The sequence below is a fragment of the Physcomitrium patens genome, chromosome 15, assembly GCF_059467195.1.
Source record: "Physcomitrium patens ecotype Gransden chromosome 15, ASM5946719v1, whole genome shotgun sequence".
NCBI classification, from domain to species: domain Eukaryota; kingdom Viridiplantae; phylum Streptophyta; class Bryopsida; order Funariales; family Funariaceae; genus Physcomitrium; species Physcomitrium patens.
In genome coordinates, this window is record NC_143424.1 from 3,443,984 (window position 1) to 3,516,072 (window position 72,089).

At 34.6% G+C, this 72,089-nt stretch overlaps 5 protein-coding genes across 11 annotated transcripts in view; 2 read left to right on the forward strand and 3 right to left on the reverse strand.

Annotated features, from left to right (window-relative positions):
• Nucleotides 1-16,408: 16,408 nt before the first annotated feature.
• On the reverse strand, nucleotides 16,409-35,536 carry LOC112292164 (proteasome activator subunit 4). Of its 2 annotated transcripts, none has more exons than XM_073539138.2 (37): nucleotides 34,819-35,536; nucleotides 33,098-33,531; nucleotides 32,192-32,294; nucleotides 31,653-31,762; nucleotides 31,279-31,401; nucleotides 30,925-31,041; nucleotides 30,487-30,658; nucleotides 29,822-29,941; nucleotides 29,313-29,380; nucleotides 28,966-29,067; nucleotides 28,377-28,584; nucleotides 27,447-27,689; nucleotides 26,838-26,965; nucleotides 26,429-26,534; nucleotides 25,993-26,211; nucleotides 25,696-25,845; nucleotides 25,349-25,431; nucleotides 25,035-25,237; nucleotides 24,655-24,850; nucleotides 24,332-24,411; nucleotides 23,687-23,804; nucleotides 23,258-23,416; nucleotides 22,796-22,964; nucleotides 22,517-22,560; nucleotides 22,252-22,294; nucleotides 21,800-21,942; nucleotides 21,159-21,268; nucleotides 20,510-21,040; nucleotides 19,726-20,069; nucleotides 19,242-19,487; nucleotides 18,907-19,002; nucleotides 18,412-18,590; nucleotides 17,966-18,047; nucleotides 17,632-17,762; nucleotides 17,308-17,400; nucleotides 16,997-17,150; nucleotides 16,409-16,538 (listed from the first exon to the last, which is right to left on the reverse strand). In XM_073539138.2, exons 2-37 carry the CDS (start codon nucleotides 33,367-33,369, stop codon nucleotides 16,512-16,514), a joined length of 5,472 nt encoding a protein of 1,823 aa, XP_073395239.1. In that variant the 5' UTR covers nucleotides 33,370-33,531; nucleotides 34,819-35,536; the 3' UTR covers nucleotides 16,409-16,511. The 2 variants fall into 2 exon arrangements, with proteins under 2 accessions (XP_073395239.1, XP_024396134.1); XM_024540366.3 differs by lacking the exon at nucleotides 16,409-16,538 and adding an exon at nucleotides 16,598-16,820.
• A 5,875-nt stretch (nucleotides 35,537-41,411) lies between these two features.
• Nucleotides 41,412-43,498, reverse strand: LOC112292089 (uncharacterized). Of its 3 annotated transcripts, none has more exons than XM_024540240.3 (4): nucleotides 43,208-43,498; nucleotides 42,844-43,072; nucleotides 42,133-42,220; nucleotides 41,412-41,932 (listed from the first exon to the last, which is right to left on the reverse strand). In XM_024540240.3, exons 2-4 carry the CDS (start codon nucleotides 42,955-42,957, stop codon nucleotides 41,802-41,804), a joined length of 333 nt encoding a protein of 110 aa, XP_024396008.1. In that variant the 5' UTR covers nucleotides 42,958-43,072; nucleotides 43,208-43,498; the 3' UTR covers nucleotides 41,412-41,801. The 3 variants fall into 3 exon arrangements, with proteins under 3 accessions (XP_024396008.1, XP_024396007.1, XP_090112386.1); XM_024540239.3 differs by having other exon boundaries at nucleotides 42,844-42,996; nucleotides 43,208-43,496; XM_090256260.1 differs by lacking the exon at nucleotides 43,208-43,498 and having other exon boundaries at nucleotides 42,844-43,201.
• Nucleotides 43,499-45,660: 2,162 nt separating this feature from the next.
• On the forward strand, nucleotides 45,661-46,781 carry LOC112292207 (cytochrome c oxidase copper chaperone 1). The gene is made up of 2 exons (XM_024540467.3): nucleotides 45,661-45,856; nucleotides 46,202-46,781. The coding sequence occupies exon 2, from the start codon at nucleotides 46,218-46,220 to the stop codon at nucleotides 46,443-46,445; it is 228 nt and encodes a 75-aa protein (XP_024396235.1). The 5' UTR covers nucleotides 45,661-45,856; nucleotides 46,202-46,217; the 3' UTR covers nucleotides 46,446-46,781.
• Nucleotides 46,782-53,353: 6,572 nt separating this feature from the next.
• On the reverse strand, nucleotides 53,354-56,217 carry LOC112292558 (3'(2'),5'-bisphosphate nucleotidase 1). Its single transcript, XM_024541154.3, has 8 exons — nucleotides 55,689-56,217; nucleotides 55,166-55,241; nucleotides 54,985-55,058; nucleotides 54,670-54,875; nucleotides 54,353-54,566; nucleotides 54,129-54,227; nucleotides 53,866-54,019; nucleotides 53,354-53,726 (listed from the first exon to the last, which is right to left on the reverse strand). The coding sequence occupies exons 1-8, from the start codon at nucleotides 55,902-55,904 to the stop codon at nucleotides 53,557-53,559; spliced, it is 1,209 nt and encodes a 402-aa protein (XP_024396922.1). The 5' UTR covers nucleotides 55,905-56,217; the 3' UTR covers nucleotides 53,354-53,556.
• A 12,769-nt stretch (nucleotides 56,218-68,986) lies between these two features.
• LOC112292540 (acyl-lipid (8-3)-desaturase) overlaps nucleotides 68,987-72,089 on the forward strand; it is a 6,898-nt gene continuing 3,795 nt past the window's right edge. The window contains exons 1-6 of one of the 4 annotated variants that reach the window (XM_073539145.2): nucleotides 68,987-69,111; nucleotides 69,355-69,469; nucleotides 70,289-70,504; nucleotides 70,840-70,932; nucleotides 71,147-71,300; nucleotides 71,846-72,029. In XM_073539145.2, coding sequence (XP_073395246.1) covers nucleotides 70,314-70,504; nucleotides 70,840-70,932; nucleotides 71,147-71,300; nucleotides 71,846-72,029 — 622 coding nt within the window. In that variant the 5' untranslated portion in view covers nucleotides 68,987-69,111; nucleotides 69,355-69,469; nucleotides 70,289-70,313. The remainder of the gene's footprint in view (nucleotides 69,112-69,354; nucleotides 69,470-70,288; nucleotides 70,505-70,839; nucleotides 70,933-71,146; nucleotides 71,301-71,845; nucleotides 72,030-72,089) is intronic. The other 3 variants (XM_073539146.2, XM_024541119.3, XM_024541118.3) reach the window with 3 other exon arrangements.

A 72,089-nucleotide genomic window follows, 5' to 3' on the forward strand; every position in this document is an offset into this window, starting at 1 on the left:
TACTCAATAAGAATTTAGATATTATTCATACTTCAATTGTGCTTAGTCCTTACTTAGATTGATTGATCATTATAAACAATTCATAAAAGACTTTATAGTTACTATCATCTCTTTCTATAGGCAATTAAAAAGGACTATCATTTTTACATGGAATTCAACTAAGTAATTAGTTTTTAAGAAGCTCAAGGTCAATTTGTGCATTGTTCTTTTTATCAATTCTCACTTTCAATCGCGACATAGTAGGAGCAATCTTATACAAGACTATTGACAATTACAAATATTTTATCACCTATTTCTCTTGATGTCTTTTGAAGGATGAAAAAAATTATGAAATTAGCAAAAATGAAAGTCTTATAGGTATTTTTATTATAAAATATTTTAGATCATATCTTCATAGATCAAAGTTTGTGATAGAAACCAATCATACACCTCTTTGTAAACTAATGATATCTTGCAACTTTATAGGCATCTCCAATAATAATTTCTATTCATTTAATCATATGATTGCATCATTGTTTATAAAGTGGAGTGATTGCATGCCGATAGAAATGTATTAATTTAAGTCAAATTCAAGATATCCAAGTCCAAATCCACTTTCTACAATCTTAATTCTATTCCACACCTTTATTGTATCTTCAACATCAAGGAACCTAATAAATTTTAGTACCTTGCCATAAGTACTTAAGAAGGGATTCATCTAGGTGAAGGCTACCAAAAGGTGATTCTACACCTCTTAATTCATGTAAATATATTATATCATATAATTAATATATGTGATTTTTACTTTTACTTTAAAGACTTTGAAAACCTATATATATAAAATTGTTATAATAACAAACTAATCAAATAATTTTAAACTCATATTTTATAAAACTTTGAGATATTGACCATATCATAAAAAATTGTCATGGATATACATATTTATATTAATATTTATCTATATCATTAAATAAAAATAAATAAAAATAGATTAATTTCATAATACTTTTGAGAGAAGCTTTCTAAAAGCTTCATAGATGTTGCTTTGATTTTATATGTATTTATAGGTCATTTGATAGGTTAAAAATTTGATCAACAAATTAATCATGTGTTGATAGCTTACAAAACAAGCTAACTATGTGGCTCACATATAAAAAAATTATCTTGCATATTAAAATATATGACTTATAAAGTCAATATATTTTAGAAGTCTTATAGGACATTGCCACATAGGTCTTAATTAAAAATATATATTGACAAGGACATGAATCTCGAAGAAAGTGAATCCTCAATACACTCTTTTATCACTGAAGAGAACTAGAAAGTCTCTCAAAAGGTGATATAATATTAACTAGAATGGCTATCGCCAAAAATAAGAAGATTAGAAAGTCTTGAAACAAGACTAAGACTAGAGTGGCATTGACAAGAGTGAAGAAGGCTTCACTCTTGCCTCCATATATACTATCTAACTAAGAGCTACGTGGCAATGTCCTATAGGACCTCCAACATGTGTTGACTTTGCTAGCCACATGTTTTATCTTGCAAGGCAAGTTATCTATGTATGCGCCACGTAGTTGGCTTGTTCTATAAGCTACTATATAGAGATAACTTGTTCCATAAGCTATCAATATATGGTTAGTTTTTTGGCCAAGTTTTTAACCTACAAACACATCTAAAGTCAAAACCGCGTCTATAAAGCTTCTAAAAAGCTTTTCTAGAAGACTTTATGAAATTATTCTATATTTACCTACTTCTACTTAATCATATAAATAACTATTGAGGTAAATGTATATGTCCATGATATTATCTCTCATTCTAAGGACGAGTTCCATGAGGAGCAGTCTTCATATATTAAGGAAGTCTAAGACGCGGCAAATTGTATTTGCTAGATACTTCAATCTTTGCTCTCTTCGGGGATGGTTAATAAGTCCTCTCAACCATCTATAGTATTCCATACCAGAGCAAAAAGACCACCCTATTATTTGGTCATTGTTGAGGCCTTCACAACTTCCTTCAAATAAAACATTTGAAACACCATGAGGAGTTGTTTCTACCTCTAATAAAATTACTAAACATCGGGAGTCTCTTCCGAGGTCGTGATACCAAACACGTTGTATCTCACCATCTATTTGAAGAAAGACATGTCGTTCTTGAGGATCTTTATCTCGATTCCGTTGTCTTAAAGGTTGTGATAATCGCAATATCTCGTTTGATAAGTCCGCAAACAAAAGCTCTTGAGTTGAATCTGCTGGTTGTTGGTGCTCCATCTCATCACAAATACACAGAAGTTACAATGAAAGATAGAAGGTAGAATATTATTTTTTTTTATCTTCTTTCTTTTATAGCAAAGGTTTGCTATTCTTCATCTTGGTTTTGATGGATGTCGTTGATAAAAGACTTAAACTTTCTTTAGTGCATTTGCAAGATTCTTTGATGGCTTCCATGTGCATTCACTAATATCATATCTATGCCAATGAACAAGATATTCTAACCTATTTCGGTGCCACCTTAAGTCTAAGACTTCTTCCATCTCAAACTCTTGGTTATTATCTACTTCTATAAGAAGAAGTAGCATTTGTCTTCTTCCCAAGATATTCACTATCTTATACGGCTCGAGAAGAGACACGTGAAATACAGGGTGGATCTTCATAGACTCCGGTAGATATAATCGATAGGTAACATGATTGATTTGTTCACAAATAAGAAAAGGTCCCAGCCTACAATAATTTAATTTATCTCAAGGACGAGTAGTCTTGATATTACGACAAAATAACCATACCTTGTTATCCATATTATATTGTGGTTGCTCCTTGCAATAGGCATCCACGTTGATCTTTTGTCGTTCTTGATCTTCCTTTAAGTGTATCTTCATTATTGTATATAGCTCTGACAAGCAATTTGCTAAATCTTCTGTCTCAGGATTATCAACTTTTAAAAAGTCAAAAGTATCAAGACATGGATGATAACCATAATTGGTAAAGAAAGGTGTTTGTTGAATAGAAGAATATATCAAATTATTATATGTAAACTCTACCAATGGTAAAAGAGTTGTCTAATCATCTTGATGATAGTTGATGGTATATCTCAAATATTGCTCCAAAATTTGATTTATCTGTTCCGTTTGTCCATCAATTTGAGGATGAAAAGCTGAAGAAAATTTTATATCCATCTTTAAAAACTTGAATAGGATTCTCCAAAATCTTGATACAAATTAAGTCCCTTTATCTGATATAATATCTTTTGGCAATCCATGATAGCGATAGTTATTATCAATGAAAAGTTTAGTTGTTTCTTCACATGTGATAGATTTTGTACATAGTACAAAATGTGCCATCTTGATAAAATGATCTACTATCACAAATATAGAATCATAGAAACCTGAGATTGAAAGATCCATGATAAAATCCACAAAAACAGAAGACCATGGTTGTTTTGAAATAGATAACGACTAAAGAAGTCCATAAGGTCGATGACGAGGAGTTTTTGATCTTGAGCAAATATCACAAGATTGTACAAAATCTTTGATTTCCTTCTACATTTGCAGCCACCAATAATCCTTGGATACTAATTCCAAAGTTTTATTGTATCCAAAATGTCCTACAGCTCAAAAGTCATGACGAGCTTGAAGAACACATAATCGAGCTTCACCTTCTGGAACATATAGGCATCATTCAAAATATAATAGATTATTCTTGAATTCAAACTTGGAAGTATCATGAGGCTTAGAAGAAGTATCCTTGATATCCTAAACAAGAGGATCAGATGATATTCTTGATTGAATTTGCTTCACAAATATTGAATCAACAGTTAATGTTGATTTTATAACTCAAAGATGAAAATGATCAAGCTTCAAGAGAATTGATCTTTGTTGATCAAAAGATGCATCTCCTTCTTTTGGTGTAAAATAAGAATGTCTAGAAAGAGCGTCAGATAGACCTTGTTGTTTTCTGAATCGATAAGTGATCTTGAAATTGAATCTAGATAATGACATGCTCCAATGAACTTGACGACGATTCAAGACAAGTGCTAACATGAAGTACTCAAGGTTCTTATGGTCTGTATACATAGTAACTAGACTTGAGGTGCCTTTTAGATAATGACGCCATTCTTGAAATGAATCCACGATTGCAAAGAGCTCTTTGTCATGGATCTCATAATTAATCTCGACTGGTAAAAATTTCCTTGAATGGAAAGCTATTAGGTGGAGTTTATCATTTGTTCCCATTTGTGACAACACGGCACCTATAATAAAATTTGACGTGTCTATTTTCATAAGAAATACCTTGGAAAAACCAACGTAATATAATATTAGTAAAAAAATAAATTCCTTATTTAAAGCATCAAATGATGTTTTTGCTTCTTTTTTCCACTCAAATTTGTCTTTACAACTCAAACGTGTAAGTGGAGCTGCAACTTGAGAAAAATTCTTGATGAAGATTCGATAGTAATTAGTAAAGCCCAAAAAGTATTGCACATCTCGTACTGTTCTTCAAATCTTCTAATCTATTCTAGTTTGAACCTTCTTGGGATCCATCATAAGGCCTTCGTTGAAAATGTTGTATCCTAAAAAGTCAACTTGAGTAGTGTGGAATACACACTTTTTCAACTTGGCATATAATCTTGCATCTCTAAATTTTTGTAATAAACGACAAACATGAAACTCATATTCTTCTGTGTTCTTAGAGTAGATTAGAATGTCGTTTAAATAAAAAATAATAAAATCATCTAAAAACTCACAAAAAATATCATTCATAAGATGTTGAAAAGCGATTGATGCATTCGTGAGTCCAAAAGGCATGATATTATATTCAAAATATCCATACTTAGTTTGAAAAGCAGTCTTCCATTCATCTCCTTCTTTGATATGAACTAAGTTGTATGCTCCTCATAGATCTATTTTGGTATAGATCTTTGCTTGATTGAGTTGGTCAAGAAGTCTTGAAATCAAAGGCAAACGATATCTATTTTTGATGGTGATCTTGTTGAGTCCTCTATAATCCACAGACATTTGTAGAGATTTGTCTTTCTTATTCACAAATAAGATAGGAGCTCCGGTTGGAGATTTAGAATGGCATATGAAGTTCTTTGCCAAATTCTCATCAATGTACTCTTTTAATGTAGCCAATTCATTCTATGATAAGCTATAGATTGGTCCAAATGGTGGTTGAGCTCCTTCTTGCAAATCAATTGAACAATCATAAGGTCAATATTCGAAGAGAATATGTACATTTTTCTTTTCAAAAACATCTTAGAATTCTTGATATTGCTTAAGAATACCACTCGACGTTGTTTCACTATTAGAAATGGATGTAGTATATATAGCAAAAGATGATCCTTCTTTTATAATATGCATGAAAGCTTTTGCACCTACTAGTAAAGGTTTGGATGTACTAGACTTATGTACTTCTACTTTGCTAACACGATCTTGGATTATACTATCAGAAAAGTTAAGATTATGAGAAATCCAATCTATTTGAGGGTTATATTTTTCTAGCCATGATAATCTTAAAATAATCAAATTAGAGAGAGATTTTATTACATTAAATACTACTACACTATTATGATCTTTAATTGCTACATCTAAAGGAATAGTTTCATAGGTAACATTTCTAAAAGACAACAAATGACCATCTATGACTTCTACATGTACGGATTTAACTTTCTTCACTAAAGATATTTTTTGATTTTTGGTAAAATCTTTGTCTATAAAACATGTTGAGGCTCTTGAATCTAACAAGGTAAAGACTTTGTAATTATTAGGTCCTAAATATACTTCTATTATAAAATAAGGTGAGGGATCTGAGGAGAGGATAGGACCTTTACTAGGTGTTGCATATGATTCCAGCTGCATGGTCCCTATTGTAGCTGAAAAAACTTGTTTTTAGATACATTATCTTCTTTGGTAATTGTGCTCCTCATTTTATAATTGTGTTGCTTCTTTGAATAATATTAAACAGTGTGTTTAGCTTCTCCATAATAGAAATACAACCCCTCTTGGCAATGTCAAGTCTTTTCGTGCTTTGTGAGAGATTTAAAATATATCATATCAATTTACATTGGTTCTGGCTTTAACAAATACGTTTCAAAAAACTTGAGAGCTGCCGCCATTACTTGACTTATTCTTCTTCAACCAAATCTTTGTTCTTGATGCCTTTCAAATAAATGATTATCGCATGCAATGGCTTGAGTAATAAATTATTTCAAAGATTTTACTTTCAACATTATTAATAACAAATCTTTGATGCTATCCTTTAATCCATATCAAAATTGGTTGATAAGTGTTTTGTCATTCTAGTCCATGTCACAAGCAAGATTTTGGAATTTGACAGCATATGTAGTGGCTGATTGTGATCCTTGCCAGAAGGATAAAAACTTGGTCTTTGCTACTCATTTTTGATCACTTTCTCCAAATGTGGCCGTAAATATTTTTAGGAGTGAATTCAAATCATAAAGGAGTTATGAATCTTTTTCCATTAAAGGTGCAAACTAAGAGAGAGCACTTCCCGATAATAGTGCGCCTATAAATCTGACTTAGATAAATCCATTAAGATATTGGAAAGGGTGCAACTTTAGATAGAGCTTGACTTGTTGCAAAAATCTTCGAAATTTTGATCTTGTTCCATCAAACTTCTCAGGCATACTAATCCTTATCCCTGTCATACTTGTAGAAGTAAAACTCCTTGGATTTGGTTTTGACGTTGGTCTACTTACTTCTTTCAGCTGCACAATTTCTTGCCATAGACTCTAAACTTCTTCCATAGGCGTAGACATAGTACTTCCATGATTCACATTGGAAATACGTGAAATTCCCACTCTTAGAGTGTTCACAAGCTCATGAAGATCTACCATTGTTGCAAATCTATTCTCAGTTCTATTGAGAGAAGCATCTATAATCTTTCCTTCCATAGATAACTCAAACGAATTCAAAAATTAAATTAGAGGAGGGTAATCCGCAACCTCTAAAAAAAAATCCTACAAAGAGAGATAATCCACTCTCTTTAAGAAAAAGATCAGTATTAGAAAATAAGATTTTTTTATTTAAAGATGAAGAGTCTGCAACCTTCAAAATACAACAATAGAAGTGAAGTAGTCCATTCACTTTTAAAAAAAGACAGAAACAATATGTTAGCACTCTTGTCAAACTGTCAAGGACATGAATCTTGAAGAAAGTGAATCCTTAATATACTCTTCTATCATTGAAGAGAACTAGAAAGTCTCTCAAAAGGTGATGTAATATTAACTAGAATGGCTATCACCAAAAACAAGAAGATTAGAAAGTCTTGAAACAAGACTAAGACTAGAGTGGCATTGACAAGAGTGAAGAAGGCTTCACTCTTGCCTCTATATATACTATCTAACTAAGAACTACGTGGCAATGTCCTATAGGACCTCCAACATGTATTGACTTTGCTAGCCACATGTCTTAATTTGCAAGGCAAGTTATCTATGTTTGCACCACGTAGTTGGCTTGTTCTACAAGCTACTATATAGAGATAACTTGTTTCACAAGCTATCAATACATGGTTAGCTTTTTGGCCAAGTTTTTAACCTATAAACACATCTAAAGTCAAAATCGCATCTATGAAGCTTCTAAAAAGCTTTTCTAGAAGACTTTATGAAATTATTCTATATTTACCTACTTCTACTTAATCACATAAGTAACTATTGAAGTAAATGTATATGTCCTTGACATATATGGAGGCAAGAATGAAGTCTTCTTTATTCTTATTAATGCCTTTCTAGTCTTTAGGCTTATTTCAAGACTTTTAAAGTCTTCTTATCTTTAGAAATAGCCATTCTAATTTAATGTTATATCATATTTGAATAATTAACTTATCTTTTTGAATAGCACAAGAGTGTATTGAGGATTTCTTTCTTCAAGCTTCATGTCTTTGATAGTTTGACAAGAGTTCTAACTAATTATACTTATATTATTTTGGAAGTAAATTAATTATTTCACTTCTATTGTTATATTTTGATCATTGCAGATTATCCACCTATAAATAAACTATTTAGTTTTTTAACATTGATATTATTTTTAAAGAGAGCAAATTATCTTTTTTTGTGAAAATTTTTATTTGATATTAGAAGTTGTTGATTATCCTCTTTAAATTTGATCTATAGATTTATTAAGTTATTTGAAAGAAAAAAATATCATAGATGCTATATTTAATAGAAGTAAAAATAGATTTATAACTATTATTAATTTTCAAGAACTTATTGAAATTCTTAAGGTGGAAATTTCATGCATCACTAGCACCAACTATAGAAATACTAATCCTATGGCTATAAAAAAAATTTAGAATCTATGTCAAGAAATTGAAGGAAGAAAATAAATCAAGTTCACAACTAAATCTAAGAAGTTTTCCATCTACAAATATAATAAGTATAAAGATTAGTATGCCTAAGAAGTTTGATAGAACAAGATTAAAATTTTGAAGATTTTTGCTACAAGTCAAATTCTATCTAAGGTTGCATCCCTTCTAATATCTTAATGGATTTATTCAAGTTAAATTCATAAGTAAACTTCTATTTGGAAGTGCTTTCTCTTGATTTTTACCTTTAATGGATAAGAATTCATGATTCTTTTATGATTTGAATTCATTCTTAGAAGTTTTTATGGCCACATTTAGAGAAAATAATTAAAAAAGAATAGTAGAGACCAAGTTCTTATCTTTATGACAAAGATCACAATCAGCCACCATATATGCTACTAAATTCCAAAACCTTACATGCAACGTGGATTCCAAAATATTGATAAAGAAATAGAAATAGATAAGCCTAATATATCCAAATCTTTATTGATATCTACAAAAGCTTTCATATATGGAGCAAAATAAGGGCCATCTTTTGCTATATATACCACATCCATTTTTTATGGTAGAAAGATATTAAGTAATATTTCTAGCCAATTTTAAGATTTCTAGCACGTTTTTGAAAAAAAAAAATACAAATATTTTTTTAGAGCATCAATCTTATGATTATTCAATTGATCTATAAGAAGGAGCTCAATGATTATTTAAACCAATCTATAGCTTATTGTAAAATAAGTTGGCTATACTAAAGGAATACATTGACAATAACTTGGCTAAGAACTGCATATGCTACTCGAAATCTCCAACATGAGCTCCAATCTTATTTGTGAAGAAAAAAGATGGATCTATGTAAATGTGCATTGACTATTGAAGACTTAACAAGTTCACCATCAAGAATAGATATTTCCTACCTTTAATTTCAAGACTTCTAAACCAATTCAATCAAGCAAAGATCTATACAAAAATAGATCTACAAGAAGAATACAACTTGGTCTGCATTAAATAAAGAGATGAATAAAAGATTATTTTTTAAACTAAGTATGGATATTTTGAATATAATGTCATGCCTTTTGGATCCACAAATATACTAAGTGCTTTTCAATATCTCATAGATGATGTCTTTCATGAGTTTCTTGATAATTTTATTATTTGTTATTAAAAAAATATTCTAATCTACTCTAAGAAATATAGAAGAATATAAAATTCATATTCATCATATATTACAAAAACTTAGAAATGTAAAATTATATTCTAAGATGAAAAAGTATATATTCCATACTACTCAATTTGATTTTTCAAGATACATCATTTCCAAAAAAAGATTAATGATGGATCCTAAGAAGGTCTAGACTATCATAAATTAGAAGGTCTCAAAAATAGTTAGAGATATATAATATTTTTTAAAATTTTCCAATTATTATCAAATCTTTATCAAAAACTTTTCTTAAGTTGCGGCTCTTCTTACATATTTGATATGTAAAGACAAACTTGAATGGAGCAAAGAACTAAAAATATCTTTTGAAGCCTTAAAGACAACATTTATTTTTGTACCAATTTTATATTGCGTCAATTTTTTTAAAGCATTCTTTACAGAAATAGATGAATTAGACTTTGCTATGAATGTTATTTTATTACAAGACGCTATGAAATAGATGATAAGCTTCATCTTAGACCTTTTCATTCTAAAAAATTTTTACTAGTTGACATTAACTATGAAATCCACAATAAACATCTTCTTGTAATTATAGATTCATTTCAAGAATGGCATCATTATTTAAAAGGTATTTCTAGTCTAATTATTATATATACGAATCTTTAGAACCTCAAGTACTTCATGTTAGCACATATTTTGAATCATCATTAAGCTTATTGGAATATGTCTTTATCAAGATTTGATTTCAAGCTTACCTATAAATCTAAAAAAATAACAAAGTTTATCAAATGTCTTTTTTAAGTATTCTAATTTTGTACCAAAAGAAAGAGATGCAGCTTTTAATTAATAAAAAATGATTCTCTTGAAGCTGAAGTATTTTCATCTTCAAACAATAAAATCAACATTGATTATTGATTCAACCTTTGTTAAGCAAATTCAATCAAATATGTCCTCTAATCCTCTTATCCATGATCTCAAGAATAATTCTTTTAAATTTCATGATATTTCTAGGTTTGAATTTAAAAACAATCTATTTTATTTTAAAAGGCGATTTTATATTCCATAAGGTAGGACACAATTATGTGTTTTTCAAGTTTATCATGAATTTTGAGCAGTTAGGCATTTTAGATATAATAAGACTTTGAAGCTAGTATCTAGAGATTTTTGGTGGTATCAAATATGAAAGGTAGTCAAAAACTTTATACAATCATACAATATTTGTTTAAAATTCAAAATTCCTATCTTCAACTTTTCATCCTCAAATTAATGGGCAAACGAAACAAGTGAATCAAGTTTTGGAACACTATTTGAGATGTACCATCAATTATCATTAAGATGATTGGACAACACTTTTACCATTAGTAAAGTTTGCGTATAATAATTTAATACATTCTTCTACTTAATAAACACCTTTCTCTACTTAGTATGATTATCATTCATGATTTCATACTTTTTCCTTTTTAAAAGTTGATAATCTTGTGGCAAAAGTTTAAACAAACCGTTTGTCAGAACTATATGCAACAATGAAGGCACACTTAAAAGAAGCTCAAGAATGACAAAAGATGAATGCAAATGCTTATTACAAAGAACAACTATAATTCAACGTGGGTGACAAGGTATCGCTACTTTGTTGCAATATCAAGACTACTTATCCTTGTGACAAGTTGGACTATTGTAGGTTTGGACCTTTTCTTATTAATAAATAAGAAAATCCTATTACTTATCGATTAAATCTATCAAATTCTATGAAAATCCATCCTATATTCCATGCATCTTTTCTTGAGCAATATGACATAATGAATATCACAAAAAAAGACAAATGCCACCTCCTCATATAGAAGTGGATTATAATCAAGAGCTTGAGGTGGAAAAAAGTCTTAGATTTAAGGTGGCGCCAAAATAGGTTAAAATATCTTATTTATTAGAGTAGATGTAATATTAGTGAATATATATGAGAATAAATAAAGAATCTTATAAATGCAACAAAAAAGGTTTAGATTTTTTATGAAAGATATTCATCAAAATCAAAATGAAGAATAACAAATCTTTGCTATAAAAGAAACAAGATCCATAAAAGATAGCATTCTACCTTCTACTCTTGTTTGATACTTTTGTGCATTTGTGATACTAAGAAAATAGAAAAAAAAAAAAAAAAAAAAAAAAAAAAACCAACAGATTCAACTCAAGAGCTATAACTTCTCAACTTATTGATGTTATATTACGTGTGTTTTTGCTGAAAAATGCACCAAATATGTAATTTCAGAAGGTAAATAAAAATACAAGAATAATCCTATAAAATTTAATAGAATCTTAAATAACCTTAAATAAATCTTAATAATCTTGATTGAACTTTATTCAATCCAAAAAAAACTTAAAAGAAGTTATAAAAGACACACAAAGAAGTTCCAAACTACTCCTAAAGAAAAATAATAAGAACTCTTTAAAAAATATAAAAATAAACCTTTAAAGAAATAATAATAATCTTAAAGAAATATTAAAAATAGAAAATATGAAAAAATGAGAAATAATTCTAAATAAATACTAAAATTATTTTTTCTAATATAATCTTAATTAAAATTCTAATTGAACCTTAAACAAATCCTAAGTCAAATCCTAATTGAAACCTTAATTGAACCTTAATCAAATCCTGTGTTAAATCATAATAAAATCCTAAATCCTAAACAAACCCTAGATAAATCCTAATCAATATCTAGTCAAGTTTTAAACCAAATTCCAAGCAAATCTTAATCCTAACCAAACTCTAAACTAAATCCTAAGTCCTAACCAAACCATAGGCAAATCCTAAACTAAATCCTATAGTAAATTGGAACTCCAACAACTAATGATCAAATCATTGATATCAATTCAAAACTATTACACTTTTTAATATCTTAATAAAGAAAAAGCACAAGAAAGATGAAATCAATTGCACTTACAAATTGAAAGAAATATAGGATAATTCAATTTGGTGTTAGGCAGCCTCCTACTCCAATCTGAATGTTGAACTTCCCATATCAATATTTCCTTCTTGAATTATTGAATTGCTTCCAATTTTTAAATAAAATTTTAAAAATTGAATCTAGTATCCACATAAAAAAAATCATTTCAATCCAATTGACAAATTGCTAAAGATCTTAGAAATATTTTTTAATCTTCAAACTTCAATTTTTGAGACTTCAACCTACAAAAATCTTTATATACTTTGATCTAACTGTTGATTGACTTCAAAATTTGAACACATATTAAAAACTAATACACTAATGCACTATCCAAAATTCATCCATATACACACCACAAAACTCAAGAAATCTTCAAATTTGTAAACATATTTTTATTTTTCAAAATCTAAATCAACCAAAAATACTCGTAACTTTGAAAATCTTTCAAAAATTCAATATTGACTCAATTGATATAAAACCAATGCTCAAAAGTATCTTCTCAAGTTTGCTCTCAAATATCACTTTTGATCTATTAAAGAACTCTAGAATCACCATAAGAGTATAATTTTATATTTCAAAGTTTAATTTTGATCCAAGTTGACAATCAATCCTCTCTTGATATCAATTCTAAGCTTCTTCAAGTAAATTTTGCTAAAATCTACTCTTAAATCCCTCTTACACATGCCTATATCATTTTTTATCTAATTTATTTTGATTTGCTTCATTTATGCAAAATAAATAGAAGTCCCTTCTACAAATAGGTAGCATTAAGGCTAAATCTTTTACTACCTTTCTATTATTTATTCTTATTTTGTTACTACATATTTTTGCTAGGTTCTTCTATAATAACATCCATATTTTATTTTTCACTATATAGTTGTATTATCATATAACATTGGAAAAAATATTACAATTAACACAACCTTCGAGATGACATAATCGAGATAAAGATCCTCTAGAATGACGTGTCCTTCCTCGAATAGATGGTGAGATATAATGTGTTCGATATCTCAACCTTAGAAGAGACTTCCAATGTTTGGTGATTATATTAGAAGTTGAAATGACTCCTAATAATGTTCCAAATGATTTATTTGAAGGGAGTTACAAAGGCCTCAACAATAATTAAATAATAAGATGATCTTCCTATCCTAGTATAAAATACTATCAATGACTAAGAGGACCTATCAACTATTTTCGAAGAGAACAAAGATCAGAGTATGTAGCAAACACAATTTATCACATCTTAGATTTCCTCAACATATGATGACTACTCCTCATGGAATTCTTTTCTAAAAAGAAATATAATGTCAAGAATATATATATTTATACTAATATTTATCTATATGATTAAATAGAAGGAATTAAAAATAAATTTATTTCATAATACTTTTGAGAGAAGCTTCTTAGAAGCTTCATAGATGTTGCTTTGACTTTATATGTTTTTATAGTTGATTGGTAGGTTAAAAACTTGATCAACAAGTTATCCATGTATTGATAGTTTACAAAACAAGCTAACTATGTAGTGGACACATAAAAAACTTGCCTTGCAAGTTAAGATACGTGTCTTATAAAGTCAATATATTTTAGAAGTCCTATAGGACACAGCTACATAGCTCTTAATTAAAAACATATATATGGAGGCAAGAGTGAAGCCTTCTTCATTCTTATGAATACCTTCTAGTCATTAGTCTTGTTTCGAGTCTTTTTAAGTCTTTTTATCTTTAGCAATAGCCATTTTAATTTAATATTATATCATCTTTGAGTGATTTTCTTATCTTTTTGAGTGACACAAGAATATATTGAGGATTTCTTTTTCAAGCTTTATGTCCTTGACTAAAACTTTATTATTGTAACAATCTACTGGGATAATCAAAGAAAGGAGACATTGAGGCAAGCATTCTTGACTCCATTCTTAAACAAAGCAAATTCCTCAACATACAACATAAATATACATGATAGAAACAAGATTATATGATGAAGTCATGGAGGCTTGCCAAATTTGCATAATCACCATTTGGCTAAATAAAGCTCTAGCCAAAAAAGTGAGGTACCATCTTTTTGAATATCTCATGAAAGATGGTTTTTTTTTCTTATAAAAAAAATATTCTAGAAGGCATTCACATCTTACAAATTCCTTAAGTCTCCAATCTTCTACAAAGTTTCAAACTATTTTATGCAGTATATACTTTGAAGCACTTTGTAGTACATTGAATTCTTAAGCAATTATAAGAAATATACTACTACATTGATATGGTGAGTGATGTCACGACTTTCATCATGAAATGTCCAACTTGCCAAGTAAAATAAACATATGATAAGAGCATCAAATTAAAAATATTGACTTCTATGTCCATTTAAAAATCCTTTGTGTGTATTGAAATGGACCTCATGAAGCCATTACCAACAACAATAGAAAGCCAAAAATATGTTGTAACCACATGCTATTTCACAAAGTGGGTAGAAGTTTAGGCTTTGAAATCCAAATATTATAAGACAGTAGCATATTTCTTCTTTGACTCTATTATGATGTGGCATAGTAGTCCCATCAAAATATCAACCAATAATAGGAACAAATTTTGGAACCCATTAATAGAAGTCCTTGTTATTCATCTACATATCAAGCATACTACTACATTGCCTTATCATTTTCAATGTAGCAAATTTGATTGGGAGATTCAATTAAATATTATATTCCTTCATTGAGAAAAATAATAATTACTATATGTATTAGTATATAACATTGCTTACAATTGTCTATGCCTATTGTATAAGTGTACATTTAAGCACAATTTTTTCACCTTTCAAGATGTTGTATAATCAAAAGTAACACTTGTCAATTGTACCATTAAATCTACCCATAATGATAGTTGAACCTATTAATTTGCATGCTTTGTTAAATAGATTGCTCTAATACCAAGATTATTTAGGCACTCATGCTCATGCTAATATCAACAAAGTTCAAAAATGTGAAAAGAAGGTCAAATTTTGGACTAAATTCATGGGACCCTATCAAATGACAATAGCAGATGAAAAAAAGCATTGGTTCCATCTTCAACCAATTGATTCTAAAACTATACCAGTATTATTTCTAATCCTAGGCTTTAATTTAATTCATTGTAACTTGTACTTTGACCTCACCAACATCAACTTAATTGGCCATAATGTTCAATATACACAAAATCAACTCAAGGTTTAAACATTGAGATGGCTTGGCTTTTCTAAACGCGGAAGGAGGGATTCCTCTACAAATATAGAGTTAAGAAACAAGCTAGGTACAAATCCTATGCTACCTAATGAAAACATGAACAAACCATAATTATAAGAATAAATGGAAACATTATATGGATTTGTTCTAATATAAAATTGTCTACTCATACAAGTCTTAGTAAGTATTGGAATATACTTTATTAGTACTAAGCTATGTATTCATTGTATATTGTGCATGTTTTTATCTAAAATACCTCCATGTTCCATTGATGAATCACTCTTCTTCCTAGACTTTGTCCATCTTTTATTGGATCCTAACTTTATGTATAATATTGAAACAATCTCAATTGATCATACCTTATTGGCTAAGATCAAAATTAAAAAGAGCTTATTCTTCTTTCAACAAGACTTATTACTTTATTTTTCCAAGCTTGCATTCACTAAACTACTAAAAATATTAGATGCCATTATTTGCCAATTCTTATGTATTTTCAAGATTGTTTAATATTCCAATTTTTAAAAATTTGGAAGTGATAAAAACTTATCTTTCATTTATATCACGTCACCCACATTATTAAAAATAAAACAATTTTATCACTTTTAGAAGTATATGTATATATTTTCAATAACCACTTAAAAAAACAAAAATCCAAAGTATCCATTTAGATCAAGTAAACATTGTATCCAAACCCTTCTAATTAGTTTATCATAGATAATAATCAAGATTGTGTCCTACATTAAGACAAGAATTAAGAGAGAAACAGTAAGAAACAAATTTCTCACTAAGAAGGGTTTTGCACGTTAAACAATACCAATTATCTTAATAGGAGAAAGAATAAACTTTAGTTTACTCTTTATTTTATTGTAATATCTACTGAAATCTTACATGTCTGGTGGAAGTTTTATGTCCTATATTATTCAATGTAGGACAAATAGAACAATGTCCTGCATTATATCCATTCACATAAGAGGCTTCAATACGAAATATGGAAAGTAAAACAACCTGGTAAAAATTGGGCTCGCATCCAAAACTCGTTAATAGATGAAAATATGCCATTTTAAACCCAAATTTAGGGGAAATGATTTATCTGCTGCGAGCGATTAAAAGACTTTGATCTAAAAAGATAAATTTGAAAAATAAATGTGTATATAAGTTCTAAAAATAGATTAGAATATTCAATCATGCTAAACGAAGTAAGAAGCTGATGACGTCAGATCGGATAAAACCTGTAAATGCGAAAAGAAATCAGACCACTTTCAAACTTTGACCGTCTACCAGTTTTTGGTTTACGATAAAGAAAAACCCAACAACCTTGCCAGACGAACATGCCATAAAGCGCAATGAAAGGATGCAAGTTTCAAACCCTCGTAACGTGGAGTTTGTATGGATTGGAAAGAATTACCTCTAACTGTTCCTCATTGAACTGTAGCTTTTGGAATTCCCACGTATCCAAATGGGTGCGTCTAAAGTCGGCTATGGTTTTGGTTACCGTGGCGCTAATCGGCCATTTCTCGTGATTGAACTGGGCCAACACTGTCACCATACTTGGAAGCCATCTGAAATACAAACAAATTCACAAGACGAATTTCAGGGATATGTGATCGATTTTTTCAAAAATAGCAATTATTCTGGTGTAAAAAAGAGCCACATATACTTCAAACAGCGTTTCGAATGTACAAAAAGCTTTCAAAAATATATGAAAAGAAAACTTACTGAGGCATGTCATACGGTACAGAAAGTACACAAGCTGCAACACCCAAGACAACTCCATGTCGAGAAGCTATGGTACCGGGTTCCGCCCTCCTCCTTCTCATCACACATTTATGTCATGTTCAGTTTCCAATTCAAGTGCCTCTTAGATTATAAATTGTTACTATAAGTTCAGTTCGTGTACTTCCCGAAAGGATTCATAGAATCCTAGCTAATTCTAATCTTCTAGTAAAAGTAAGAAGGTGCAAATTCATTAAACCTAGGCTCGTCGAATGAATACCTCCCCAGTGTAGGAGAGCATACATAGAAAAGTTTCACGGAAAATACCTCTTGAGGCCTTTGCTAGCCTCTTGAAGTGAGACAGCAGCATCGTAAGCTTCTGCCCTAAAGTTCTCCCCGAGCTGACTACCAGCACCTTTCATTAACCCTGCTAAGGTTGTTGCAGCTAGCTCTCTTACCTGCAAACAGTGAAAGCATTTACTGCATTAGGAAGAGCTATTTAAAACAGAATAAGACAAAGAAATAAATAATTCATTTCTCTAGAAATAGACGTATTGTGTACTCAGATTACGGAGCTATGTAATAAAATTCTTGAAATATTTTCCATTCCGTAAATAAAATCCAACTAGAAGTAAGGGTCACTCGTGAAACATCCAAATACCTCTATCTGTGAGTCTGATAGTAGTCCCCGAACTTGGTTCCACAAGGCTGACACATGCGATGATTTCATGATGAAGGTATGCCTGCACAGCTCAATAAAGTCAGGACTTTCACCTGTAGCAACACACGTGACAGAAGGCAATATATAGGCGATTACCGGTACTGTGAAACAGTAGTAAAGACATACTATGCAAATGAGAGCAAGTCGAAAGCTTTTACTTAATTTGGATCGTTACATTGTCATCAATTGGAACCATTTTGCAGCAATAGCTTAAAAAAACTCTTTAAATGTATTTCACTAATTTACGTCTACGTGAAGTTAATTGCTTTCATATTAATCAACTTCATGGCAGTTTATGTTGATATTAAGTATAGAAGATTAGAAACTTAATATAGAAGAAAATGTAAACGCAGAAAAAAACCCAAATTCTCAGACGGATATATTACCGGAAAACAATTGGTGGTAAGAAAGTCAAGGCAGCAACACGTGTATGCCAGTTCGTGTGCGCAGCCGCTGACATGATGGCTGATACTACTCCTTCCAAGTGCTTGGAAGGGAAGAGTTGCCACATCAACAACTGCATGGATAACTTCGCTAAAGCTTTGACATCCTTATCCCAAGTGTCCTGCTTAACATACAATACTCACGGTCATATCTTTGATGAAATTCAAAGTAGGCACAAGGAAGCACAAGAAAGACCACGCATGATGTCATAGGAATATACTACTGTAGGTTTCTCATGCAGATTCGTTCGAAATGATCAACCCACTATATCGACTAACACACACAATGACATATCGAAAAAGAACTCAGAAGTAAACTTTGTGAAGTCATAAAATCCCACCTGAAACAAAATGACAGCATTATGAACTGTGAACTCAATCGAATAAATCAAAATTACAAATTTCGGTTGGAAGAACATATAGCGACCAAATCAATACCTGCATGTAGAGGATGGAGCAGAGGAGGTCAAGAAGCACCGGCATGAATACTGCAACGTTCCCAGATCGTACGCTTGCTACTACAAAGTGAAACGCCTGCAATATCAATTGAGCAAGATGTAAGATGATGAGTTCTAAAATTCAAAGTCCAAGACAAAACCTGCTATGAAGTCTTTTAAGATTGTTCTAACATAACTCTACAAAGCTAAGCTCGAAGCCACATAAAAATGGATCACAGTTGAATCATCATCACAGTTGATCCAATTAGGAACACAATCACTCATGACTGTCTGAATCAACAAACTTCAGGTACAAGAATTTCAGAGTCAAGATACCGTTTCTATGCGTTTGAGCGCTTCCTTAGACGTCTCACTAGACGTACTATCAATGGATGACTTTTCGAGAATGAGCCCTTTGGTTTGGATGGTTGCAGCTGCAGACTTAGCGCCCTCCACCAGCAATTTAGTCCAGTCCTTAACCTTACTATGTTCAAGACTCATAACGCGTATTTGTCCCTCACTGCTTGAACGTTGCAAATTTGAGCCCAGCTTGCAAATCAGGCCACCTACAGCTTCTCGCACCTGCAGATTACATAGACACATGGTTTAGTTCGTCGAAGTGATTGAAAAAGAAATATAACTGTCTCGAACATCACAAAAGAGTGCAGGCACAAGAACTGATGATGACTTAAAATGACTTCTTTAGATAAATAAACAAATTAATAACCAGGAAGAAGAAGACGAAGAAGAAGAAGAAGAAACTTCTGCAATCACAAACAGCAGTGATCGCGATTTAACGTTGTACATAAATGTGAATTACCTGGGCCGCGGGATGATTCATATATGATTCAAATATTTCCGTAAGAAGTGTGGCTTGAAACTCAAGTTCCTGGTCTGGACCAAGCTCGAGAAGTGCAGCCTGTAGAAGCATAAGACGCTTAGTCACTACACTAGTAGCTGCTCCTTCTGGCAAGGGGTCAGCAAGACATTCAAGAATGCATGACCGGAGAACAGGGACTTGTCGGCCCGACCGACCCTTCCCTCCAATTGCGTAGCGTACACATGCTGCCCATTCCACTGCTGATTCCACCGTGGAGTGTAACAGAACCTTCCTCAGTAGAGGCCGTAACCAATCGTGCCAAGCTTCAGTAACACAAGCCATATCTGAAAAACAACAGATAAACAAGTTCAAGTCTTTTTCAAAAGAACGAAAAATCACATTAAGAAGGGTTATTCCAATTTGAAAGATATGTCAAAAAAAAAGTACGTTAGTAGATTGTGTGCAAGAAAGTTATTCATATTAAGGCAGTGACCATATCCGTCCAGCCGCGTTTTTAGCTTCTATGACCAATAGTTCGTATTAAGATAAATGCTTTTTATTCTACCTTGAACTGAAATTACAAAAATCGAAGCTCTTGACTTTTGATTTTCCATATGTTTGATCGTCAGGTTTTGAAGTTTTTGTAATAATATTTTTTATGAAGTTTCCGCTTCGTATACGAAACCACTTAAACTGGTTTCATATGCCCAAATTTTTAATGCAGGAAGATGAAGCTTCACGAAACTCCATTGATAGAAAAGAATTCAAATAAAACAAAATTTACCTGAGCGTATCAATCCAGCTACAATCTCTGCAGTTATACATTGCTTGCCTCGTTCTTCAACAGCTTGAGCAGCTTCTTCTAAAGGGGCCCTCAGTTGCAGAAGAACGACATTTCCAGATTCTCGAACTAGAGACTTGAACAGCTTTGCATAATACCAACGAAACTGCTCCCCAGAAGAATTGGAATCCCAAGTGCGAGTGTATGGCCATTGACGCTTGACAGAAGGCATCAATGCTGTAAGTCCCATGTCATTCATGCTGGAAGATTGGTAAGCAGAATGCCCCTCTGCATAATTATGGTCAAGAGCTAGATGTTTAACAACGTTAGCACCAAAGTCCGGGGAAAGAAAAGCGGACGTAATGATGCTTTCCATTGAATTTTCATCAATTGTGCTCTGTGATTTTGCAACCCCTTTTATCATTCCGTTCCTTAAAGTCTTCCGAGTAGCAGGTGGAAGTAGAAACATAAGGGCCATCACAGATAAAGGTCGCAGAGCTGGCAAATCGCTAATCAAGTTATTTATAAATCCACCTGCAGCAGGCAACATGCAGATTAAGAATGCTCATTATTCAAAATGAAATACTTCTTCAAATTCTATTTCGTCTTCAAAATAGCTGAAAATAAACGCTCAAATTAAATGGTGAAGTACCAGCTATGCTTTTTCTGGTCTTGGACGTAGTAGATCCATCCAACGGAGAGTTTGACGATGATGGTGGCAGCACGAGGAATAAAAGCATGCCATGAGCCATAAGATTGTATCTGTATGAACTGAACATGTCAGTGGAGGATTACCACTAGATCATGCATGAAAAGTAGGATGTCCAGCCTACTTGATCAATCATATCACAATTAAAATGGAAACTCACCATGGCGATTTAACGAGAAATTTTCGTTAGGGGGTTTGAAAATATATGATGGTAATAATAGTAATCAAAATGATAGTAGAAATACTTCTAAAATTAAAAATTAGGGCGTGTAAACCTTCTAGAGGCAAATTCACATGCGAAGGTGTTTATGAGCAGGATGAGGAACCTCGATGTGGAAATATAGAAACTACAATGTAGGGATATTCAACTCGATAAGTAGATTTTATTGTGTTTCGTAGATAATTTTGTGAAGTTTAACTTATAATTAAAAATCACCTTAGATTCGAGATATATCTCATTAAATAATAGTGGGTGCTTAAGTAAAGGCCAAAAATAGTATCAATTTGTGAGAATTAATTGGAGATTTTAAACCATGCACTATGAGCATCAGTAGAAACATTTGAAAAGAAACAGCCTTACTGACCGCCAATGTGTTGAACCAACAGCATCGCCAGTATCGAGAACCTTCTCCTTCAATTGCGTTATCATGGAGAGGTATGAATCCTCCTCATCACTTTTTGCTCGTACAGGAACTCCTCGAAAAAAGAGGTTGAACACAAAAAATACCTGCGCATCCTCCTCGATGCAAGAAAATTAGAGAATCTTCTTAAGTCAACCCCAATCAAATGTGCAATATCCATTATGTGAATAACTCAAATTGAGGTTCCTTCACATGAATATGTCATGGTTTTATAAATTCTAGTGACTACACACATACGGGTTGCATAGTAATAGACACCGACACTTAGGCGACATACCAACCTGATATCAACCTAGCATGAACTATCATCTTGAGATACATTAGAAACAAATTAATACTAACATGTGAAACGAAATAAAGAATTCCAGGAAAGATATATATAAAGATTTACATACCTCACTGATAGCATTGTGCGTCTTCACAGTCTCCAGATGCTCACTGAAATTAAATGCACAATCACTAGCCGTTAGTCACGCACTCATGCGGCAAAAAGTGCCACAGCCAAGACGATCTTCTGACTTTTTGACATGATTGTCCCAGAAAGGAATGAACGCCACTAGAATGTTGCCAGAAAACCTACATAATTAAAGATGTATAATGGGGTAATAAAAAATAACCCAAAACTGTGTGATAAGCAAGGGTTTAGAAAGTTAAATTTACCTATTCAGAATAGCTACCAGAAAAGATGTCATTGCATCCCAGTCCTACAAGTCAACCATTCGAAATTCAGGAAATACAAAAGACCTCAAGATCATAGTTCCTATATTCAATAACCTTAAAAAAGACACCCTTCATTACAAGGCATTTATAGCATGACATTGTGGCCTAGGTAACCCGAAAACTAAGACAAAAACAGATCGATGTATACAAAAGGAAACTGCTGACAAGAATTCAATGATAAAATTAAGCCGCTAAAAACAATAATCATGAATATCAAACCTGCATAAGGTAACGCATGACTGGTGATCGTACGAGAACGTTGCATGCACCCAAGGCTGCATCCTCTGTTGGAGCTTCCTCTTGTATAGCGTCAGTTAACTTCGGAATACAGTCTTTCACGAGCATAGGAAATCGCTTAAGGAGCATCTCGAGTCTACTTCCAGCAAAACTGAACAAGTATTCCAAAACGATTACCAGCAGCTCTAATTTGCATTTCACAGGTAAAACTCTCTTTATTCATCAGCATTTACAAAGTGAAGTTCATCTTTCTACAAACTGCTGTGCATAAGAAAAAAGTGAAAATTTAAGAGCAGCGACTATTAATTCCGAGAAAGAAATTCGGCAACCCTGGAACACTTCATATTTCACTAAAAATGTATGATCCAGTTGAATCGAAAACCTAATCGTCATAGAAAACAACTTTAAAAGTCAATTGGTGCAAAATAAATGCAGAAAACTTACGAGCGCACAGCAGCGTAGTTGAGCAAAGACAACTCTAGAAGATCCTGGCATAGAACCGCTACATGGTCTGGAGCAGTGGACAAGTGACCCCGCCAGCCTACTTGACTAGATCGCCATATGAAGTGGAGCATAGTCCTTTCTACAAGTACCCAAATTGGCCTGCCCCACTCACTCCCAAAAACAAGTAAGGATGATGCACAGAACAAATCTAAGAAAATCTGGCTATCTTCAAAATTCTCAAATTTTTCCTCAGAACACATAATTAAAAAAACTTGCGCGCTTAAATGTTACAAGTGTTCCAGATGCTCATGAAGGCGTTGGAATACGTGAATACACATCAAGTCATATAAGAAAATAAATGCACCAAACGATCACGAGTGAATGCCGGATCAAATCCTCTAAGGTGATCAAAGAAGCAATGATCCACACCTTCTTCGCCGTTGACTATGGCCACCATTGATGAAGTTAACTTGCGTTTCTGTAACACATTTCGCATCTGCATCCAACACCCCCCGATTCGCAGCCCATGATTTGTATTCAGAACTACCTGCACATACAGACCAAGTATTTCAGACAATTAATAAGGAAAATTGACCAGTTTTAGCAGTTTATCCAATTCAAGTGACATAGGACTTGCTTGTGAATATTACAACAAATAACAGTGTAAATGCCACTAAGATGCTGGAAAATAAGGAGGATCGTTTTAAAAGTACTCTCGCGTGGCTTTAAAACCACTTGCTTCAGTGTTTATGACAATGAGGTGGTTCAGTAATCCGTCGTACCAGCCTTTATGAAAGAAAGATAAAGTTATTATGCTTTCCTAAGCAAAGATTCATTAAATTGGAATAGTAATCCAGTAGCGTAGCACTAATATAAAAAATTCAAGAGTTGCGCTACGTAAACAAATATGCTGGAAATTTCCACTACATAAATATAACGCCATTGTTAATAGCTAGGGTATTCTTGCATATTCAGACTCTCATAGACCTTACATTTGTGGACTAAATGGTGCAAATGATAAATGACAGCATCATGCACAATAACGAACGTAACAAAAATATGAGTGAGCCTCACCATAATTTACAATGGATCCGATGACACCCACCAGCAACTTTAACAACGTAGTATCGTCTGCGCGCTTCTTGAGCATGTACCTAATGTAGACAACAAAACAAGGTCAAAAGTTGAAAGTTCAAGTTTGTTCTCTGCCTAAAAATTTGAAGTACATCAAATATTGTCATTCCACAATTGAATTAGTAGATCCACAATACTACTGCATACCATTGTAACAAACTGTAACTCTAGAAGTGATGGAAGTTAAATACTAGTAAGAAGCTCAGAAAGTCCACTCCACGATTCTCCAAAATTTCATACTGTTAAGAGAGTGTGAACTGTACTCGCAAGCTTGATGGATAGTCTCCGCAGCTTCCTCACGCAGTGCTGAAGTTCCTATCGGGACTCCAGCAACACCAGCTAAACTTGCTATGGGAAACTCTCCAGCCGGATACGAAAAATCGGGGAGGCAGGTCCTTAGCCCATACAGAGTAGACTCCACACGTAAGAGCAAAACTCGTAAATGTTCTTTTTGATGCCCTGCAGTGACGAACAAGGGACCGAGCAGTTCAGCATAAAATTCATAACAAGAGAGCCAAACTAATTTAGAATGATGTGACTGATACTGTACAAATGCCTCCTCCAGGTATCACTTGCTATGAAGCCAACCTATAATTTGAATAGGATCGTTGACAAAAAACATACTAAAGGGAAGTCGACCTACCAGAAATATCAATCTGGGGACCGTCCTGACAAATGTTTCGAAGGTCCTGCAGTGATCCTCGCAGATGAAGATTTACCAACTCCTCGGCAAGCTTTATCTCTTCTTCGCTCGGATAATGCCACTTGCAAGTTGTTCCTTTAGATGGGGTGCAGTCACCTTTAGTAGCATACCAAACGTCAATCCCACTGTCATCTATTACTGCTCTGTTGATCCCACAAGATAATGTTAGTATTAGACTTCAAGGCAACCGCAACTCTGGTTTAAAAAGCTTTCAAAGGATGGCAGTAATTTTTCTACGAGAAAATGAGACTCACCCAACCGGGTAATTATCTGTTACATAGTACCAAACCAAGCTTCCCAATAAACAAGTGAGGACTGAGCTGCCAGCTGTATTGACCTGCAGAGTTAACAGGATACACCGTTCAAAATAAACTCTTGAAAAGAAATCCCGCGAAAATAAGCAAACAGTGAAAAATCCATACCTAAACAGGTATTCCTCATGTACTATCTGCAGGTCTAATTCCAAATCACAGCCTCGAACATTAATATTTCGTTTTAATTGCAGATGCAAAGCAGGAGAATGACACGAAGAGCAGAGCTCTACTCAGATCCACGAAGAGAATTACTAGCCAAGTTGGTTTAGACAAGTGATTAAACCAACCTTCTGACTAGGAGCATTAAAGGCGGCTGTGATAACTTTCTTGATGAGATCTGCGTGAGGAAGAAGAGCAGCACCGCCCCAGCCGATTCCATCAGCTACCGCCTTAAGCTGGTAAACCACCGTGCTCTCCAAAGCTTGGGACAACCCCACCTAGAAGTAAACAAGGATCACATGAATGTGAGAAACAGACTTGGTAATAAATGCAAAGATGTAGAGATAAGTACTTTGGCCTAAGAAAGCACAAAAGATTTGCGAAATCACAACATTTCTGTTCACGAAAATTAAAAACGCCCACACCTTAAAGTCAGCACCCTCGGTCCGCACACCATCACCGCTAAATCCAGTGGAAGGAGACTCGGCAAGGGAAGACACGATGGAGCGCATTATGGGAACAAGAAGAACTTCAACACTTATTCTAGGATTCGCATAGACAGCAGCTCCACAAAGAGATCCTATCTCATCTGCTGCGCCAGGCAATACAGTACTATGCACAAATTTCACCACCATCTTCAAAGCCTGAAAGAAAAAAAATTACATGTGAATGGAATTTGCAAATACTGCAAAGAATCAAATAAATGATGCGACCAACACAAGTATAAGATAAGCTTTACTTGTAAAATTCATCAAAAACGTTTCTTTCATCTGTTTTCTAACCTACTCCCGAATGTTAAAAACAAATCACTACATGTGCTAACTCTCATCGCTGTTCTTTAGAACCGCAGCGATGTAGTACCTGATTGAAAAGAGGAAGTGTTGTTCTACAAAAGATTATTCCAACGAGAGAATTGTATTGTGATCCACAATCATTCAAAAATGCATCGTCCGCCTCCGTATCGCCTCTGCGGACCACACATGCACCCCCAACAACCAAGGTAATAAAAATCAATAAATCTGTCAACTGTTATCTCAATTACAACTTGACAAACATAGATGAGTCACACACCAAAATTATTCCGTTCCAGCAACGTCAAAATGGGCATAATTGTAGTACATGTATTATTCAATGAGATTCACTGCCGTACGTGAAAAGTAAATACTATTGCAAAGACCCATGAAGTAGGCCACACGAGGTGGAAAAATTGACCCTCACATACTACTTTTTTAGGGCAACTATATGAGAGATTAAGAAATTGCAAACTTACGTGGTGGTTGAAGGCTCTAAGTTGACGAGAAGGACAAAGAGACGAGATAAAAAGTCATCTAACCACTTAGACCAATCAATAGGTAATGCTCCACTGCCTCCATCCTCTTTAGCTCCTATTACACCAACCTGCGTTGCATTAATTTGTGTTAATTTTGATTACCACTTTACAAGCAGTAATCAGTCTCCGTAACATGAACTACAACCAAAGCTAATTGGGGCGGAACTATTTCCTCACTACATCTAAACTTGCATGAAGAAATTACTAGAACAAAACGAAAATATATGTACTATAATTGTCCTCGTTACATTGAGTAGAACAACTGCATATGCACTGCACGAGTACACCAATCCTCTTTGTTCAATTAGGATGCTCAAAATAGAAAATAGCAGTCCCGATATATTGTAACACCATTGCAACTTTAACTTTCAGCTGTTGAACCGCCTAAAGCAATTGGCAGAAACCAACATATTGCGAGAAAGAAGAGTGAAATTTCGGAAGGAGCAAGTCTTGTGGGTTTTTATCTTCCAACTAATTTTCAGAAAAGACCAGTTAATCTTTATCTCTGCAATCAGGTTCATCTCAGCAAACAGCATCTCAACAACTTACGCTGGAAAGTACAGAGCAATACAGCTGCAAAGTGGCCAGCGTTTTTGGAGGATCGTTTGCATCCAAGCCAAGTAGCGTACTGAACAAAGCATCAACTATTGTCTTTTTGCACTTTAACAGAGACTCCCGTGTTTCAGAACTCATGTCTGCATTTTGACTATGCCTGGTTGATGCAAGAAGAATAGGACGGGCAGCAAGTGCTAGGGTTCCAAGGGCAGTCTCCAGCTGATGTGTAGCTGTTATCTGAAACAATTTAAGAAATGTTACTTCAATCATGAGAAAAACCAACATATGTGAGTTAAAAACTAGACTGCTACAAGCTATGAATCAAAAAACTAAGGTCAGTATGACTTAAGCTGACGCGATCGACTTCCAAGTGATAAGGTTAACAGTCAACAATTTGTACATTTATCATCACCGCAGTTAGTTATGTTCCAGCTGGCCGCGAAGGCTTGTCAAGGAGACACACTTCATTTTTCGACAGCTCAGTAAGCGTATACTACTCCGATAGTGTCTTACAGCAAAGAGTCAGAATCTAAACATGATTTCGACTAAGCACACAACAAAACCGAAGATTTCACAAAAACAGGCTGCTATGTTAAAAATTTAATGTAACATCTTGTGAATTCTTAAATGACCAATATGAGGATCTACCAACTAAAACTTGCATCATTCCAACATCTAACCCCACGCTGGAAAATGGCAGAACATGAATACTCTAAACACTTGAATTTGAGTGTAAATCACCTCAGCTAGCCAGGGAATAAATTCGATTACCAAACCACATACTCCGTGTCTGCTTTGCTTTCATAAGCGTATGAAAACATGCTTCCATGATAACAACAAGGCGATGGCATCTAAATTCAAGACAAAAACATAAATTTAAGACATCTGAAAAGGGGGATGACAGGAGATCCTGAACAAACTTACAGAATCCAACGCAGTATCAAATGTGGAAACAATGTAAGGCAACATCAACGTCGGTTCTACAAATGCAAGTAAGCATGCAGAGCTGCCAACAGTACTAGCCAAGCTACTGTTCTTGCTGTACTGTCCGCGCTCAATCAGCCGCATCAATGTTCGCACAAAAGCGGCTCTTTCCGCAGGTCCTAGGGCGACATGGGCCTTCTCCGAACTTCTGCAACTCAAAAGACTTAATTCGATTAAATGACCGCTCACAACCCTCACATACTTGGATACAATGTACACGTGCGTTCAAGCTTCTGGCAATGAATGAGCACTGTCATACTGCCAACTAAAAAAGAATAGCGACATTCACATGAGAAAGATACACAAAGTCGGTGGGATCCTTGGAAGTTTGAAACATCTACCTACACGACCAGAAATTTCCATACTTCAGGTAGTGTATGTTGAGAACCTACACAAAGAGGAAAAACAACCCTCCGCAGGAGATCTTCTGAAGAATAGACATTCTAATTGAATTGATTAGAAAAAACGTTTTACTGTGACTTCAATTTTGAAGTAATGTATATTGGCAGGTCACTGACAAAGATCGTACCGCTGCTCTTTGGCCAGACGATCGAGAAAGTAAGCAAACAAATAACGTAAAAGACGCTCCAACGATCCTGTCCATGATCCCCCATTGGAAGGATGATAAAACCTGAAATTCCATTGAGCGTATTTCACCAATTAAAATCTAAGTTGGTCTGCAATAAACTATCGAATACTATTAGACATCATAACAACAAACGGTTCTGACGCGGAAAGCATATTGGAAACTAAAGAAGCAACTTAACCTGCAATTACGTATTGTGAGGCATATCATGGTCACTTTCAGGGATAGACAATTTTTTCCCCCAGTTAAGCATAAAAGCATCACAAATTGCCACATTCAAAAACGCTTACTGCTCCAGAAGGTCAATAAGGGTTTCGAGGTATCCTTGTGTTGCGCTTCCATTTTTAATCAAATATACCTGCCCATCAGACCCACCACTCATGTCTTACTACATGTCCAATTTATACCAGCTCAATGATCAAATAATTTCCAGGCAAACATACATAGCATACGGACAATCTCAGTGTTGATTGATGCATTTTAGAACCATGCATCAATCTTGCAAAAAATAAATAAATAACAAAACAAAACAAAAAAAAGAGGTATTGAAGTGCAAAACATCCACTTCTTCAAAATGAAAAAAAAAGAAAGTATTGGCCCGATTGAAAGCCAAGTGAGCTCCAACAAACGTGTATTCATCCTCACAGCTCAAACTGGTTACCACTTGGATTGAAAGCACAGGTGACCACGTATCACAGAACAGGACATACAGTACCTACAAAGCTGTCCACTATTTCACACGGCTTAGCAAACAACTGATCTTAATGGTATTAATGTGAGATAAACAGGTCAGCCTTACAATGGATTTCGCCATTTCCTTGGAGGGTGATGATGACCAGCGACTGTAAAAGGCGAGTGAACACTCCCGCGACTCTTGCCTATTAACTGGACACCATGCGCCTGCTTTCCCCACTGGAACCTACACACAAGACACATGCACAGCTGATTAACCCACAGAACGTGTTGGATTCTAAGATCAGCATAAATTGAATATAATCACTAAATCACACTTGATTTTCAAAAAATGCGTACATTGATTGAAATTGAATATGAAACAAGAATACGTCAACATGAACTCCATGCCTAGTACTCACGTAGTATCAGAACACCATCAAGCATGAAGTTTACATTCTCCGCGTTGTACCTCTGATACCGAGGTCGCAATTTAAACCAATAGACCCTTTCCACTACTCCTAGGAACAAAGATCATATCTTTCTCGGTCAATGTATATGATTTCAGTAAGAAATACGTATTTTACTGTGATAGTGAGATCACCTATGATACAGAAAAATTGACGTACGCCACTACAGTGCATTAAGCTGCCTCATAACGTTCTGTGGCCTAAAAGTTGAACTGAAAGAAATCTATCATACACGCTGAGATGAAATCATAGCCTCACAAATATTGACACTCAAGATCAGAAAGCAACCGTGTATAACTCGACCATTTTAGCTACTACCTACCTCAAAGGAGCGCACAAAGTTTGAAAACAAAGGTTGCAGGAAAGGCTTCCAATCAAAAGAGCTCCCTCTAGAATGTTTGATACAGCGTGCAATGAGAGAAGCCCATTGCAGGTTCCAATACCGGCAATTCGGCAAATCTGCCCAAAGACCTAGGCACTCGTTAATCCAATCACTGCAAGAAACACACCCACACAAACAAATGTCAAATTCAGCAAATCACAAAACTTATTCATTCTTGACACATACAGTACAATTTTGGGCCCCAAGAATGAAAGCGAATTGTATATCAGTCAACAACTGCACACTAATTCTTTCAACTTGCTCCGTGCATATCGTAAGCATATCTTTGGCTTACTTCATCACTTTCTCCACCGTGCAGTGCTTGATTTATCAAATTTATCCAATTTACTAAAAGATGGATACATGATTGTCACCCACCTTGGCGATTTATCAAGATACTTTTCTACTTCCTCCATTATTGTTGAAGGCATAAAGAGTGTGATGAAACCCATTGCTTCCATGGATGAATTGTGCGCAAGGTCGTTAAGTGCGGGTCTGGACGACAATAACCACTCTCCTTAATGTTATTTCGATATTTTGAAAAGATAAAAATAAAATAAATAAAAATAAATAAAAATAAAAGATATAATCAGATGCAACACTAGAATGCGAAACACATACATGATCTGTGCAAGAAAATTCATTCGTAAACTGACTGTTCGCTAGAAGTTATGCTAAGCCTAGCAAAGTACAAAAAAGTAAAAGAGGAATTCAGGAACAATGAACGCGTACCGAAACTCGAGCCAAATTTCACTAGCTGATTTGGATGGAAAGTACCGGCGACAGCAACGAACAAGATTGGTAATAGAGTCCAAATGATGCATCTTAATCCCAAGTCCTTCATAGGAATACCTCCTGGTAAATTGCATCCAGGCATTAATAACCAAACTATCTTTCACGGACGAAGAAACAAAATTTGACGACGATCGTAACCGATTACAAAAACAAATAATGCATTAAAATTTAGACCAGAAGATATTCGAGTATGAAATGAATATTTCCTCAAGCAACGATTTCTTAGAGATAGCATATAGTTTGATCAGATTTAAGCCTACTCTGTACTTGCAATGTAAACAATGACAAAGAATTCTGCCATAAGAGAGAACCTCTTAAAGTGGACCGCCAACAGCAACGAATAGAAAGGAAACCACTTAATCTCCAAATCAAGCTTTCGATGTTTTTGTAATATACGACTAATACAGCCAGCCCATCGGTCCTGTTCCAAAATCAGGGAGTTGGTATCAGCAAGATATACTGCGATTGAAATATCATACTTGCATCCACTCAACTTTTCAAAATATAGATATCTAAAGGATCTACGTCAGCCAACTTCTCTGGACTAACGGTGCAAAGCTACCGACAGATATCCACTAGATCAGCTGAAGGCCACTGTAAAATATATTAGCACAAGAAGAAGACCAATGGATTCATGTCGCAAACTCCTGTCTGTAGCATAAGAAACGTCTAAATAGGAATCTGAGGACAAAACCACAACACCAAATGCGTAAACTATCAAATATTCTAAAATTTAATGCCTCCTATGAGGAGTAATAACAAGAAAGAAAAATACGAAAACCGTTAGCCATATGCATTACTTATGACTTTTTCAGTCCTCTAAAAACTATGTGCATGGTCTTTCACTGACCTGAATAAAAAGATTATCTGTTGTATCTAGTAACAATTTAAGACCAAGATTAATCACAGACTCCAAATCTTTGTTGTCCAATGCGGTCTTCGCTTTCACAAATCTGCAGCAAATATTTCAACAAATGTAAGAGTTTAGAAATTATAAAGGATTATTGGTATCATAAAGACGAAATAAATCCTACTTCTATTATAAAAATTGGACTACTTAAACATTCATGGACCGATCAGCACAACGAATGTGCGTGTGTGTCAAGTCGTCTACTTAATTCTAAGACCCAAGCACAGCTGATCCGGTTATTCCGTGAATATAAGGCACGAGAGGAGGCAGACAGCACCCAGAAAGATCACACAAAGGAGGTTCTCATACTCCTGAAACGATCAAATCTCAAAGAGTGTCTTCAAAAGACCACAATGTCTTTCACGCATGTGTAGTGAGCGCCTGATGTCTCTCGGCTAAGGCTGTACAATTAAGGGCTCTACTCTCTACACTTTTCCATGGTCTGACCCCGCACAACTGATTTCTACATACCATTAAAACATATACGTAGCGCACAAAGTGAGAGCCGGGTAATCAATGTAAACGAACAAGCTTATAGCTGTCAAATAAGCTGGCCATTCCAAAGTCATTTGGTACTTCGCTACGCATTCCATTTGCATTCCATCTCAGTTATGAGAATGCACTCAAATCTTAGCACTTTCCAGATCCTTTCATCAATGCATTTTTCGTTAACTTCGTTCAAAGCTTGTTGCAGACTAACAAGTTGACATTTTTCTCTTTCTTCATCAAAGACTTGTGACTGAAGTGTTCGTCCCGAATACTTGGCGAACAGACACATCCAAAGAAGTGGATACTCACAGCAACAATATCACTGAATAAGACAAGGAAAGAAAAAGAAGAACATACGTGTTTATAACAGGTATCCACTTTGTGGTGGCAAGGCGAGCAGCTGGAGTGTCCAGACACGACATTTCTTCCTCCATAATAACCACCAATTTGTGAAACCTCTGTGGCTCTTCCTTGACTTCCTCTACCATCGACTGAGGAAGCCACTTGTTATAAACATGCATCTGTTCATTCTTTCGTTGCGGATCAATTGAACTTTCCATTAAGAAGACTTCTGTTTCCATATCCGTAGACAGTTCTGATGGATACGAGTGGACGTTGGTAAACCCCATCCGAATGTGGAGAGAAAATCAATTTAGGTGTTGCCTGTTGTGATTTCAAAATAGCATGAGGTAATGAAATACCGCCTACTTTATTGGCATACTTGAGCCACCTCCCTCAGCAAAACGCTGCCTCCAGCGAGACCTTGGCCAAAAATACGACGGCAATATACTCTGCTTAAGCCCCCAAAGAAATCATTACCAACGATCAGAAGACAAATATTACCAGATAATCTCTTAGAACAACTTTAGGATCTCATCATATAGCAGAGAAATTACCACACCGATTACAAATCCTAAATCTATATTGAAAGCCTAAGCTGTATTGAAACAGACAACTACGCTCAATGAACTCTCAGCGGAGTAAATTATCAATACCACTTTTAAGAGGGATAAGAAAAGATATAAAAATAAATAGAAATAAACAAAATAAGCAAATCTTTGAGGTCACCAAAAGAGTTTGAAAGCAAGGCTAAATCTGACAGTTTCAAGACAGGGAAACCTCAGAAATCCAGACAACGGCAGCCCACTAATCACTTAATCGTGCATCCAACGATTAACAAAGAGCGAAAGATCTCTTAAACTTTGGCTCTAATATAACCAAGTAGGCATGATACCGAAATTGAATTTCACTAGTGCATTAGAAAACTGGACAGAGGCATGAGGAAAATCAGAATGCTACAATAATCTCGTAGGTCAAGGCAACTTTAAACCTAGCATCTCCGATCAGAACTGATTGAGCTTGAATTTCAATATAAAGGTTACTATAGGATCAGTATTAGATCAAAACATGGTAAGCCAACAGAAGAACAACACATTATAAACTTCTATCTTGCTCCAAAAACTAAAAAACTAAAAATAAAAATTAAAATTAAAAAAATTAAAAAGGCTTTGCACAAAGCTCCGTGCGACAATTGTAACAATTGCCCAAATTCTCCTTCCAGGCAGAATAAAGATTCAAACCCCCGAGTCCTACACAGACTGCGGCATGTCAATCGAATTGTGCGCCGCGAATGAGCAGCTTAAATCAACCACCCGTGACACATCACAAAGCACCTTAATAATCCACCCGACAATTTTCCAAACACCGTCTAAGCTCCCCTAAAAGATGCGGCCAAATATAGATTCTGCTCTTAGAAGCAAAATAAAATAAAATAAAATAACTATCTCAAGGATTCGCTCCAATCCGAGGCCCAATCTCCCAACCTAACCAATGGCGGTGCTAGAGGAAAGCACAATTCATGCATTTCGGGAAACTAAATCAACTGCAGCACAATCTAGCTAGTTCAAACCGACACCCAATTTAGCACCTACAACTAACTGCCACATCCTAATCCCTCGCACGGATCATTCATCGGCAATCAGCCAGCACATGTCAACCTCAGCTCCCGCCTACAATTTCTTACACAATTCACTGCACGACAAACAACCTCCACCGCTCTAGAGAGTCAAGGCATTTACCTCCACAGGAAACTCAACCATCCAGAACACCAACAAAGCGTCCACCTCGCTGCCCTGCAAGCTAATTGCACGCCTATCTCGAAACTAGAAATCTCCCCGACTCCTTCCCTGATCTCCCGCACTTCACATGCATCGAACCTCCAAGAGCCACCGCCACGTCGCCAATCCAGCCACCGGGAAAGAAAGAAGCTACTAAAACGAGAGCCAAACTATGTCCTCGACATTCAAGCTCTGCTAGCAAACGCAGATACGCACCGTTTAAGAAGATAAGAGATGGCTAGGAGAGGGCACGGGGAGGGGTGACTAAGGGAGGGAGGCAAGCACGCAGAGGAGGAGAGAGCGGCGGTAGAGCTTTGCGGTGGTAAGTAAGGATCGGGTAAGTGGCGACGGCGGACTGCTCAAGTGTCGGAGGAAGCGACGCACGCAGTGATGAGCGAGGCTGCAGCAACAGGGGAAGAGAAGGACGGAAAGGGGAAGAAGGAAAGGAAAAGGGCAGGGGAAGAGAAGAGGAGAGAGAGAGTAGAGGAGAAGGAGCAGGACGAGGACGAGCAACAGGCAAAGCAGGGCAAGCAGGCAGGCACCAGGCAGCAGCAGCAGCAGCAGAGTAGCAGCAGAGGAGGAGCTGCTGGCGATGGGGGAGAAAAAGGCAACAACGAAGGAAGGAAGGAAGGTTGCATTGGAGTCACATCTACTAGCATTCTGTCTGTCCGTCTGTCTGTCTCTGATTTCCCCTCGTCCTCCTCCTCTCTCCTGTATTTATGTACTGCTGTTCTACTCCGTATCCAAGTTGGTATTCCTACGGGGTTGGTATTCGTGTCTCCGATAGAGTTGTATGTACGACAAAGTCATTTTGGGGTTATTCATTCATTGTAAAGGGAGCCCAGAAACGAGGGTCTCGCTCTCTGTGGGTGTGTGTGTATGAGTGAGTGTGTGTGTATGAGTGAGTGTGTATGAGTGAGTGTGTATGAATGTGTGTGTATGAGTTAGTGTGTTTGTGTTTGTTGGGCTTGTGAGAGTGTCTGCCTCGGCCTTGGCTTTTTCTCTTTGCTGCCGTTTTCCTCTTCGCCCTCCCTAACTCCCTCCCTTCCCATCACTTTACTCCTGGGGTTCGTTGACTTTGATAGGGTCTTCGAGTGGACAAGGACCATTTCTGTGGTGATGTTGTATTTTATATCATTTTTTATTAACACACTTTTATTATTTATATCGAGGAACATAATAATCTGCCCAATATATTAATATACATCTATTTCGTTCTTGGAATTACCATTATACTCTCAGATGTATCTAGATTTGAGCTTACATCAATGGAATTATGATTTATGTGCCAAGTTTCAATAGACTCAAATTCCTTGTTTGTTTGTTTGTATGTGTGTATATGTATGTATATATGTACATATAGTATTTATAAGTTTTCAAAAAATAACCAACAAAATTATAACCATGGATATATATATATTACTCATGTTCTATTTTGCCTAATATTTTAATCAGCTTATTTTTGGTGTTTATGTCTTCAGACGAATTACCATCTATATCTAAATAAGATTTGGTTTGCTATTGTTTAGTATAATTAATAATAAAAATAGCTTCTACAATGTCACTTTAAATTGTTAGAATGTCGTATTAATAACGTGGTTGAATGCTAACAAATAAGCAATGTTTGATAAATTTGATAATTTCATTGACAGACGTTATGTGCAGTAGTTGGTGTTTCTGCAACACATTGAACTTTCTTTCATTTTGTACATTTTATCATGTGAAAACTTAATTCACATAATTAAATTCTACACCCTATTCACCAGATCTTATATTTACTTTCAAACTTTTGATATGATTATATTTTTTTACTAATATTCTGGAATTGCAATGGGCGGGTTGAGATCTTGCAGAATTGGATGAAATTACAAACCCATTAAATTTTTTATTACACAAAATTAATCATACAAAATTTCAAATTAAAGAAATAAGAGAAGAATTTTCAAATGAAACAATTTAAATACAAGATATGATTAAATATTTTACAGTCCATTATTCATAAATCTATAGTTCACTATTGATTCAGTATCTAAATATGAGAATGTGTGTACATACAAAACAAAACAAACGAGCAAATATTTATTAAAATAATTAATTTTTAAAAGTTATATTTGAAAAATACTCTAGATAAATGTACTTCAATTTTATTCTAATTATTTTTAAAATTAACAACCCTTGGTATTGGTTTTTCATAATGCTGTAAATGTCAAAAAAAATTGTTTAATGCACTTAATTATTATTTTTAAGTTATTGTATAATAAGTTTAGTGTTTCGATATAATTCAAAGTCAGTATTACAACTAGCTGTCCTTTACAGACACTGTACATCAGAATAATATAGAATCTTGATTTTGTAAGAATCTGGTGCTTGCATTTTATTAAAGTGTGCAATACGGCCATGTTATAAAAATACAAAACCTTGCTTTCTAACATAAAAGTTTTGAAAGAATATACAAAAATGAACTTGAATGTGTTTTTAGAACTGGTTACATTTGCACATGTACCATACAAATTTAATGCATTGCAAAAGTTTTCATAGAAACATAAAAGAGTGATAAATAAACACGGCAACTTCCATGATTAAGGATACTTGAGTATGATATAACGATGTGAAATCATGCCTAAATTTATTATTTTAAGAAAACTAATTCTAACCATAAATTTTATTAGACAATGGGATAAATACCTCAAAAATTATTATCCTATTTTGAAGGTTTCTAACATTCCATATAATTGACATCCCTCCCTGTACCTTACAGTCTCATAGTTATTTTGTATTTGTTTACTAAATGGAAAATCCCGTACAGTACTTGATAAGTATTCATAGAGCTTTAAGTATTAATATTCTTCAACAATTTTAAGAACTTTTTAATGAGTATATGGTGTGTGCTAAACATTTGAAAAATTATATATGTTTATTAAAGTTTATCATAACCTCTGTTTCTCAAAGTGTTTAAAATCTTAATTTGGATCCATCATTAAATGTGTTTAAAAAGTATGCTTGCTATTTTTTTTAATTTTATGAGATAATTTTTAAAATTTCATGTAATGGGAAACAAAAATACTTCAAAACAATTAATGATGAAGACTTTTTATCAGCATACATCTACAATTTGAAGGTCAATCATTATTTATATTATATTATGTTTTTTAATTTAAATATATGGTATTTAAGGATACCACCAGTGAACCTACTCTAATTTTTCATCTCTGTAGTTAGTTCAATTAAATTTACTTGAAGCTAAAAAGATCATGCATAACAATTTTACAAGCAAGCATTGGCAAAGAAAACAAGTAACAAAAAGCAGCTAAAATGTTCCAAATTCATAATCATTGATGGCTTATTTATTAAATAAATAAACCATTATCTCGTTTAAATTCAATCTTAAGGTCTGCCGTACATTCAATGGTTTAGTTATGTTCAGAACAAGCTTTTCATGCATAGCTGGAGTTAATATATTTTTAATTGGAATGGACATTTGGATGCTTTTTTATTGTTTTTTTAATATAATATTTAGTAATGAAACGTAATAAAGATAAACATATAGTAATAATAAGGACATTCTGATACTCTTGTGAAATATCTTTCTTCCAAAAAATTAAATTCTTGTAAAACATGTTCTATCTCACAATTCAAGTGAAGCACTAAAAGTGCAAGGAAGATAAGATAAGGATGTAATAAATAAAAAAATAACAGTATTAATTTCATTCTGAAAAAAAGATGTTGATATTGCTAAATATCTTACAACTCATCATTCTTTTTTTTTAAACAAAAACCATATATATATATATATATATATATATTAAAAACTCGAATACCAATCACACTTCATAGTCCCAACATGACCATGTATTCATATTCTTTGAAAAAGCCTTAAACAATCAAGATGATGAAGAAGAAAGTAGTAGAGATAGGAGAAGATTTTGGTGGCCTTGGTACACATTAAGTGTTTATGGTTTAAGAAAGAAGTGAGTGTGGGCTTGTGCCACCTGTGCCCTAATTCTGCATGCTGGTGGTAGAAATCATGGTCTCCATGTTTTCTATTCTTGGGTCTCGATTCCTAATCATATTGGCCCACTGCAGAGCAAACACACAAACAATGCAAGTAAACAATTACTTGTTGTTAAATATATATATATATATATATATATACATACATTCATTAGATCCAAAACACTTTGGAGCTCTACACTAGCATTCTTTCAATTGCACATGTATGTATGAAATTTAAATTCCTACTCTTATTCAAGGAGAAAATGTTTAAACACAAGATGCTTTTAATTAATTATTATACATAATGTGAGTGAGTGTAATAGTAATAATAGCATAGGAACCCATGTGAGAATTGACTACTAGATCCAAGGTTTTGAGAAAGTATGGCCAAATGTATGAATAATGTTTGGAAGTCAAAAAACACCATATTTGTTTTTTTTTGTTTTTTCCCCAAAAATTGGCCTATTTTGGTGTATGCAAATGAGCAACTGATATGGGTATCGACCAACCAAACATAACATGTATATTCATCAGGTTATTATTCTCATACGTCTTTTTACTTCTTTAAATATTGTGTGTGATCAGTTTCACATTCCTCTCATGTTGAAGAAGGGCTTGGCATGGTTGACAAAACTCAAGTAGCATGTGATATGGTTAGAAAGCACATGCATTTGTGCATACTCTAGAATGTTTTTTCTTGAGACAATATTGCAATCTCATGATTGGAAAAACTCACATCTGTACACATCTTGAAAATACTTTAAAATTGATGTTGAGATTGTTGCTCTAATTATTATCCACTATTAAACAAGATATCACCATCTCCAAACTTGACACGTCATTATTAGTATCATCATCTAAGAAATATAAATATTTAAAAATGGAAGAAGAGGAAGAAAATTGTTAATATTAACAAGACAACCTACAGAAAAATAAATTAAAAGAAGAAGGAAAAATAAATAAATAAATCATGGTGCAAAGAAACGGTTAAAGATCCCCAAACAGTGTTCGACAAACAAGCCCCCTAGACCGAGGAGCGAAGCCCAAAGCCGTGAGGATGAAAAGCAGATGAATGCGGTACAGATTCATAAAAGGGATGAAGAAGAGGCCAAGTGGGGTGGGGGATTTTGACTCTGCGACACTTCCCTCGTCAATAATGGAAGCACCTCTGCCGAAGAAATATCAAACACAAGGAAGAGTGCCATGTCATCCACCCACAAATGAATGTCATTCAATGATATTTGGTGAATGAGGAGCTGTGGGATGGATGATGTTTCGAAGGCATCGTCCTCGGCTGCCGCTGTTGAGCTCCTCCTCGCTTCCTTCGTTTTGTCTCATTCGAAGCTTCGAATGCAACCAACTGGATTGCAGGGGTTGGCTGGTGAGAGTCTGCCGAGGGGGTTGCACTTCCATTGCGGACAGTGGCCGCAGTGGGGATGGATACAACAACCGAAAAGTCATTGGAAAGGTATTTGGGAGAACTTTGTAGGTTTCGAAATCTCGCTGTGCTGCGGTGGTGGTGGCGGTGGAGCGCTGCTTCCGAACCCCCCCCCCCACCCCCCGTCTCCTCGTCATTTTTCAGCATGTATTGTTCGGAAGTGGGTTTCTACGAACGTTTCGAATCTTGGTGGTAGAGGGGGGGGGGGGGGGGGGGGTTACTGTGTCCACGTTTGAAGTTGTTTTGACCGAAGAGAATATCTTCAATGTTTTCGGTTGATCGTGTTTGCTCCAATGTTTGCTCGAATTGAAACCGCCGGGATGCTATCTTGATAGAGCCCAAGACCAGGATGAATTTTGAGAAATTTAATATTGAGGATAAGTCGGATATTTTAAAATTCGATTTTAATATGTTAATGTTGGGATTGGTAAGACAAGGTGAAGGATTTAAACAATGTCAAACTCTCTCGTCCACGAATATAGGAGCCTCTGGCTATTCGTATTCAAAGTCCTTGGATCATTTTTAGCGCGGAACAAGTCGCAAGGACTTCACCACCCTCTGTGCAATGCAGCATCTTGCAGTATCGATTCTGACGATTAGCATCAAAAGGATAACCAAGTTTTACATTAGATACTGTATGTACACCAAGGACAACAATCAAGATAGAATAATTAGGTCTCTGGAACCTTGAATATATCGAAACCAATAATGAGTGAGGTTTTCCACAGATTTATGACTCTTGAGACCATTCAAAAGGCAGAATACAACTCCTCCATCGTTCCAAAATCACGAGATTGGCTCCCTTTGTTTTGTTTATAAGGTTAGCGATAATTGTAAAAAAATAATGTGACCGAAGCGTCACCCAAGTCTGCTTTCACTCTCAAGGATGTATAAGTTGTTCACAATTGTTGGCTCCCTGTGTAATGAGGCCCTTCATATTCAACCACACAGTATCAATCGTGCTACAGCACAAATCGTACATTAACTCGTTCAGCTTCGCCATTTTACACCTTTATTAAGTTGCTAAACTCGATGGTGAGGATTTGCCAAGGGAAAAACCATAGTTGCTTCAATGCCACCGAAATGACATGTAGGGACATGAAGTAAAAAATGTATGCAAATATTTTCAGAAGAAGTTGGTGTTAAGAAGAAATGAAAATTTTACAATACATTGATCTTGCTCTAGAATCTATTAATGTATCTTACGTTGTGTATGCACAAAAACAATGTCCAGAGAGCACCAACCCCTAGTACAATGCCAAATTTGCCAATTATAGGAAAGAGCTGGATTAATTCCCCTTAAAAATTTAAAAAATAAAACCTTATCCTAACCAATATCCCAGACAACAAAGGAGATGGAGCAGGTGGGCTACTATTTAATAAGATAAAATAACATAACACAACATGAAAAAGTCTCTCAACCGGTATTTCACAAAATTCTCCCGGACACTGCGCATAAAACATTCCTCCAGCCTAAATGAATGTCGCAGGACGTGATATTCACATATAAAGATCAATTCTCCTTCCATCGGTGATTACAATCAATGTTGCAGCATTTGTAGAAAGTTGTCATAGGCTCATCCGCAGACCTGATTTGAATCTGCATGAAGTAGGCCTGCCCATAGCTGCAATTTGGGCATGTAACTGCATCAACCCAATTGTAGCAAACATTCGTAAGTTACTTAAAAGTCTCAGGCGACTTGCATTTGCTCGTTTGAAGATTCTAGTTTACAAGTACTTTACAGCTTAAGGGGTTCGGGATACTCAGGTGATCCTCATTTAAAGGTAATGCTCATTGCGGCAAAAAATATATTTGTACCACAAAGGTAAGACCTCAAACTCACCTGTGGTGCGGTCAACGTTTTTCCAGGCATCCTCTCCACCGAGGACATCATCAACCTCTTTCTTCTTCAATTTCAACTTCTTGCTAATCTGCAAATTCCATAATCTTGAATCATCAGAATCATCCGACGAATCTCATTTTCGTAACGCTTTTAATACGTTGTACAAGAACCGCAAGTGCATTATTGTGAAACACAGCAGATTCAGCTGGCTTCAGAATGATGGAGCAAGGAGCAACTGTGTAGTCAGGTCCAATAGTTCAGCACCTGTCTTTGTCTCGCTTACTGATCATGTACTAAAGTCCTCATATCAATGAGCAAAACTTTGCAAATGTTGGAAACGAAGTTCGCAGAACAGTGCACATTGCAACCAAAAGTATTACTCATACAATAATATTATGCCAGGCATCTTCATCAATTATCAAAGCTGCACGCAAGAGGGAGGAAGGCTTCAGTTCAGATTCCAAGCAAAGTATTGAAGCTATTTGGAATCAATGCCGGATTAGATGAGGCAGTCCATCAAGTTCGCCGGCCTAGAATGGCAACGAAGAGCAGACCACTACAACAAGAAATTCACAGAGAGACAACGCCCGTAAGCCGAAGAGCTTATACCGACAGAGCTTTGGAAAGAAATGTCTCGTACACGAGCAGGTTTTGGAGTCAATGGAGGCAGAAGCAAGTTCGGATCAGATGAATTGACAGTCGTGTAGTTACCTTGCGGTCGACGACGTAAACGTATGGACAAGTTGGGCAGAAGTAGCGAAGCGGACGACCCATGCTGGGATTCTCCACCAACAGCAGGTTCGCACAGGTGGGGCAGAAATCCATCTTCACCTCAACCACAACAACACGTTCCAAGCTCCTTACCTTCAAGAAACAGCACACCCACAAGTTCTAACCACAATTTTCACACCGATTCTTCTCGTGTACCTCCACCTCCTATCTGCAAGCTCGCCATGTTGCATACATCGATTGGTTCCTTTCGAATACGGAACTCCGTTGCTCCGGCATCCATAGTCAACAAACAAACAAACATATCTGCTACAAAGCCAACCCTAATTGACAGCCCAATACTTACAATTCAGGTCGCTCCGATTGTACCCAGAATGCAAAGTTTAACAGCTTCGGTGCGCCATCCAACGAGACGGAAAACCGAATCCCCCTGCAACAAATCATTGCTTATTCACAGATTCTCCGATACCCATCAATACATGAAACCCTAATTCTCATCGTTGACCTAAAAGAAACACCAGCCAGAATATTTTGGTTAAGATGGCAAAAGCATAAAACAAAACAAAGAACCGAATAATAAATTACTAAGGTTCAAGTGATTTGTCCATAGAAAAAATAATGTATAAAATAGTAAAAAAATTAACAACTAGGGTTGTCAAAATACAATTAGAAAGTTATATGTTTTTAATAGAGATGAAATGATTTAGAGAAAATATCATATATATACCCCTGAAATACGTTAAAATATCAAGAATATCCACGTATTCTTAATAGTAACAAATATACCCCTCATTTTTGTAATAATTGCAAATCTATCCTTAAGCTTGATAAAGTGTAACCTTTATTCTATCTTAGGTAAATCTGAGTCCAAACCAAGTGCCACACAGATTTTGGCATGGCACTATTTAGCAATGCAATAAGGCCTCCCACAAACTGGATGTCGTCGTTGCAACCACAATCATGGCAACACTTCCAACAGTGCTATACAATACAAGCTCACTTACGCTATGCTAACCTTTTATCAGCAATGACAACATCGTGAGTTCAAGTCACACACCTTGTTAGAATGAGAGTGTTAATAGCATAAAAAGTGCCCAACTTTGGAATCATCATATTGGAAACACAATCATATAGGAATCAATATTTTCCTCATGAGACAACATTTAATTTCAATCTCCATAAGGAAGCCTTTCCTTCCACCAAGGTTGAACGAGTACATTAGTATTTCCTTGGCTGAATATCAAACAATCTCATTAAATTTATACTAACTAAGAAGTGACCATTGATCTTTTGGTGATTGGCTTTTACAACTTGTTTGCTTGGCAAGCAAATTGTCATTAATTACAAAAGAAGCTTGCATGATTCCTTGGCTCATGGAAGCACTAAGACTCTAATTTCCTTATTATTAACATTTAAGTAATCAATTGTGCCTTGATGTAGCACTGCCATTCGGTTTGTAGGGGGCCTAACTTATGCAAGAAAGTGTTACACCAAAATCTGCACGGCATATAGTTTGGGCCCTGTATTCATCCAAAATGGGAATAAGGTTATATCTTATTGTGTTCAAGGGTAGATTTATAAGCATGATTTTATTATTATTATTTTTTTAAAAAATATAATAGATTCAATATTTCAATTTTTAATTCTTGGAACTTTGTAAAAATATATGTTTAGGATGTCAACAATAGATTAAAAATCACTAAAAAAGAATGTAACAACAAAAGATAATATGGTCCTTAAGAATCCTAAATATTTAGAGAAGCATGACCCTTCTATGATTTGTGGAATGGTACAATCATAGAAGGCATTAAAATGATTATGTGTAAACAATTGTAAATACAAAACTTATCTCACTTAATTTCAAGTGACATATAGACCTAAAAAGGCATTTAAAGTTTTCTAAAACAACTTGGATAGTCTTCTAAAATTGAAAGAATTTTGATTTAAATTTCAAATAGTATTATGAGGAAAAGAAATTAGAGCAAGAACAAAAAAGTGATGAAATAAAAACATACCAAATCCAATAGAATACAAATTATCAATATTGGATATAAGTTATCAACAATTCAATTGATACAAATATAGTTCCAAACTTACAATCAATTTTAGAATAATACTATTTATAATCTAAATATTTAGAGAGAATAAAAAAAATGCCTTCAAATCAATAAACTACTTCTGCAGAATACTATGATACTTATAAAAAATATGGTGATAAATTACAAAATATTATTTTTTAAAAATATAATTTATTTTTAAAAAATTACAACACTTATGATTTGGCAATTTCATGTGCTCTTATAAAACGAACTTGTGATTCTGTTTCAAAAGAATCACAGTTTTTGCCCTCAATTGGTTAAAAACCAGTTAAATTTACTTCACCATTCCATAGGACATAAATCTTAAATGCCAGCCTAACTGGTCCCGAGCAAAAATCTAAACTGTTTAATAAATAATAGTTATAAAATATTTATTTACCTGGCATTGGCTTTATTTAAATTTCACCATACGTTTGAAAGAATACAGCAGAGAATACAGAACTTATAACCATGTAAACCCACCTCGAGAGCATACTTTAAACTTTTTAATTCGATTTACCTTCTTAATTTCCCAATCTCACAACCAAAAATAAAACAGTAGACAGCTTTGAAAGTAAAAGGAAGCGAGTGCGCGAAGCGGAAATATTGTGTGTATACAGCTTTTTCCTAGACCCAAAATCGAGATGCCGCAGTGTGAACGGCACCGCCAGCAAGGGGTTTAGGGTTTCACGAGGTGTTTCTGGCTTGCTTGCTTCTGTTCCAGGAGCCATGGGAGCTCAACTTGCGACGAATGTTGCTCCTCGTCGTGATCGCGCTCTTCTTCTTCTTCATGAATCGCCGCTGTAGCTTCAGCAGCTTCGTGTTTGCAGTCTTCGGCATCTTCCGCTCTGGTTGTTGATTAGGAGAACAATCGGGAACTGATCCATTGCGCGTTTTGTTTCTCTCTCTCGTTCGAGGTGTGCTCGACTTGTTTGGATTTCATTTAAAATCCAGCAGTTGGTGATGCTGCGGTTGTTTGATGGTGTCGAGGGAGGGGATTAGGGAGTGAATTCAATCAGGGTTGAGGAGCTTTTCAGTGATGTGGTGAAGCACCACACGAGCTTAATTTGGACTGCACGTGTAATAGTTCTGGGTTTATTGTTGTGAAGCTGTGTGGTTATGTCTGTTTCGTTACTGTTGTTGCTGCTTGGGAGAGTTATCTCCGAACCAGTCTCAACCAGAAGATGTTTGTACTAGGGGTGTTTAGTAGGAGTCAGTGGTTGTGGTCGTTGTGAGTAAGCATAATCGTGTTTTATTTGCAGGATTTTTTGAATTAAGATGGGTAATACTGCAAGTCAAGATGTGAAGTCGAGCCCGGTAGCTGCGGCGACGGAAGCTGTAGCAGCAGTTGTCGCTGCGGAGGCGCCAAAGAAAAAGATATGCTGTGCGTGTCCAGAGACAAAGAAGTTGCGAGACGAGTGCATCGTGGAGCATGGGGAGGCCGCGTGTGGAAAGTGGATTGATGCTCACAAGCAGTGCCTGCGGCGAGAGGGTTTCAATGTGTAGCGGTATTTCATCCGAAAGTTTCGAAAAAAATATTTTTGATTGAGCATCTATCAATATTTAGAGATGAAAGAATAACATGAACTGTTCTATGTCTCCTAATTACAATGCATCTGAGATTGCACGAGAGAAATAGACGGTTCTATTTTTTCAATAAGGATAGGAATACAATCTGGTTATGGGACATTGTAGGATTGAAGCAGAAAAGCGAACGTTTCATCTTTGTGTGTGGAGAAATTCATTTTTGACACTAGCGTGTGCAACACCACAATTGTGGGTTTTATCCCCTCATCAATTCAATGCCTTGTTTGTGGTAATAAAGTGATCTGCCTCCGCATATGACCGTGGTTCATGTTCTGGCTTTGCACTGTATTTTATTTGCCTCTTAATCTCGTGTAGTTTATGTTCTATAAGTCACTCATACCCACGTTTGATTGCATGTTTCCTTGATCCCATCTGAGAATCGGAACTTGGCTGAGGGTTTTGGCGCTCCTTAACAGTTGGAATGACTGTAGGATCAAGACATAAGAATATTAAGTGCAGTATTATAAACGGCTTGTCACAGACAGGATTTTCCTGTTTGGGTCGTCATCGGTTTAACTTTTCTGTTCTCTTTGTCTCGCACGGGGATGCTAGTTCTCAAGGGCTGGCTGAAATCTGTTTTGCGACTTGAGTGACGAAACCTGCTGAGGGTGCTCGGCAAAGCTTGTTTGTCTTGCAATCTCGTATTATTTTCGTTGGCCTTCAGACTTGCGGAGGGAGTTGGAGTCATGCTTTGTGTCTGTCTGTTTCTAAGACGGCGATAATTTTCTTTGGTAACCAGCAGTGGCAACGTGGCTGTTTAGAGGGGCGTCGATTGTAGCGTTGGTGCTGCTGTTTTAAACTGCAGAGGTGACGCGCGATGTCTTCATAGCAGATTCATTGATGTTATCTGGTTAGTTTTACAGCACGCACATCGATGCTGGGCAGCCGGTTCAAGGAATGCGGAGTTGGGGAGCCAGTGCATTGGTTCGGGTCGGAATCTTTGCACCTGCAGAGGGAATTGCTTTTGTGTCTCAGAAAGGGAATGTGAAGTCTAGTTTGGGAGTTATGCTGCTCGCTTCCAAAGCCATGGGACTTTTGTGCTCTATAGAGCAGTTGGGCTGAAGTGCGTCTCACACAAACAGCCAGTCAGTCGGTAGAGAGAGGCGGTGTCAATACTCAACAATCATGATCGTGTGACATAATGTTGTAGACTCGCTCTTGTTTGATTGAGTCCATTATTACAGAAGACATGGAATTGTATGGGGTTGCTGAGAGTTCATGGTTGACTGCTGATCAATGCAAGGCTTGCATCTTTTCCTGCAACTTTGTGATTGGCTTCACATTGAAAAAGTGTGAGTTGAAGGTCAAAACATGATACGCATGTGAGCGATCCGATGAATTCCTGCGCACATTCCCCAATCTAGTGTTTAATTTGGAAAACTGGTTCAACAAAGGGCCAGGTCATATTGCACACTAGATTTATTCCGATTGTTATCAATTAACTCCGTTTTAAGTTGTTTTTGATTATTATTTTTTACTTTAAATATTAATGTGGATAAACATAAATTAAATATAATATTTTGATAAATAATTTTGAATAAAATATGTTGTAGTTTGTAATTTATTTGTATAGATACATTTAGATATTTGTATTAAGTGATGTAATTCAAAGTTATACTTGATATGCAATGCTTCACATATAGTTCCACAAGGGAACATTTCGTTGGAGATTTTATGATTGTTTTAGTTAACATCTAAATGTTAGAATAACAGGCATTAGTTGTTTCTTCTTTTTGTGGTATTTGCAATTGCTTAAACTTTCTTGCAAATAATTGGTTGTTTAAAAGTGCTCACAATATAACAAACATTTTAGGTTTCATTAAAGTCATTTGTATACTTAAGATTGTTAAATCTCATTGTATTTTCTTTGAGTATGGAATTTTTAGAATTAGGATTTGAAGACCTAAAAAATAGAGAAAATGAGTACTTTAATGCAAAATGATATAAGTACTTATTTTTCATCTTAGAAGAATGATGTATTCAATTCAAAAACATTTTAGGGCCAAACAATTATATTTTATAGTTGTTCCTAAAAGAATTATTTTGAATCATTATAAAGGCAAAGATGATAGTATCAAGATACTTAGAAGATTGATATAAGATTGCTTTAATACATGGAACTTATAAAAAAACATTTCAAGAATCAATCTTGGAATTAAAATGATTTTTTAAATATAGTAGATGAAATTACTAAAAAAAAATAGGAATGATTCAAATTAATTGAACTTGTAAGGTGCAATTAATTTAATCTATGCAAATTGAAAGAGATAAACAAGATGAAAATCAATTGTATCAATGGTTAGGTGAAGATGCAAAGAAAATAACCTATGATTCAAATAATTTCAAATTAATTGATTAGATACAAGGCAAGATTGCATCCATCAATTTGAGTATAAAACATGTGAAATCATTTATATTCATGATTATAAAAACTCCTTCCAAAAAAACTTCATTTACAAGAACTTCTTGATGCTTGATAAAAGTAAAGAATTTGTTATTAGAAGAACAACTTCGAAAGAATGCAATGACTACAAGAGCTTCACCTTTTTTTTTTCTTTTTTTTTTTTTTTTTCAAATTTTACTTCAATTTTTTTATTTTAGAACACAAAATCAATAAACAAAGTTTATAAACACAAACATCATGCAGAATCATGTACATACTATCCCAGTGTGGATATTACTAAATTTTATTATCAAAAAAAAAAAATTACAATTATTCAGTCTGATTTTGATGTCATTAATCTATTTCTATTGTACAAGCAAGAAAAATTAATTTACTATCATAAATATTCAATAATATAAGATTTAAACCATAAAAAATATTATGTAATAAAATAACAAACAACAAACAAATGACATCTAGGACATAAAGTGTAAACATCAGTGATAAGAAACGACTCCATCAACAATTGACAACATAAACAAATTGCATCTTACATCAAATGCCACATAATTATTCCTAGATTAAAATGGGAACTCACCTACATACATTCCACAATAGCAAATCACCCACACATAGCATTTTTACCATGTTGAGCAAAAATTAAAAAATGGGACAATTATAAACTAACCTTGCCCTTAAGTTTGATGAGTCTAAAATCCGAAGTATAATCTGGATGTCGGTGAAGTCCAAATAGCAATGCAAGACTGAAATTGCAGAAACTTGCATACCCAAGTTCTTACTATATATAACACACATAATCAAGCTTCTTCTTTCTTGTTGAATAGAATTGAAAAACAATGACAGTGATTAAGGGAAAGAATATGAGGAAGGTTACCCAACTATTCCAATGCAAAAATGGTGCTTCGAAATGTTCGAAGCTGGGTACATTGTAAGACAGGGTTAATCATATTTAAAAGCATGCAAGAAAAGCCACCTAAAACTTGAGTTCTCTGATGAAAGTTATCCAGGCTTGGAACTTGAAAAATAACTACTTGAGCTGGAGTGGCTTCCAACAGACAAAATTCACAAAAAACGAAAATATTACCATCACAGAAGCTTCATGAAGTGAACAGGTGGATAGAAGAGGCTCCTCGATGAATCAACGCCAATAAGAACTAGAATATGGGGGTTGATCATCATCCTGAATCTGCAATGCTCCTATGCAAAAGCCTGTCCAGGCTGGTGGCTGCGGCACTCCTCGGTGGAAATGAAACACTAGCTTGTGCTTGCCGTGTCGAAGAGCAGCACTTTGTAGCTTTGAGCATGGAAGACATTGAGGATACAAGCGCTGTGGAACCACAGTTTGTTTCCCAATTAGTCGAGTGAAGAAGTTCCCAGCCATGGCCTCCTTCGCAAGCATGTTGGCAGGCATATGGTCTGCAATGGCAGCCCCCTGTCGCCTGCCACAGTGATGGCATCCATAGCTCTTGAACAAATCCTTAATCAAGCCCGATTCTACGTCATTGGCATACTTGATGCCTCGAGAGGGGATTGAAGAACGTGCATGAGCACCGGGGCGAATGACATTGCTAGGCATTACATTTCTAACATAGCCACCGAGGACTTTGTACGCTAGAACCCCGAAGACTGCATAGAAGAGAGCTTTTTCTTGTGAAATGAGCTCAAGTTTCTCAAACCTGCCATCATTCTCGCAGATTTTCCGAACTGTGAAGGACACTTGAGCTGATGTTGCGGAGGCAGCTGCCACAGCCAATCCACCTACGATAGGCGCAACTACCGGGGTGGCACAAGAGACTCTCAACAGTTTTCCAGCTCCTTGAGCTATGGCGAGGCTACAGAGAAATGACACTGAGGCAGCACAGGGAGGCAGAATTGTGGCAAGTAGTGGACGTCTCCAATCCTTGTTACTTCCGGGTGTTGGGAACTTGTTGATGGTAAATGTTATCGATGGAGGAAGAGGGACTGAGCCATTGAACAGATGAACAAAGCCACGGCGTCCGTCTTTCACGGTTTGCGACCAATGATTCAAAGCGCCATCACCCATGGTAGGGAGCTACTACAGAATGTCTAATTCGGCACTCAAAAGCATGTCGGTGAACACTCTCTGGACCTGAATAAAACCCCGAACCCTAATCCTTTCTACATTTTGCTAGAGGCAAGCGTAACCTAAAGTGGGTCTACGATGCTTGATAAACGTGAAGCAAAGAACCACTAATCACCAATATGTCAAGCGTGCCGAAGTTATCGTACAGAACTCAAAACTTCTGAGTGCTTCCCAAAGAGACGGAGGAGAAAGAGCAGATATCAACCTCTGGCAGACCAAATTCTCCAATTGCGGAGACTCAGATGTTTTTCAGAGCTAGGGATTGATTCTCAAGGAACCCTGATCAGAGCAAAAAGAGAATTCCAAGCGGATTCGTAATGTATGAGGCAAGATCACTAATCTACATTGACACGTTACCCCAATCGTCCAGGAGGAAGAATTCACCAAAGGGCATGGCAAGGCAATTACGTCACTGACATACGCAAGCAAATCCTGCACTAGAGGATGAGAAACTCAGGAGCAAATGAGGAACGAGACGAAAACGAGAGGCGATGGTAGTCGAGAATACGAGCAGAGCAGGAGTGTTAGAAAACAATCTCACAGAATGCGAGATGAAGATCACTTGATGCCCGAGAAGCCAGATTTCCATCATTTGTTGTGCTCTTGAGATCAGATGACCGTTTCCGAAGGCGGTGATCATTCATCCCCTTCTAGTGACATTCTTACACTAGGCATTCATCCCCACAATTGATCTTCACCGGAACTGCTCTACTGTAATTCTCAAGAAAATTGCTCATTCTCACAGTAGACTTGGAAGCGTCCATAAGCCTTGATACAAGAGAATTAAGTGCTGCTGGTGTTGGTCCAAGAAACAAACCCAATGCCTCAAGCTCGAAGAACTCATTGTTAGATCACTACCTTCACCACAGTACAAAGGGATATAAAGCACCGAACGCTCAAGTCTGCAACAGACTAGAGAAAATTTCTGGCTGAATCACAAAAAGTGCCTCAGAGCGCCACTGCATGCGCAAGGATGTCGTCGTTGCTTGGTGAAACGACTGGGTTGCAGTCGCAAATTGCCTTTCCGAACTCTGACCTTTCCAAACTCAAAGACAACTACAATGCCAGGCCTTGACTTCACCTAAAATCCAACTCGTCAGCTCTTCATCGTACCCACTTGACAAAGCATAAGACATTGTTTGAAATTATTTGCAGCAAGACAAAAAAATAATAATTCTGCGAAGCAACGAAGCACATGGTGTCTGGTCCAAGTGAGAAATATTCAACAAATCATTCTCATGTTCTCGCTAAGGGAATCAGTCCAGAGCATTGAATACTACGCGCTTTCGACTCGCCCCTCGAGCGTCCTCTGGAAACTTTTGGGAGATTCTGGTGTCCGGAAGCTCGAGGATTCGGTGCGCCATTGCATCCGGCAAGTTGTCTCGCAATTTGTTTTGGTTTCGACGCTCAAGTTTCCTTGATTTCATGTTCTATGAATCTAACCTCTGATCTGAATCGACGTGGTCGTTGACAGTGCCCACTACCGACGGTGTGAAGAGTGTAATGTCAAGCTCAACTCGAGATCTCCATAGAGTGGTCCCCGCTGCGACAATGACGCAATGTTTAACTAACGATCGTTTTCAGAACGAAATTGTTGGGAGACTTCTAAATTTCCCTTTTTCGTGCGACGTGATCACTATGCTCCCCCCTAAACTTCGAATCGCCCACGTCCTCACCTCTAAGTCTCCCTTGCCCGTGGCCTTTGTGCTGGTTGTTGACATAGATGGACAACTATATAAGTTCCTCAAGTAGATCTTCTTAATCCCACGGATAGTTTCTACGACGTAGCAACAAATCCAGTCACACACAAGCAACGATGCAGGCCCAGGGAATGCAAGAAGAATCTCAGGAGTGCAAGGGCGGAATGATTTTATACGATAGGAGTAATGTTAGTGGTAAGAACCTTACATGTGGCAGTGGTGTTTATAAAATCACAGTAATCAGTGACCTTTGCAACTGTGCTACGTGCGGTTTCCAGTGTCCAGATCGGGACATCTGCCGCCCGCAGAATTGCTAACCCCATAGCTACACCTCCTGCAATTCTTTTCCCAACCACCTAAGAGAAAACAGTGTTATAACAATTCGTGTCGAGATCCTGTTTTCTTGCCCTAAACCGGGAGAAGAGTTTAAGACCTACTAAGCGCTGCTATTTCGCCTATCAGCAAAGAAAGTTGGCAAGTTGTTGAATACGATAAAATTAAGCATTTCTAGATACTTCTGTAAAACCAAAACAGCAATCGTGCTTTGATCTACATATATTTCCATAACAGTTTTCAAAAATCTCAATCGTAATCGTTCAGACGTTGAACACCAAGGCAGTTTGAAGAACTCAATTGGGAATCACAGTTAAATTGCAAGGATAGAATTACAACTGTTGCAAGGCTCAATACACCCAGGGATCCACTGGCGGCTTCGATCCTGTATTCAAAACTACTGACATATTTTTTGAGTTCCTACAGCAGAATCTAGACATGATAATCCCAAATTGACAAACAATAGCTGTGACCCAAACCAAGTACTGCTCAGTGTTTGGCAGGTATTTTCAGATCCTTCACGCATTTCTGTACAGCTGACAGCACCACAGGCTTCAGCTCCTTATTGGTGGCAATAATACCGGTATCCAAATCAAGCCATCTACCTCTGGAGAAGTCCAATGGCTCACCTGCTGCATCAAACACTTCTCCTCCAGCTTCTGCGATTTCGGTAAAACCTCGCATAAGCCATGATCTCATGCCATGACGTGAATGCCATCAACACGTCGACACAGACAATCAAAGAACACTAAACGTGAGATCTCTAGATAAAATCATAGCAGCAGATGATGATCATACCTGTTATGACGATTGCTCCGGCGGCGTGGTCCCAAATTTTCTCACGGTATCCGAAGTGTGGGAATCGGAGATATATGACAGCATCTCCCCTAGCCATGGCGCCGTACTTAGCTTGGCTGTCGATCCGCACTGGAGGTGCTTTGACTCCCAGTGTCTGAATTCACACACGAAGAACGAATTACTCAGAGACGAAAACAGGACTTGATACGCATGAATAACTCTACAAAAGATAAAGATATTCCAGAACGAAGTGGAGTGCATACCCCTGCAATGTTGGCTGTAAGGTCCTGCATGGTGTGCGCAGATTCGTAAGACTCGCAAAATGTTGCAATGGCTGTGTCCTCAACATCACTCACATGCACCTGCGTCACAGAAAATGTCACCATGGGAAAACACCCAGTGCTGAGCAGCAATTTTTTCTTTTTTTCTTTTTTTTCTTTTTTTTCTCAGTTACGTGACGATGCAGAGAAGATTGACTAGTACGCACCCGTTTTGGCTCACCGCTTCCATCCAATGGTTCCACAGTCGTGCCGGCACCCAGGCTTGCGACGAACAAGCAACCAACAGGTTCGCTTGAATTCGCAGGTATACCATTCGCGATGGACCCCATCGGCAGATTAGGGCAACCTAAAACGCCAGCCACAACCTTTCCATTGTCCAGTAGGCCAAGAGCTATGGCATATTGATCTCCTCTCACAAACCTAAAACATGGAACCATAAATCATTAATATCGACACACACTTCAGCTAAAATAATGAAGAGAAGCTACAAAGGAGTCTCTGAAAGGTCAAGATGTTTTCTCACCCTCTAGTACCATCGATGGGGTCCAAAACCCAGTGGCGTCCATTGCTACCTCCTTCGGAATTACCCCAGTCAATGGCTTCCAATACGTCTTCTTTACTCAGAGGAGCCACGTCTAGGGCTGCGTCCGACGCTATGGCATCGTTTACTAACTGAGTGATGCGCTCCAGCATTGGCGCCCCTGCCTCAGTCCGCAGGTCCTCTGAGCCCTATCACCAGTTCAACATGGCAAAATTATGCCATGTTGTCGAATCATACCATGAGAGTACAGATGCAATAACTTTACAGAAACAAATGAACAAAGCAAAATTTGAGTACCTCTTCAGCAACCATTGAAAATGTGCCAGGCGGAAACTCCCGTGCTAATGACCAGTTGACTAGCGCTTGTGAACCTGAAAGCAAACCATCCAAACCAGCATCAGGATCAATCGTCACACACATTTTGGAGTGGACTGCTGTGTTCTAAAAATGTTCAACCATGTCGGGTTAGTGAGGGCACCATAATCGGCAACTGTGACTGGTGACTTGTCAGATTTGGTTTGCGTCTCCTGAGTCAACAAGCCTCTCTGCACTGTCTGCGGCCAACCCGCGCAAAACCAAAATCTCAGTTCACGAGGGTTCAATGTTCAATCCCAGAAATCATCCCCAAGGAAAAGAACCTCCAATCGAGCCTACTGAAGTCGAGGAGCGCAAGCAAGTCATCGAAAGTCTCCACTTGCTCAATTACAACAACAACATACAAGAAACCGGTCCCAATCAATGTCCCATCGGCTACACCGTAGAGATAGATCCTACAAATTGACCCACAAACCGATTGCAATACGCGAATCCTCAACCACACCCAATTTACTCTCGATCAAAGAGTGCACCCATTTCCCAAACCACGAGAAAAAAAAATTAGGTCTGAACCCGAAAACATGAACTCCTCCTCAAACACAACCCGATTGCATTAGAATTGGTCACGTTGTCGACAAACCCAACAGGACCCAATATGAACAACAAGGCGAGAATGACATACATACCTGACAAAGGCGGGACGCAAGGCGAACGGCATTGGTGGCCAACACCACATCCCGATGATAACTAGCCATGCAAAACAGGGGCTTCCTCCAGCTAACACTCCCACGTCCACTCCGGCTGCGAGCTTTGGAATTCACGGGGCTCCAATCGTGGCAATGAAGATGGCGAGGGAAACATTGCCAAAGATGATGGCTCCGGTGCACCACCTCTTTCAACATTCTCCTCCTTCTCCTCCTCCTCCTCTTCCTTCTTCTACTTCCCCGTTAACCCTCAAGTCCACCTGGAATGCTAGGAACTTGACGAAGTCACCTCCCCTCGAAATAGCCAATGCATCCTCGATAGCCAATAATTCAGCAAGATCACCTCAATCCTATTACAAAACCCATTCTTGAATTGCCAGGAACTCGGATTCCGCTGCACGCCGCTTGACAATCTTCCTTGACACCATTCACTCACCACCCTACATTTTTGTATTTTTTTCATCTTTTTCATCTTCCTTGCCTTGCCTTGCCTTGCCTCACGTTCGTGTGGCAGAACGGCAATGGTTTCATCGCTTAATCTGGAGACCAGTTTTACAATCGCACCATGTCACATTCGTTAAAAGTATTAATTCTGCAAGGGGGATGAACAAGGCTGTTCTCATTGGCAGAGTTCATCTACATGCACCCAAAGTGGGGTAACAATCTTTCCTTTTTGTTTTTGTTTTTGTTTTTTCTGCTAATTTCTGTGCATTCCTCTGAACTCTTTCGCCTTCTTTTAGATTCCATTTGGTAACTCCTCATCTTGTTGAGTTTGTGTCTGTACACATTTGGGAAGTATCTCAATGTCGTTACTTCAGTTGTGGAAATTGAAAGGATTTGAAGGGTGTTGTTATGGGTTGGTTTTGATGGGTTTTATGAGTTAGAGAATAAGCTTTGTGAAGAATGTTAAGGTGGTCCTGCAATAAACTGTTGTTGGTAAGAAGTGGAGAATAGAAGGACCCTTCAAGTGTCACACTCTCCGGTTCATGAAAATGTGTATTAATCTTCCAGATTAGTGTTGTGAATTTGATTAAATGGTGTTCTGAGTTGAAGGGGCAATGGTGTGATTGAGTGCAAGTGAAAATCTACTTTGAATAATATGATTGTTCAAAATGTTAGTCTAATCTACAAGAAAAGTTTAGATAGTGCACAATTTGAAATTGATTGATTGATAATAAGGATCATAGAGGTGCAATAAATTTGTTTTAAGTGGTTGTTTTGAACATTTAATAACTTGAGTTGAATATGACTTCTGCAATTTAGAAAGAATGTTGCAATTATTGTAAGAAAAAATAAGATATGTACAATTTATCTTCTTATTTTAAAAAAATTTAAAGATGTCCTTTGAATTTTTTAATTAGATCCAATATTGCTTATAACAATGTTGTTAGTTCTATACATATAGAAGTTGGATTGATAAATATTAGATTTGACTAAAAATAATATATAGAATTGAATATATACAAATAGTATTATATGAATTTTTCAAGTCATTGAATAAATAAATATTGAATATTTACAACCTAAATCTTTTATAATTTTAAACTTATTAAAAGTATTTTATTATATCAAGGTTGGTATTTTGATTTAATACCTATGATATATTGATATTCTATAAAATTCCAAATCATGTCAATACTTAATCAACTATTGAGAAATAAATATAAAATTAAAATACTGATATTTTTATATTATCCACTTATAACAAATTAGAAGACCAATTTGTGATAATATTTGCTAAGAATAGTAAAAATTGTGATTGGATATTTTTATTTAAATATCTTAGATTAAAGCTTATATGAAAGAAATAACAAATATATATATATATATATATATATATATAAATAAAAAAACAAAATCTTAATGAAAAATCCAAAGATATAGTTTTGAACTTAGAAAATAAGATTTATTTAGATATCTCTTAGAAAAATCATACAAAAAGATAATATTATAAGTTATATATAGAAAGAGAGATTTATTAAAGCCACATCTTAATTTGTGAAAAGCCACACTTCTAAACCATGTGATGATTAATTTAGTCTTATATCACTTTATTCCATGTAGTATGCTTATGAATATGCCTCAATATAGATGAGGTGGATCATCATCCTCTATGATTGCAAAAACAACTTGTCTTTTGTGTCTAAAAATCTCATTTACTTAAGACATTGCATAAGAGTACAAAGTGTAGTCTTATGGAAACTACTTGAGAGTACATAGGATTTCAATCTTCTTGAGCTTCATGTATTGTCTTTCTTTAATGCATGTAATTTTTGAACAAATAGAAGTGACCAAGAATTATTTCAACTAAAGCTACTTAAATTATGGAGAGCCTTTCTCATAAAGAAGCATGCTAAACTAAGGTTGAAGAGTTTTTCATCTAAAGGTATTCATATTTTTACATGCTTGGTATAGTGTATGTTTTCATCTTTTTACTAATTTTTATTATTATTATTATGTAGATTCCAATTACAATAATCTAGATAAGTGTTGTAAGTAACATGGTCTATGGTCGTATTGTTGTAGGAAAAAATAAGCACAAAAACAAGTCTACGATGAAAGTGCCAAAAACCTCACTACAAAGATAGAAAGCACCAATGCAATCATACAATGAAACAAAGGGCCAAATCTTAATAGCAAAGATCTTTGTTTTTTTAATCAAAATAATACATTGTTATTATTTGAAGATTTGATAGAAAAATCTATTATTAGAAATAGCTATTATATCAATTACAAAAAAATATACTTCATTTTGTACCAATATTTGTGCAATTAATACTTTTTGTAGAAAAGAGTATTGTATTAGATAAGCATGATTTCAAAGAAACAAAGAAGTGACCAAGGACAATAATTTCTTGGTGCAATTATTATTACTGATTTAGCATAGTGTACCATACTACTATCAAATTCCAATTGAATAGAGAAATAGCTTCCAAAAAGAATATTAATGGCATTAACTTAACCATTGTTGTATTGTAGCACAACCATTAGGTAAAAAAAAGAAATGAAAGGCTTTATTATAGAAGAGCTTAAATAAAAGTATTTTAGCAAATTATTTTAGAAATATAGATAATAGATAAGTAGGTAGTAAAAATTAATAAGAGCCAATGTTGCCTTCTTGTAAAAGACACTTCTACTTGCTTTATAGGGACATAAATGAAACAAATTAAAGTTGATGAAATAAAAAATCGATATGAACATCTTTGGGAGGGAGTTAAAAATAGGTTTTAGCAAATATTATCTCAAAATACCAAGAATTGATACTTGGAAAGGACTAATTGTGAATTAAATCTAAAATTAGATCATAAGGCACAAAATTATATACTTATAGCAATTCTAAGGTTTTTTTGTTGATTGAAGATTTCAATTGAAACAAAAATTTTAGAAAGATTGTTTGAGCATTGATTTCAAGTGATTTGAATACATCTTGAATTTTTGAAGGCTTTTAAAAGTAAAAAATATACTTGGTGGTTTTAGATTTTTAAAAAAATATATGTATAGATATATATATATATATATATATATATATAAAATTAAGGATTGTGAGAATATTATAGCAAATTTATAAGTAAAATTTTGTAAATTTATTAATGTAACTGTCTTGAATTTCTTTGATAAATTTGATATTGATTAAACAATTAAATTGAAGAATATGAGACTTTTATTGGATTCAGATCTTAAATATTTAAAATTTAGAATTAATAAGGGTTTTTATGATTTTAAAAATCTACCAATTAAATAAAAAGAAAAATTTAATGAGAGAATTTAAGATTTAATAATCTATACATTAGATAATTTCTAAAGCAATTGATAGGATCAACAAGAACTTATTATTGCAGAAAGACTAGTATCTAGGTAGGAAAAAGATGGCAGCCAATGTTTGAGAGGTCAAGGAGTTTTTTTTTATCTTAATTGATGAGTTTGATTTTCTTTAAAATTTAGATATTTGTTATTTTCTTGTGGATTGAAATTTAGATTAGATTTTAATTTGGATCAATGGTTTGACAAATAATTATTGAGATTTTAAAACAAGTATAAGAATTGGTTAGAATTTACATAGGATTTTATATATTTATTTAAGATTTATTTAGGATTTGTTTAAGATTTGGATTTTGTTTATGATTGGTTAGGATTTAGTTAAGATTTTATTATTATATAAATAAAATAGATTTAAGATTTTATTAGGATTTGATTAGAATTTATTTTATAAATTTATTTAGAATTCATTTCAAGATTTTATTGATATTTCTTTAGTATTTTTTTTAAAATTTATTTATTATATATATATATATATATATATATATTTCTTTAAGATTAATTTATCACTTATTTATGTTTCTTTTGTAATTTTTTTAAGACTTTTTTTAGATTTGAACAAAGCTTGATTAACATTATTAAGATTTATTTGGAGTTGTTTAGGATTCTATTAGAATTGTTAAGACATTCTTATTGCAAATTCCATTTTATCTTCTACAGCCACGTACCTAGTGTATTTTTAAGCAAACTTTACATAATATAACACCATATATTGCAATTATTACATAAACATAGTAAATTGAACAAAAATAGTTATGATGTTTCATAATAAAATTTTAATCTACATTGAACCAAGTGTCTTACACTGTGCATTGAAAATCGGCAAAATTATTGAATGATTATTGACATCAATTTTTAATGGCAAAAAAACTTCTAGCAATCCTCAACTAAGTCTAAAGAATTATTTGATATAATGTATTATTACACAACCATGTAATATGCAACAATTATCTTCAATATATACAATCTATTTAATTATTAAAATCTATAATTATAGATCTACATCAATAATAAATATATTTTTTGCTAATACAAGCATCAAGCAAAATTTAAACCACCAGTCACCACTAGCACAAACATGCCTTATTGGTGAACTCCATTGCAACCAATCCTTAGCCTTGTCTTAAAGTGATGTTTTTTTATTGTCTTCAACTACTCATCTTATATCCTTCTAATGCTTAACTTCAAATTATGGATCCAATCATTTGATATGCTCTTAATTAAAGGGTAATTCATTCCATGCTTGAACTTATAATCTACATAAAGATAATTTATCAAATCTCTCAATAATTATAAGAAGTATTTGCATATAAAATTATTGAACTTATAAGTAATTATAAAGGCTTTTAAATCTTAACAATGTTAATTTAGCATTAAATGTTTAGTGACTTTGTTTACAAGATCAATTGATAGAATTTATTTTAATTGAAAAAAGATATTCATAGAATATTTATAATATGAATATTACTAATATACAATTGACTGCCTAAAAAGCAATATCTTCTTGCAAGATTTATCTCCTAAAATTGATAAGATATCGTGAAAAATAAAATTCATCCCTCAAACATCTAATCTACCGTTTTAAGGTCTAATATTGGTAGAAGAGAGTCTCAAGCAGTCTTGATGGAGTTGCTATTGCACTCTCGAGCAATGACAAGTAAAAGTAATGCTTAAGGACAAAGGTAGGCTACCTTTTACAATCATGGAAGATGATGATCTATTTTGTCCACATGAAGTCATAGTCATGAGCACACTAGATGGGATGGAATGACATTGGACTAAATTAATCATTACATGGTTTGAATGTTGTGGCTTTAAAAAAATTGGAATATGACTTTAACAAGTCTCTTTCTCTTATATATATATATATATATAATTTAATATTATTATTAATAAAACTTATTAATAAATATAGGTTTTTCAATTGTACTACATTTGTAATATCTTGGTTATTTTGCATTCCAATATGGTTGTAAAATAATTTTAAAAATAATTATTTAAATATTAATAAGAACTATTGTCTTTTCAAATTACAGAAGAGTAATTAAAAGATATATATATATATATATATTAAATATAAAAAATAATTTAAATTTAAATATTACTACTCTAAAACCTGTAAATATTGAATATTTACAACCAGTTTAGAATTAAGTTACTTTAAAATTAAGTAATGTAATTATTATAAAACTTTTAATATATTAATTATTTATATATTGTAAAAAAATAAATAATGCAAAAAAATTAAGATAATATATATTTTTTATGATGAGATTGATTTTCTATTATTTACTCAATATATATATATATATATATTTATTTATTTAGATGGATATGTCATTTATTTAGATTGTAATGATAGGAATGTATTTACTACTAATATAGTGGCTTTAGCAACTACTAAAATAATTTTTGGTTAAATCTAATTTTCTTATCTTGAAAAAAAATTGATTTGAAATATTGTTTAAACATTTGAAAAGAAATGATAATAAATTAATATAATAAGATTAATAGGAATCTGTTTTATATCTTTAAATAGACAAGTAAAGATTTGGACAAGAAAAATGTGTTGAATAAGATGACCTTGATTGAGAATAGATTTGCAACATAGTCTTTGAATAATTTTTACAATATAAATTTTTAATATGTTATGATGTTGCATATTTAATTTTTATTAATTTTAATTAAAAAAATTATAATTTTATTATTTTTTATTGGTTAAATTAATAAAAGCTAGTTATTTATCACACAAAATAATTTTATTTGTAGTTTTTATTTTTTAATTTATTTTTTAATTATTAAAAAATTAAATATTTTAAAATTTAATTTATGTTGAAGATCAATACTTTAATTTAAAAAATTATTGGTACATATGTATATATGTGTATGTAAACATAAATATAAGAAATTGCTTGATAGACACCTTCACCTTATTGTGTAGACATCCTTTACATACACACCTTGCAAAAGATAACAAATTTTTATTTTTTATTTGATATTAATGAGTGATAAAAATAATGAAGCATATTTTTATTTGCGTTAATTTTTCAAAAATTTAACAAAATTTTGAATGGACAAAAAAATTGAAGATTGAGATAATATGGAACCATATAATATACATTGACAAGTATAAATATAATTTTGGTATTAGAATAATAAGCATGATATGAATCATATATTTTATTTATAAACTATTTAACTTATTGAAGAATTCTTTTTCAAACTCAATCTTAAATTTTCTAAAGAAAAACAAAAAACTAAGAAGAATATATTTTTATTTAATTTTCTTTTAATTTTGATAATAGTGAATAGCTTTTAATTGCTTAAAAACCTTAGACCTAATCAAGTTTACAAGGTCTATACATCTTTTATTTAAATGGGATACTTTAGAAGAAATGAAGTGAGAAATGAAGTAATGGAAGATGATATGGTTGTTTCAAATATCATGCTACAAAATCAAACCTTCAAGTAGTTACAAAATTGGAAGAATTGTGGTGGATAAAAGTTAAAGTAATGGTGGATTTATACACCTTAGGGTACACACATGCATGTATTTTAAAATTCAACATGTATTATAATTTTGTATACAAAATCATACAAACAAAATATTAAGTAGGAACAAGCATAGTGTAATTGCTATAATGTCTCTTTTCAATTGTCATCACATAATTTAGTCATCTTAATTTATTGTGTAATTACTTTTTTTTTATCTACTAATATTGATAAAATTTTCAAAAGCTACTAATTCTCTCTTATCCTTCCATATTAGTATTATTATCATTAATATTATTCTTCATTATAAAATAATATATTGTACAAAAATCAACTTATTATATTAAAATCAACATAAAAATATGGCCAATAGTATGGATTTCTATTAATTTTTTCATATTTTATGTACAAGTTATGCCAAATAAATAATTTATATAAAACCAAATTCATTTTTATGAAAAAATATAAAATTACAGATATTTAATCCTAAATAAAACAAATGTCTATAGTATTGAAAAAAAATAACTTTGAAGTTACAATATATAGTATTAGTAAGGTTGCACACATAGAAAGTATGGAATAAGATGACTCTCACTTCCATTACTTGTTACTTATAGGTGGTGGTTGTTGCCTTAATGGCCAAATTCCATCTGTTGATGAATACATCTATTCAACATTCTACGAAGACTATCGATTGATATCTTATCTATTACAAAAATATGGTTTTATGATATTTTATATATCCTTAATATTCTTTATGTATTCATCTATCTTTTCTCTTAGCCTTTTATATAGCATGAGGCAATCTTTTTACTATTAACAACTTATCTAAGATAATATCTTATATAAAGTAATTTATTCTATTTTATTTTTAATTAATTATTTTAATACTCCTATTTTATTGTTGATCAAAGGCTTTCAATCCTAGTGCCTTTGTTAATATGTGATGTCTATCCTTTACTAATGTCTTTTTTAACAAATCAGGAAGCATGTCTTTTATTATATAATATTTTATATCAATCATTCCTATTTCAATCTTCTCTCTTATAAATTGATATTGAATGTCAATGTGCTTGAATGATGCTTTGGATTCTTTGCAAATACAAGTCATTCTTAATTGTCACACTCCATTGGAATTATTTCTATTTGTACTACTTCAATATCTTTCAAAAGTTGTCTTAGCCATATTGCCTCTATTAAATCATGACTTGCTACCATGTACTTTGTCTCTATTATTAACCTTGCAATTTTCAGTTGTTTCTTGTAATTTCATGAAATAACTCCTATTTTAATAAAGAACACATACTTCATTGTTGATTTTTTATCATTTGTATCTCCAACCCAATCTACATCATAATAACTATGTAAAATAATTTTATTATCTTCAAGGCACAATTTGAAATACAAAGTATGTTTTAAGTACTTCATGATTTTTTTTATAGTTGTTCAATGGATTTGTCTCATCTTTAATATGTGTTAGCTTACAACACTCATTGAATATACAAAATCCACCCTTGTATCAACCATTAGATATATAAATAAGCCTACTACTGCTTTGTACGAAATACCTTTTATTTGACCTTCAACTTCAATAAACTCCTCATCTGTGAGTTTCATCAACTTCAAATTGGCTTCCAAAGGTGTTCCAATAGACTTATAGTCCACCATATTGAATTGTTTCAATACTTCTTCAATGTACTTACTTTGGCTTATCATAATGGTCTTTTTAGCACAATCTTTAATAAACTCTACTTCTAAATAGTAATAAAGCTCTCTCAAATCACTCATCTCATACTCTTTAACTTTGCCTTCAATAAATCCATCATCTTTAATATATTAGTTAAGATGATCAAATCATCAACATAAAAGATAAAAATTAATATGAATTCATTTGATTGCATTACATACATGGAATAATCAACATTACTTCTTATAAATCATTCATTCACAAAAAATGTATCAATATGTTGATACCATATTATTGTTAATTGTTTGACTTTATAAAAGGATTTCTTCAAGTTATAAATAAGATGTTTTTTTCTTTAACAAATCTTTGAGGTTGATTCATGTAAATGTTTTAATTCAAGTTTCTATTTTTAAAATATATCTTTTCATTCATTTAATGTATCTTCAAGTCTATTATAACCGTAATTGTTACAATAATTTTAATAGCAGTGAATTTGGCCATGGAAGTAAATATCTCATTGAAATTAATACATGTATCTTGTAAATAGTTTTTAACAACCAATTTAGTCTTGTATCTTATAACAATGTCTATTATATTCTTTTTGATTTTCAATACTTATTTACAAGTAATTGAAGATTGATTTGTTAGAAGTTGAATCAATTTCTATGTTTCATTGTCCATGAATGATTTTTACTCTCTTCTATGGCATTTATTCACTTCATTGCATCTATAGACTTTATTGCATTACACAAATTCAATGAATCAACAAAAAATATAATTTTGGCATATTTTTTACTTACTTGGGATAGGATATGGTTCTTCCACTATTCACCAAGTTATTTTCTATCTCTCAAAGGATATTTCTTTACACTTAATGAAGATTCACCTTCATACACTCCACGGTCTTTTGCAAATTTGTTCTCTATTAAAACTTGGCTCTTTACATTTAGTGGTTGATACTCTTTATCATTATCATCTTTAATATCTTGATTGTCTTCATTGTTGGTTTTAGCAATTATAGACATACTTTGATCTACCTTCATTGATTCTCTATCTTGATTTGTATTTCTACTATCTTTATTGTCATTATTATTTTTTCTTTCTTTATTAGAATTGAACGTGTATCTTCAAATATATCATTATTCTTTCTTGGATACATCTCTAAGTGCTCACAAGTACTCTTATATTTCAAATAATCTACATCACAATTCTTGATGATCTTCTTAGTTTCTAAATACATTAGCTTATATGCCCTAATACCTTTATATAATCCAACAAACATATATTTTGTATCTTTTGCATTAAGTTTGGACTTCATATAATCTGATACCTTGGCATAAGCAATATATCTAAAAACTTTAATATATGAAATACAAGGTTTCCTGCTACTCTAAATTTTTTGTGGAGTCATTGATTTGAATACACTTATAAGATATCTATTTCTTATATATATTACAATAATCATGGCTTTTATTCAATATTTATGCCCAAAGTTTTGTACAGAAAACATATTCCTTGATATCTCCACAATGGTACAATTTACTCTTTTAACAACTTTATTTTATTGTAGAGTGTAAAGAATAGAGATTTATCTTGCAATACCTTGAATCTTCAAGAATCCATCAAAATGCTTTGATATATATTGACTTCTATTATTCATATGTAATAATTTCATCTTGCACTCACATTACTTCTTTGCAAGTGGTTTATTCAATATCTTCATAAAACATACATTTATATCAAATTAAACCTTATAATCATATGATAAAAGTTTGTTCACTTAAAAGAGATTCTTCTTCATCTTTATCACATACAAGTCTTCTTTCAATTTGATCTTCTTGATTTGGTCCTTCACTACAATCTCCACTATAATAGAGTCTATTCCAATAGCTTATACGATACCATTGTCTTTTTATCAAACTTTTGTTATTAAAATAACTATATATATATATATATATATATATATATATATCAAATAAATACTTATATGATATCATGTACATAGTAGCACCAAAATCTATAATCCACTTAGACATGATAGCTATGAAAGCTCTTTTATTTGTTATGAAAGTATAGTCATTTCTATCAAAGTTTTCATAAATATTATTTTCATTTTCTATATATTTTTTTTGGAATAATATTTATTTTTTAAAAAATAACATAATTTATATATATATATATATATATATATATTATAGTTTTTTATATTATTTTTTGAATTATCACGTTGATGAAAATAGCTACTTTTGCCTTGTCTTGAAAATAGAGCCAAATCATTGATTTGAAGCTCTTTTTCTTTCTTCTTAGTCACTTCATGGACCTAGTCTTGATATTACATAATTCATGGTAATCTCTTTTATGTTAATAGATTCCAATGCCACAATGAGATAGCTCTAGGATTTTGGAAGATTAATGAGCAATATCAACATAATGTCCTTATTATCAACTGATTTGTCAACAACTACTAGTTCATTTGGAAGTAATTTTGTGTTGTTAATATGAACCATGAGGTCATTTATTTCTTCCATGTTTATTGTGAAGGTCTTCTTTATTGTTCATAGAATGTTAGCAAGGTTTCTACTCTCATAAATATTGCCAAGAGTCTTTTATGCTTTCATTAGTCTATGGCAAGCAATTATATGTGAAAAATTGGCATCATCAAGATTTGTTGCAATCAACTTAAAAACCTTCTTTTCACAATGTTTGTACTCTTTTTTTATTTTGAAATTTTTATTGTTTCTTGGAGGCTCTTCACTTTCATCAATAATATTTCAAAGGTTTAATGAAGCCAATAAAAGTTCAATTTTTTTCTTCCACTAATAGAAGTTTTCTCCTCTAAATTTCTCAAGCACTCTCAAGCCTTCACCTTTACTTAAAGTCATATCTAAGAAAGAGGTGTATTAAAGAAAATAAAATATAATATAATAAACTAGATAGAGCTATCGAAATCAAAATTAAGAAGTTGTTTTAAAAATCCAAATTTCTTTCTTTGTAAATAAATTAGTGATTTCATTTTTTAATTACTATCAACTTTTACAAAAAAACTTTTAATCTTGCAAAAATTCTCTTATCACTATAAAAAAATCCCTTAAGAAATTTAGCACATAAAAGCACAATGTTAGTGCATCAATGATGTAGCTCAGCAAAGAAATACAATACTAGTATTTTAAAACATTATTTTAAGGTGTTTCACAACTTCCTAGACCATGAATGCACTTAACAACATATAAGAATAAAACTACATCAAGAACTACATGCAAAAATTTTGAAGTTCTATAAAAACTCTTGAGAAGATTTTGAAGTTCTATAAAACCCATTTTGATTTCTCTTGACCAATTGCAGAATAATGAAAAAAGGTGGGGCTTCAACTCTGGCCTCTTCATGGAAGATTCCGAAGAATCAGAATTATATCTTTTATTATTATTTTATAAAAATATATAAAAAATATTATATGGTAATGTAAGATCATCGGGATTGGTGGAAGTGCCGAAAAGATGAAACCCATGGCTCAATGAGAATGAAGGGTCGTGCTCCTTTCTGCTCAAAAAGAACTACTCTTCTTTTCAATGAAACATTTTCCAAACAATTGCCTCAACTATTTTTATTTTTATTTTATTTTCTTTCTCCTTTGTGTATCTGAAAAATATAAGTTAAAGAATGAATTCTGATAAATGTACATAAAAAACACAATATGGCATGTGAAAATCAACTTACATGCGTGTGACAATTACAAGGTAAAATTATAAAAGTAAAATTATTAAAGTATCATCACTTTGTTCACTATTGTCGCATGCACCGAAATCGATACTTTAAAGTGATTTCGCAGCTTTTAAAGACCATCAATAAAGCCGAAAAGCTTGCAACCCCCAAGCGATCCGCATCACCCGTCGTATCACAGACCAACCGACTGACCTACCGACCTTCCGACCTTCCGACCGACCCCATGCAGTGAAAGAGCGACTGACTCACTGCTCTGGTGGGGGTGTGTGGGGGATATTTTGCCCGGCCCGATATTTCGGCATTCATTGTAAGGCAGAAGATGGGACACAACGACGGGCTGAAGGTTGGGCAGGGCCCCACCCTGTTGCTTCGTTCTCTCCGTCAAGTGCCGAACCTCTTTTTTTGCGACCTCCCACTCTCGTTTCTAAAACCGTGCCAGTCAGACTCCCGAACATCCGCCGACCAGTGGACGCCACACGGGTGGATCTTCCTTCGCTTGGGCTTCTCCTTCGTGACCGTGACCTATCTTCCCCTCTCGGCCAACTTATCCTGGAGTGTTGCACTGGTTTTGTTTCTCCGCTGCATTGTTGCTCAATTCCTTGCTTCACTTTCCAACCCCCCTGCATTGTCGCCCCTCGAGGTCTCCTTGCCTCGGTGCGCACCCATTCTTGCTCTCGTCGTGCTTTGAATGTGCGTCTCTGGATCGCTGTGGGTCGGCCTCGTGGGTGTAGTGTTGCCTTTTGATAGTCGCGAGTTAGACTTGTGGTGTTTGTAGTTTTCGGGAGATTTTTGAGTTCTGCAGTTGGGGTGTCCACCATCGCGTTTGCCTCTGCTGGTCGTGATTCAGGTTTTGGTTGTTGGGTTTGATGGGGTGTGCGTTGTGTGTTGAGGTTTATTGAGGTGGTTTGGGATGTGGTGGTGATGAGATTGTAGTCGCCATTGGTGGCCGTGGCCAGGTGGGTGAGGCGGTGACGGAGAAGGACGTGTGCTGGTGCAGCGACCGCGGCATTCCGTCTTCCAGGGAGGGAAGAGGGTAGGAAATTTCGAGGTTAGTTTGAGGCACTGATCTCGGTTGGTAAGATTGCTTGGTTGGAGTTGCTTGTCGATTGCTAGTCTTTTCTTTCATTGTTTTGACCCGGATGTGGGGACACGAGTGGAATGAGTGCTAGTCGTGTGGATTGTGTTGGTCGTGTCTACATACTGTCTGGTTTTCAGCAATGCAGAATGCCATGTGACGCCATTTACTATTTCCAGATTCCGGCAGTGAACACTAATGATCTATTTTGTTCCCATTTTAATGTGATTTTTTTACGTAGTTATTAGGTTCTTTGCGTAGACAGCAGTAGTGTCTGAAGGAAGTGTAGTTTCTGTTGTGTGACCATTGTCGTTGGCTCTTTGGCCGCCTTGTCATCTCCCCACGTTTTGGAATCGAGATAGTGGGCTAAGATTATTGAAGGATCTTTTTCAGGGTATAAGTATCTGTTGTGATTCATGTTCACACTAGAAAAACCCATATTGATCTGCTAGAGTTACTGATCAGGTCTTGCCATTGTGGCAGACACTACCGAACCTCACAATCATGCATTGATGCTGGCTTTGTAGGAGTAACTTAGGTCTTTATCGAAGCCTCTGTAGACTTGCTCTGGTGTCATTCTGTTCTTGCATGCAGTTCATGCCGTCTCTCTCTCATGCAATTCGGAAAGTATCCGTGATAGCGAATTCTTAATTGTTCTTTTTACACAAATAGCACCACTGAGGCATTAACATTCTGCTGTATGCAAGGCATCAATGGCGAGGATTTTTTTTTGGTTGCTTCTGTGTGGATGCGGATGTCAATGTCGAACTGAAGTATTTGGTTATTATGTAGGGCTGGGACGAAGCAACTGGGTGCAATGGCGCCCCACTCTGCGGATACTGCTGGGCTCGTGCCTTCTGACGAATTGAGGCTACGAACGTCGAATTCAAAGGGTCCCGAACAAGAGCAAACTTTGAAGAAGTACACCCTTGAAGATGTCAGCCGCCACAACACCCCAGCAGATTGTTGGTTGGTGATATGGGGCAAAGTCTACGATGTCACAAGCTGGTGAGATTCATGTGATTTGTCTTTGGACTGTGATGAAAGTTGCGGAGTTCGGAATTCATGGACTTGATTTATATATGTGAAAGTTTGATTTATATATGTTCAAAAGTTTGATTTGTAGGTTGACAATGGTCATCGGAGAAGAATTGTTTTGAGTAGTCCAAATTAAGGATGATTTGGGAAGTTTTTAGTGTTACGGCTCTGATCTTTCTCCCCTTGTTGTCCTATGATTCAGTTAAATAGGGATGCAGTTCTTTCTATGATGCTATGGGCGGCTTTGTCAAAGTATTCTGGCCAGTAAAAGCTGACTCACACTATTCATTCGTTTGCTGTGTTAGGATTCCCAATCATCCGGGGGGCAGTCTCATCCACGTAAAAGCAGGGCAGGATTCCACTCAGCTTTTCGATTCCTATCACCCCCTTTATGTCAGGTGCACATGCAATTTACACTCATTAACTACAAGTTGATAATCTTGTGCCTGACAGTCTTCCATGCATCTTTGGGGGCTTGTGCCTCTTTAATGCTGCAGGACTTCACATAATCACTAAGTATGCAGTTGAAGGACTTCTCTGCACTAGGAAGTACTTTAGTGTGTTGTTTTGGTAACATTAGTTTTCCGATGCTTAAAACAATGATTAATGCAGGAAAATGCTCGCGAAGTACTGTATTGGGGAATTAGTACCGTCTGCTGGTGATGACAAGTTTAAGAAAGCAACTCTGGAGTATGCAGATGCCGAAAATGAAGATTTCTATTTGGTTGTGAAGCAACGAGTTGAATCTTATTTCAAGAGTAACAAGGTTTGAACTAGGAACCTTCTATTTGTGGTTTAAGCGAGGTAGGGAACTTGGTAGTGCTCTTAATGCTACATTGTGATGACTTCAGAACTTCTCATCAAAGGTGTTCCATCTTACTGGCCGCGTCGTGTTTTTGTATCAGATTCAGAAGAATCTTGGTAAATGGTGGTTTAATTTTTTTTGGTCATTTATTTAGTATTGCTAAAAAAAACTTAATTATGTTTACTACAATGAGAGTTCGGAAGTTGGTTATGAACATCTGATCAGTTCTGCTGTTGAAGTCATTTCGAAATCCCACAAGTCGCTAGGTAGACATTACCTTTTAAAAAAAATAAATCTTCATTTGAATGTAGCTCTCATGTGGTTATCACAATCCTGGGAGAGCTTTCCCTCTGGCGGTAGGATATGGAGAGATAATATAGTGCCTTTTTTTAGACACGGGCCTGTATGAGTTAGAGGCTTAGAGGGGTTTACTTGTTCCGATTCACGACTTAGCTTAGGATTAATCGCAGTGAACTTGCAATAAATGATGTTTTCTGTCTCTGCAGATAAACCCCCAAATTCATCCACATATGATCCTGAAGTCATTGTTCATTCTTGGGGGATATTTCGCCAGTTACTATTTAGCGTTCTTCTGGTCTTCAAGTGTCCTTGTTTCTTTGTTTTTCGCATTGTGGATGGGGTTCTTCGCAGCGGAAGTCGGCGTGTCGATTCAACATGATGGAAATCATGGTAGGCTCAACTTCCTCCTTTTCTGAAGTGACATCAATCCGAACCCATGTGTCAACTTAA

Coding starts and splice junctions, on each gene's coding strand:
- LOC112292164 (XM_024540366.3), bottom strand. CDS start 33,369: ATGGGGTTTACCAACGTCCACTCGTATCCATCAGAACTGTCTACGGAT. Junction 29,381..29,821: donor AGGAAATGGCGAAATCCATT/GTAAGGCTGACC, acceptor TCTGATGGGCAG/GTATATTTGATTAAAAATGG. Junction 29,068..29,312: donor CTTATTGACCTTCTGGAGCA/GTAAGCGTTTTT, acceptor ATGGAATTTCAG/GTTTTATCATCCTTCCAATG.
- LOC112292089 (XM_024540240.3), bottom strand. CDS start 42,957: ATGGATTTCTGCCCCACCTGTGCGAACCTGCTGTTGGTGGAGAATCCC. Junction 42,221..42,843: donor TTTACGTCGTCGACCGCAAG/GTAACTACACGA, acceptor TGGAATTTGCAG/ATTAGCAAGAAGTTGAAATT. Junction 41,933..42,132: donor AAACGTTGACCGCACCACAG/GTGAGTTTGAGG, acceptor GGGTTGATGCAG/TTACATGCCCAAATTGCAGC.
- LOC112292207 (XM_024540467.3), top strand. CDS start 46,218: ATGGGTAATACTGCAAGTCAAGATGTGAAGTCGAGCCCGGTAGCTGCG.
- LOC112292558 (XM_024541154.3), bottom strand. CDS start 55,904: ATGTTGAAAGAGGTGGTGCACCGGAGCCATCATCTTTGGCAATGTTTC. Junction 54,567..54,669: donor CCCATCGATGGTACTAGAGG/GTGAGAAAACAT, acceptor TCCATGTTTTAG/GTTTGTGAGAGGAGATCAAT. Junction 54,228..54,352: donor GAAGCGGTGAGCCAAAACGG/GTGCGTACTAGT, acceptor TCTGTGACGCAG/GTGCATGTGAGTGATGTTGA.